Raw genomic sequence first — 67,189 nt, 5'->3', positions numbered from 1 at the left:
TAAAGGAGGAACCTTTGTCATTTCCCTGAAATTGGGGTAACAGGACAAAATCATCTTCTAATTGGTCTCTCCACCTTGACAGGGGCTAATGACTTCCATCTGCAAGGGGAAAATGAAGTCCTGTTCTGGGTGGCTTGCATTACAGAGCTGCTCCAGGCAAAGAGAGGCTAATTTTCTGTATGAAGCAAATAGGATTGGCATCTTCTTTTTTCTGCAATCCCCAATGCTACAGCTGCATTACAGACAGAAACACAAGAAGGCATTCCTTTCTCCTGGAAAAGCTGAATTGTTTGAATGTCTGTGTATCATGCAGCTAATAAAAAGGAGTAGGTAGGAATGAAAATCTAGAATTATTCATGGGAAAGGCATACACTGAGTTTTCTAATGTCTGCACATTATTCCTGAATTGTTCTTTCATATTCTCCTTTTTTTTCCAAATAGAAACTTAGCCATGTGGACTTAAAGCATCAATGCTGGGAAGTGTATTATTAATCATTAATTAATCATTAATCATCTCATCACACTCAGTACCTCATCATAACAAAGTAAAAACAGAATTTTAGAATGTCTGTACATTATTAAAAAGAAAAAAAACCTGAAATATTACATTGGCGTAAGTATCCAGAACCTTTGCAACAATCTGTGAAATTTAGCTCTGGTGGCTCCTATTTCGCGTGATGATCGCTGACATTTCTACACCTTTATTGGAATCTACCTATGGAAAATTAAATTGATTGGACATGATTTGGAAAGGCACACACTCTCTCTGTAGAAAGCCTCAAAGCTGACAATGCATATTGTAGCAGAGCAAAACCCGTGAGGTCAAAGAAATTACCTGCAGAGCTCAGAGATTTAATTATTGCGAGGCACAGATCTGGCGAGAACTACAATAAAATGTTTTGCTACACTGAAGGTTCCTAAGAGCACAGTGGCCTCCACAATGCCCAAATTGAAAAGGTTTGATATGACCAGGACTCTTCCAAGAGCTGGTCGCCCGGTCAAACTGAGCAATTGGGGGAGAAGGGCCTTAGTAAGAGAGGTGACCAAGAACCCAATGGTCACTCTGAACCTCAGAGATCCTATGTGGAGATGGGACAGAGTTTCAGAATGACAACCATCATTGCAGTCCTCCACTGCACTGGGCTTTATGGCAGAGTGACTAGATGGAAGCCTCTCTTCAGTGCAAAACACACGAAAGCCTACTTGAAGTTTGCAAAAAGCAACTAAAAGGCTATGAGGAACAAGGTTTTCTGGTCTGATGAAACCAAGATTGAACTGTTTGATCTCAATTCTAAACATTATGTCTGGAGAAAACCAAGCACCGCTCATCACCTGCCCAAAATGAGGTTGCTACCATTTAAATTCTTCCCTTCACATACAGATTTTAAAAACTCCTGTGACTTTTTTTTCATATTATCTAAGATACAAATGGCTGCTATTTCAGGTTCACAGGCTTGATTACATGTAGTTCATTAACTACTAACATCTGTACCTATTTTCTGTGCCAGCTAGTTATAATAAGGTGCTGCATTTGACTATGTAGGTTTTCCCTCCTTTCAAATGGGCACAAGCATTTTGATGTGAATGCTTGGATGGAAATACCAAAATGTTGAATTTGCATTTTAGATGTAATTAGGACAAAAGAAGTACACAAAAATGCTCTTGTCCATTATACTCTTAAGCCACAAAAAGGCTACCAGGCAAACATAGATACAGTAGGTATAAACAAGTTCTCCCGTTGGTGTCCTTGTGGTTAGAAAGCCCTGTGAAGCTCAGGGAAAGTGTTTCAATACCATTTACCATGGCCGATTAAGCACATATGTTCAGAGGTGGTTTGTACATACTTGTTTTGTACATTGCTCAACCAGTTAGACCAGACGTGGCATCTTAGAAATGTTCATCAGCGTCTACTGCTGGCATACCAAGGTTAAACTGGGTGGAGAGAATCTCCAAAGAAAGAGTAGGTTTCCCAGCAAATTGAATCTAGTCATACTGTCTCCAGAAAATGTGGCCAACAATTTTTCCCCAATTGGAAAATATGAGTGCATTAACAATCTTACAAAAAGTCTGAAGACTGGGGGTTTCATAATATGAGAAAGTGAATAAAGTAACAAGCACATGTAAGCTGCAGACATAAAAAAGCACTGGGATAAGGACACTTAGGTTGCTATTGTTCCATCCTTTAAAAATCCTTTAAAAATTAATGTATGAGTTTTATTAGCCCTTTGAAAGTAGCACACTATCTTGTAAAAACAGGGAAGTACAACTGATATTTTACTTCTGAAGAGTTAGGATGTGCCCATAAATTAGAGCCTCCCTCGGAGCTGGTTTAAATTACAAAAATCCTATATATGTTCGGCATAGGAAAGAATCCTAAATTGACAGAGTTTGTTGTGTCAATGGTCCTAAACATGGCACATACAATGTTGGCTCATGAATGATATGGTCTACATTAGTGTTTCTCCAACATTCAGATGTCTGGACTTTTGGCAATAGCCTGTAGGTATTTGATCTGGACTGAGACACTTCTAGCACATATGACTGTAAGAGCAGTGAGGTGGGGCACTATTTGACTTTTTTTTTAAGTACAGAGAAATATTGATATCTCAGTAAAAAAATGTGTAGTTTAAATTGTCAGCTGGGTTTTGAACTGACAATTTTATAGCAGTTATAGTAGCAATAGTTCTAAAAAGTGTTACTGACTATAGTATCAGTTGAACTAGCATTTCTGCTTCTATAAAGCAGCAATGAACTACTGGAATTCACTTGTTTTAAACAGAAATATGCTACCTGAAATGGATAGGAGCCTTCAAGGAAACATAACATAGAGAAGCGTGTTTTGGAATGAAGCAGAAAAATGCATCCTGAGATCAGTTTGAAAGGGTGAGTGGGTGGGTGTTTAAATGGGACTTCTTCCACCTTTCAAAAACAGTTGCCTAACATATTCTGGTAACAAAGCAATGGGGAATTAATATAAACCCTAAGTAAATTCTTATCATCAGCTAGCTAGTGCTGGCTGGTTGCTAACCTAAACTCTGATTAAAATTGTGTAAAAAAATAGGAAAAAACATTTCTGTATTTTAAAACTGAAATAGCTTAAGGTAACTGCCCCAGAGATGGACTGGGGATGAGACAAAAGCAACACCTTGGTGACATTATATAAAACAATAGTAGTTGTACTGGAGAATGTTTCTCCTGTAGTAAGAGGAAGGTGACCCCTTAATATGTAAAAAGGGTCTCTGACTGTGTGGAAAAATGCTTTCTGACCCACGAGCAAATTTGCTGAAATGTTTCTCTTGTGATCCTGTAGTCCATTTGCAGTACAAAGATATTTTCAATTATCCTACAGGTTAGGACAGTATTAGAATATATGAAAAGAAATCAGGGCAAACTTATACCAACTTTGTCTGTCTCATCTAAGGTTTTGTGGGATGGGTGGGAAAATATTCTTTTTGCCCCGAGTTGCATTTATTCATGGTAATTAGCTGGGAGTTGTGTGCTTCTGTTAGATAGGGCTGCCTCTTTCCACTCCCTACTTAGTAGGCTGTCAGGGGAAAGTCAATTATATTTTCCAGAGATCTGAACTGATGGCTTGGAGAGGATTTTGAAAATTTGGCTAAGAGCCACAAGTAGCCCAAGGATTGTAGCTTTTGCCTGATGTAAAGCCATATAGACATCCCTCAGTTTGCGACATGCATAATGTATGAGTTTTATTAGACCTTTGAAAGTAGCACACTATCTTGTAAGAACAGAGAAGTACAACTGATATTTTACTTCTGAAGAGTTAGGATGTGCCCATAAATTAGAGCCTCCCTCGGAGCTGGTTTAAATTACAAAAATCCTATATAGGTTTGGCATAGGAAAGAATCCTAAATTGGCAAAGTTTGTTGTGTCAATGGTCCTAAACATGGCACATACATATAATGTTGGCTCATGCATGGTATGGTCTACATTAGTGTTTCTCCAACATTAAGATGTGTGGACTTCATCAAAGTTCTGGAAATTGAAATCCATACAATTTAAAGTTGCCATGTTGGAGAAACACGGGTCTTACATATTTTATACAGGAACTTGTGTAGGAACTTTGCTATGTAATGGCAGCCCAAAAAGCAGGATAATTAAAGTAACCACTCATGAATATAGCAGAGGAGAGAGGGGGAGAGAGAGAAAGAGAGAGGGAGGGAGGGAGGGAGGGAGGGAGGGAGGGAGAGAGAGAGAGGCTTTTGGATTTTCCCCATTTCCCTCAAAACTGAGAAGGTGGTGGGAAAGAAAAACTGAGGGAGTTGACTCAGAACTGCTCAACTCTTTTTTTTTTTTTTTGGCCTTTTCAAAATTCTGGGAAGAGGAAAAAATAGCCACAGTTATTCCAAGCATGTCAGGATAATAACAGGCTGTTTACTGTTTATATGCAAGGAATGTAAGGCAGGCTATCCAGTGCGGACAAGAGGGAGGGGAAATTTGGCAGGCTTTTTCAGACATTCAAGACCTTCTGCTTATTCAAGCAAAAGGAGAGGCCTGTATCCTGGCTTTGTTCTCCTTCAAACACATATAAAGCATCACATATTTTCAGTGTAGGTCACTTACACCTTCATTCTGATTCAGCCCATAAGACTGAAAGGACATGATGACAAGTTGGGCAAGTATTGTTAAACTCTAGAAGAACGAAGCCCTAGTATGAGCTCATTATGACAGCCACTGGTTTGGGGATTTGTCTTGCCTAAATCATCATTGACCTGGTGGCCTCTTTCACCTCATTCCTACCTTGGTTCAGATGCCGTTTCTCCTTTACAATCTCCTGATGAGACATCAGGATACCATACCCAGATGTTATAGGAATCATTTGTCTTACATTTGCACATATTTCAAATTTTAAAAAGAGCAATGTCTAAGATGGTCAATTTATGAACATGAGAAAGGAATTGATATTGTTTCCAACAAATTTTTTGAATGCATTTTTAACTTCACCCTCCCTTACCTTTACTGTTAATGCTCTATTATGTTTTCCAGATATTTGGGGTTCCTGGTTGGGAACACAATTTGACTACATGTAGTCCTCAACCTATGACCACAATTGAGCCCAAAATTTATGTTGCTAAGTGAAACATTTGTTAAATGAGTTTTGCCCCATTTTACGACCTTTCTTGCCACAATCGTTAAGCGAGCCACTGCAGTTGTTAATTTAATAAGTTGTTAAGTGAATCTGGCTTCTCCATTGACCTTACTTATCAAAAAGTCACAAAAGGTGTCCACATGACCTTGGGATGCTGCAACGGTCATAAATATGAACCAGTTGCCAAGCATCTGAAGTTTGACTACAAGGATTCTGCAATGTTGTAAGTGTGAAAAATGATCATAAGTCCCTTTTTTCAACACCGTTGTAACTTTGAATGGTCACTAAATGAATTGTGTTAAGTTGAGGGCTACCTGTATTTAAGAATCATACAAAATGCATGCGCACCCACTGCCTGCGACACTCCAGCTGTTTGTCGGAGTGTCACACAGGTGCCGTACGCAGCATGCGCGTGCACAGATGGCCCGTTTCCTTCAAATACAGGTAAGGAACGAGGGCGGGCGGGCCCTTCAAAGCACCCTTCCGGTACGGTGGCTGCTGCTTCCGGCAGGCACCAGTACGTGCGTACCGGGGCGTACCACCTGCTACCCACCACTGATACAAAACCAATATGGTAGCAACATTGTAGCGGTATTTGTATCTCTTTATCACCATTTCATGACAGACTGGTGTTTTGCAACCCAGATCTTATTCTCTTACTATGCAAACTCGGCCACTGGTTTATAGCTTAATTATTATATAAACTTAAGCAATTGTGGTTAATTCAAAGGACTATGGTTGAAGAAGTTATGCTTAGCCCAATATGTAAACATAATCGTAGCTTTTTTAGCATACCTTGTTAAATCACCTACAGCTTAGCTTAATGTGTCAATTTGCCTTAAAAATTGGTGTTTTTCTTTTCAAGAGAAATGATTCAAAATCTGGATATGTGAGGATTGTATTTCCCATTTCATAAGAACTGCGTCTTTAAATCAAAATAATGATAGGATGCCTTAGAATATTTTGGGTGTCTCCCAACAGTAAAAATATGATTTATACTTGTAAAATTTTTATGGTATGAGAACGTAGAGAACTAGCATAAATATTTATATTCTTTTGGATTTAGTTTATCATGTTCTAAGGATTGAATGGAATTCGATTTCTGAGAAGTCAAAAATATCATAGCCGGCCAGAACGCTTAATATTGATTACCACTCTGTATTAGAATATAAACAGAAGTCAGCTTTCCTTTACCCGGATCTCTCTAAAATTCCAACATTAGTTAGGGAAGAGCCTGTGAAGAACAGTCATGAGAACAGACAGACCAGTTAACTGGCAAGGACAAGATACCTGTCCATTTTATGTAGTAACATCAGCTTGATTCGCAGCTGAATCTTAATTCAGCAATGATGACAAGATATAGTTCTTGCTATTCTCAAGGGGCAGCTGGTTAACTGTGGGAAGTGATGCACAGCAGATCATGGAGCATAGCTGTCTGCGCCTGCAGTGCCTTACCCACCAATGAGGCTCAATGAGCAACATCAGGCAGGCAGAGAAAATCATTTTTTTCCTGCCCTCCTTTGCGTGACTGAGCTGTCAAATCAAAGTTTTTACTGTTATTGTTGGAATACTTCATGATTGTACCATGGATGCTGGATGCTTTCTATGACATTTGAAGTCAGAATTAACACAGAAGTTGAAAGAACTGGGTTTTTGCATTTCACAAATAGCTAACCAAAGAATAGCGAAAAACACATGTCAGTATTCTTATGAGAAACTTGTGCAAAAGGGGGGGGGAGAAGAGGAAAACATCAAGAGAGGAAATAATTCCCCACCCCTGCAAATGTAGCTTTTCCATTAGCCCACGCTCTCTGATGTATAGAGAAATTTAATGAGTTGTTATGCAAGCCTTTTCTGCATTCTGTTCATACAGCTGTCTCTCCATTCTTTGGGAGTTCAAATAATCAATCTGTATAACAGGCTGAACATTCCAAAGCTTATATAAGAGATAATGAAAGCAACAAGACTCTTGTTCCAACAGGGATTTGAAGGTCATTACATTTCTGCTTCTGCTTTACCTGCCAGCCCTCTCTTTTGCAGCAGTGAAAACAGAATCAGAGAACTGAAAGGGACACAAAGCAATTGGCAAGCATAGTCACCTCAAATTCTGAGAATTATGGTTTCCACTAGTGAGTTTTCACAGAAGTTGGAAGCAATGACAAATGATTTCAGAAAAAATTCTGTAGCTTAGAAACTATTATAGGTGTATCCTTCTTTGTAACACCAACATATTAAGATTACATGACTGTTCATGTCTATTGAATTGTAAATATTACTGATAACCTGAGCTGAGAGCTAGGTTATAATATAATGAATCCTAGATTTCATCAGAACCTACAACATAAACTGTAATAAGAGTAGTTTATAATCATATTTTGCATCTGATCTGCTCATTTAAACTTCAGCCCTATGTGCTGGTTAACTCTCTCTTCCTGCCTTTCTTTGAACAGAAAAAGAAAAGGCTGAAGTAGCCATAAAATGGAACGTTCTAGTTACAGTACAATACAATACAATACAATAGTAGAATTGGAAGGGACCTGGGAGGTCTTTTAGTCCAACCCTTCTGCCTAGGCAGGAAACCCTATGCCATTTCAGACAAATGGCTATCCAACATCTTAAAGACTTCAGTGTTGGGGCATTTACAACTTCTGGAGGCAAGCTGTTCCACTGATTAATTGTTCTAACTGTCAGGAAATTTCTCCTCAGTTCTAAGTTGCTTCTCTCCTTGATTAGTTTCCACCCATTGCTTCTTGTTCCGCCCTCAGGTTCTTTGGAGAATAGTTTGACTCCCTCTTCTTTGTGGCAACCTCTGAGATATTGGAACACTGCTATCATGTCTCCCCTAGTCCTCCCTTTCATTAAACTAGACATACCCAGTTCCTGAAACCGTTCTTCATATGTTTTAGTCTCCAGTTCCCTAACTATCTTTGCTGCTCTTCTCTGCACTCTTTCTAGAGTCTCCACATCTTTTCTACATCGTGGCGACCAAAACTGAATGCATACCAAGGCATTATAAAGTGGTATTAACACTTCACGTGATCTTGATTCTATCCATCTGTTTATGCAGCCTAGAACTATGTTGGCTTTTTTGGCAGCTGCTGCATACTGCTGGCTCATATTTAAATGGTTGTCTAATAGGACACCAAGATCCCTCTCCCGTTACTACTATTGAGAAAGGTACCACTTCTTGCCTAAATGTAAAACCTTACTTTTAGTTGTTCTGTTACTTCCATCTCTACTGTCAGTATACAAAAAAACTGTAACCTTCATATACGTGTGTATGGACACATACAGGTACACAAACTGCTGACCAAATTCTGGCTGGCAGATACTTGCCATGTGATATGGTACTCTCTGGATGGTTTATTCATAAATAGTATCTCAGATGACTTAGTATGTCATGTGAATATGCTAAGATGAATTACAGAGTGAACATGTATAGAATGGCACTTTGCATGAGGTTGCTTTGTAGATTTTCAACATCCTCAACCAAAATCTTCAACTAGAGTTTTCTATTTTGAAAACTTTGTGGACATTCTGCCACCATACTTCTAGGTATAAATGTACATTTAAAGTTAGATCTTCGATTCTTTCAATTGTAATATTTTGTCCTTTGATATAGAATTTATGTACTCTGTCTGTTATACTCCTGGAAATTCTTCTTGTTATGTAGTAGTTACAAAGTACATTGTGAGAAGACTGTAGTGTCTGTAGCAGTGAAATTCACATTTGCTGAGAAATGAATGATTCTTCCTTTTCAGAGTTGACTGATTAGCGAAAGAGAGGGATAATGCCTCTACATCATCTAAATCTACAATATTTTATATTTTATATATTATTTATATAAGTAATGATTCTCCTCTTATAAAATTAAGTGGTTGTTCTTTACAGCTTCATTATTTAGCATTGCAGCTGCACTCTACCCTATGCTATTCCATTTGATTTAGAGCTGTTAGTTGGGGCCTCAGTTATGCAAAGAATTCAGTCAATCAATTAAGCTTTGGGGCTTAATGAGTTCACACAAATGGCCAAATTAATCTATTCAAACCAAGTGTTTTCCAGAAGTATTGAATTAGCACATCTGCCATTCCCAACCAGCATAGCAGAGCTGGAAAAGAATTTATTTTGGAATCAATCAGATGACACCATGAGAGGATTCCAGTAGGAACACAGTTACATTAACCCATGAAAGAAAAATGCTTCTCCAAAGACATTTTTCTTTGGGAAAAATACTAACTGCTCTCTGGTTCTAGAGAACTGATGTCCAAAAAAGGGGGAAGGGATTTGTAGATGTGTCTTTTGTCTCTTTGACAGCAGGAAACTTTGTGAATCAACTTGTTTTTAATCATATGCTAGACTGGTTCAATAAATCCAAATTTAACTCTGGCCTAGACTGAAGGAAGCACTGCAGACTTATTTTTGCTTACGGAAAAATGGAGCAGTGAAAGATGAAAAAGATAATCGTTCATGTCTACCACGGGGAACACGGCAAAAAAGTGATTCCTAAAAAGCAAGTTAGTTCATGTGAGATTGCACCAAGTGCAATTTTATTTTGTATGAGTCAGAAGCATATACATAGATCAGTGGTGGGTTGCCAATTTTTTTTACTATCAGTTTGGGCGCGCTCCCATGTGTGCGCAACACTTTTCCGCATGCGCAGAAGTATCTGGGTGGATGGGCAGAGCCTCTGGGTGGGTGGGCAGAGCCTCCCGCCACCACTACTACCGGTCCGCCCAATCCAGGCTAAACTGGGAGCAGCTCACCACTGACATAGATAGATTTATTCAAAAAGAGGGAGAAGTTTATATCTTTTTTTTTTTACAAAATTTCAGAGGCAAAGCAAAAATCAGTATAACAGACTACTAACTTAAGCACAAGGGAGAACAAAAATTTCTTACTAAAATCCTGAAAAAGCAGGATGGATTTTACTTTGTACAAAAAATACTATAATGAGAACTTTTTGTAATTTAATTGCTGCCTTCACTAACAGTTTTTTTCTTGCTAGTTTCCCCCACACTCAAATGGGTCTTAAAATTGCCAAATTCATGAAGATAAATTTTAGTCAAAAGCTATATACAGCCTTGTATTTTCACTATACTTGGGCTTACTAGTTTTAAAGTCTCTAATATGGAAAGGCTGTAACTGGTTATTGTGTGTATGTGTCTGATCCTGGCAAAGACTTCAAAAATCAGTTTAAAATGGACACACAGAGAGGGTAAAATGGTATATATTCAACACTAGAGAGTCTCAATACTTTTCATATGCCACAATAACAGAAGAAATTCCCGCAGATCAGGGGTAGGTTCCTACCGGTAGTGGTTTGGCAGCCTGGGTCACTGGAACTGGCAGAGGCCAAGGCCTGCCATGCCCCTGAACAGGTTCTCCGGGTGGAACCATTGGCACCACCATCTTGTTTTTCAGTTCTGCGCATGCGCAGAACAATTTTAATTGCACTGCACATGCACGCAGAGTGTGCATCAAGCGCGTGCGTGCACAGTGTGCACATGAACAAACCGGCAGTAGTGTCTGCCGGAACCCACCTCTCACTTCCCGAAAGCGACCTGTGTGACACAAAGACAATTTGAGTACAGGTAGATAACTTAGGGATGTGTCCCTCCCCCAGGCTTGCTTGGATTTTCTGCATGAAAAAATGCATTTTCTATCGGAATCATGTCAACTTCTAAAGCGTTGCCACTATGTGCTGTAGTGATGAAATGGTAAGGAATTTAAAACAAATAATGAGACTTATTTAAGTTAGTATCTGATCTTCCAAATTACTATTCTGTCAGCACCATTGACCTCATTTGTACAGCATGCCAAGCACAAAGCCATAAATCAGAAAAGGCCAACTTTTCAATGACCAAGAGTCATGCTTAATATGTTTGGAACAACTGAGGGTTTGTACACTTTCTTTATGGAGAGTATGAGGTGTTGTTTTTTTTTAAAGGACTTGGATTTGCTTATCAGTTAATTTCTATGAGACTCTCATCTCCAAATAGCAAATAATTCTGTGAGATTTTAGCAATCATGGTTAAAGTAGCTTCCAGGAAAACAGAGCATTGGGGCTCCATTGTCCATTTTTCTGCTATTAGTCATAGTTTACAAATGACAATAAATGGGCCATACAACATACTAAGCCAGAACTAAATCTAATTGTCTCTTAGAATAAGGCTAGCCACTATCTCTTAGGGATAACTTCAATTCCTTGTCCTTTTTGAGGTTGTGTAATCAAATTTCTGCAATGGGAGATTGTCTTCCATAGCTGATACATTTCTGACTGTCTGGGTCATTATTTTTAACATGGGTTTATGCAGACTCTTTTCAGAGTGTGTCCCTGGATCACAGGGCACATCTGCCTCATTCTTGGAAATTGGGGAGGGGAGATTTCTGAGCTTTCTGAAAGATGACAGCAGCATATAGTTTTAAATACATGTCTAGTTACTATAAGTGCATCCACAAGCATGTACACAGAGACTGCTTTCTATTTTTGCCCAAGATCTTTGACACTCCTTGACTCAAGAGCATATTTACAGCCACTCCTAGCAGGAACATGTCATTGCACATACCTTATTGATGGGGAACTGAAGGTCAGGGAGAAGAGGCATAGCTGGTTAGGCGGAAGATTTGTTTGCAGGGAAATTGACCCACTTTTATTTTTCTCCTGCGTATTCTCACAAAGAAGTGAATCATAAAGCTGGAAGAGACAAACACCTCCGTTATGCCAGCTCAGAGAATATGAATTGTGAACCAGCACATCCTCAGATCGAAACGCTGCTTGGATATCCATTTATCAAACAAACGTAGGCAAACCAATCAAATAAACAACCAATCTCAGCACTGATAAGAATGAGATAAAGAACAATCACCACAGTTATTTATATTCTGCCTTTTACCTAAGGTGATTTACAATCAACATCATTGATTAAAAACCAAGCAGAAAAAATGCTATTTTTTTATTAAAAAACAAAACAAAACCAAAACAGGGCAATTGACAATAAAGACATGGGAGGAAAGAGCCTGCTGGAACAGGCTTTTAGAATTGCTGACCTTAGACTTTTTCCTTTTCTTAGAGAGTTTTATATCATTAGGCAATTGTGAAAGTAACCAGAGAGTACAGAGTGGAGGATTTAGTCAAGCACACTTCTGAAGCAGTGTTCTTATCATTTTCCCTCACCTTCTATGGTTATTCCTTTGAGGCATTTGTTTTGGGAAAGGGATAAAAATCCAGTGGCAGCAAACTATTGTAATAATCTTTGAATTATAAACTGGAATCATGAGCTGAAGTAGACAATTTTGGTCAGCCAAGAGCTACCCATAACACTTCTGAGGGGAAGCTGACATCCCCAAAATGGTTGGAACCACTTCCTAATTATGTGCTGAGCTAAGAATTTAGAATGAATTAGCTTAATATGATACCTGGTTCAGGTCTTGCACTACAATTTCCATGTGTATTCCAAGTCGACATGAAAAGAATCCATAATTCTTTCTGTTTTAGCAATCATAGACAAAGAGTGACCTGGAGATGCCCTCCTTGTTAACTGGCAGGGATCCTAGAAAGCAATTGTTGAATAGGCAGAAATTCGATTGATGAAGCTATACTGTCATTCTATTATTGCCCTAGGCAGTAATTTATAGAATTCATCTAAACAGGAATTTATCCTCTGAATTTCTGAAAATGTGGCAGTGAAAATCACATTAGATGGAAAGCAGGAAATAACTCTGTGACCTGCCTTTTAGAGTTCTTGCACTAATCTGTGTAAAAAATTCAGAGAGAGAAACACGTTTTTTCTTCTACCTTCTTTTAAGTTATAATCATTCTTGATTGAATAAGATTTTTAAATTGTCTTACTAAACAAATGACTGATAACAAATACTCCTGCAAGTTGGACAAATATGTTGCATAACAAAGAATCATAACTACGCAACCAGTTATTATTTTATTTATTCACTCGTGTACAAGATGACAGGAATAAGAATAAACATGAATAAGAACACAGGAAATGGGTACAAATAAAGTTATATCTTCGTTGTTGTCCTCTTGATACTAGGCACTTGTTTTGGCAGTTTTATCTATAATCATCTTTTCCTTGTGAGTGAAAATTTCTTTTGGCATTGCCTCTAAAACAGTGTTTCTCAACCTTGACAACTTGAAGATGTCTGGACTTCAACTCCCAGAATTCCCCAGCCAGCATTCGCTGGCTGGGGAATTCTGGGACTTGAAGTCCAGACATCTTAAGTTGCCACGGTTGAGAAACACTGCTCTAAAGCTTTGTTGCACAGCAGCAATATTACCTACAGCTTGGAAACAGCTACTGCTGAGATGTTCCTAACAAAGACTGAATTGGGAACTGGAACTGGAACTGAGAAAGGCACAGATGTATATTTCACTGCACATCACTAGGAAAAACAACCATCCCTAACAACTGGTGAACCCTTTGCTCTATTTCTTCTCAAGCTCTGTGCTGCCAGTTAAGAGGGCAGAGGTAGATTTCATCATCACCAGTCGTAGTCTACTGAAGCATTCCTTGGTTATCAGCTCAAGACGTGAGGACAAAGATCAATAAAGGAAACATATGGGAGAACAGGAAATGTTAAAATTGTGAATATTGTGCATTAATCTTTCTATAGCTCTCTCTGTGTATAGAAATATACCATCATGTGACTCTGTCACACAAGTGAACAGAATTTAGAATCCAATTCAAGACATTATAAAACAAAACACACAGCAACAGATGAATACCTTGCATCCAAGGTCCATTTGACAATGTTTTGTTGAATAAGATGTAACTAGCTAGGTTTAATCCATATGTAATAGTTTATAAATGTTAATGCCTGGATTTATATATTGGAATTAGCTAAAACAAAAGCAGCCTTATTTATACCTGCTTGTATCCACACTGAGATGTGCATAGAACAGCTGAGTTATTTCCATGTAATCATATCTCGTAAGTGATACATTCTACATTCATACACATTTAGCTGTGTTGAAAAGAGAAAAAGATTCCTCAAAACACACTGCATCTTTACAAATTAAGTAAAACTAGTCTTATATGTTAATTATTTGTTAATTATACAAATATATACAAAATATTTATTTATTTTAAAAACTCTACCTTGGTTCTTCTTATTAGTATACTTTTAGTTACAAAAACTAAAGGTTACTTGCCTTGTCTTATCTTCAAAAGCTAAAGAGTACACTTTGATTTTTAGTTTGGTTTACTATATTAGTAGGAAAACCAAAATACAACTTTTAATATAAATAAATATTACCATAATTAGTATTTGAGAGGTGTGTGTGGAGTATAAGGCTACAGTATAATAGATAGGGAAATGGTAAATCACTTTGATACTGCCTACTACAGTAAAATAGGGACAGGGATTTGTGGAGACATTTTATTAAATATGCCACTCACTCAAATCTTAATTATTGTTGCCATCCTATAGGCGTATATCTGAAAGCATTCCATATTGAGTAAAGTGGCTGCATTTGCATGGTGTGCTTATTCATAGTTAATAATGGCTTATAGCTTTTACTGAGTTTTCAGGAATTGCATGGTCCACTGAACCAAAAATTTGCCATATAGTTTGTGTATCTATGGTTTGTAGTTCTGTGAGTCATGAATGCAAATTGAGCCAACAAGGTATATTTGAATCAATACACCTAGAACTGTACTGACTTGCATGAAAAACAGGGTATTTCAATTATTACAGTAACTGACTGCCAGATTTTTAACTGGCTTAGTCACAGGTGGAGTCATACTTCCATACATTGCCTGCAAATTTGCTTCCCAACTCCAATTAAGGTATTTGTGCTACTTTTAAAATGCAGATGATCCAATGTTTGCTTGTGGTTTTGCCCCAATACATTCTTTTGTTTGAAAGAGTTGGAGGAAATTATTTAAAAAGTGGCCATCAAATCTTCATTCCCTTTTATTGTCTCAACTGTTGTTTCCAAGCTGAGAAAATTAAGTATTTCATTCCCAAAACAACTTTAGCTTCTGGCTATTGACCTATTTTTTGTATGGGCCAAAAAGTGCTTCAGATACAGATTTATTATCTATTTCTATGTGGATTGGGCAGCTGAGACTCACTCAGTAGCATTGTTTAGACTATGAATGAATGCTAGTGAAAAACTCCTAACCTCTCACATTTATTAATAGCAGCCATTTCAAGGATTTAAGCTTTGCATAAAATTGCAGTAAGAAACAAATACTTTCAACAAGAGGATGTGCTCTTCCCCATATAATGTTATTGTTATTTATTTTATTGTTTTATTCCTCTGCTATTGTTTTTTTCTTTACGTATTTATCATCCCCCCCTCCCCGTTTTATTGTTGTAAACCATCCAGAATAGCCTTACAATGAGACAGGTGGCAAATAAATTTAAACAAACAAATAACAAAATAACTTTTTACACCTTTGTCTTGGCCCAATCGTGGTTCCTTTGTCCTGGGAGATTTGTAACTTTTTCAGAAATACAATCATGTTTTCTTTATTGTTGTACTTTTATATTGGAGAAATTCTGTGCCCATTGCATATCTGTAGCAACAGTCAACATACGGGTTTACTAGTTTCATATAAGAAAGGGGTATGGCTCAAAGATATTCATAATTCACTCTTGATCAATCAGATTAATCTTATTTATTGAGAAGAAGAAACCCATCTTGATGTTGTGGTTAAAGTATGAGGCTAGAAACAAGGAGATTGTGAGTCTAGTCCCTCCTGGGGCATAAAGCTAATGGGGTGACATTGGGCCAATTGGTTACTGTCAGCCCTAGGAAGCAAGCAGCGGCAAACTATTTCTGAAAGTTTGCCAAGAAAACTTCAGGGACTAATCCAGGCAGTCACCAGGAGTCAACATTGACTCAAAGCAACCACCAAATTTCAGATGGGGATTGGAGAATAGAGGAAGATACAATTGACTTATTCATATTGTAAGTTTCTATCATGTAAACTTTCCTGAAAGCAGTATTCTGCATATGCTCAAAATTAATCTTTTCCCTTGGAAATAAGTTCCCACTAGGTTCCATATGTATAGCCTTGGTGCTAATGAGTTAGCTTCCAAGGTACTTTCTTCTGGTGGACTTAAAGCTATCATTTCATTTTTCTTCCTGTGTTTGAAATAGGTATTTAACCCATAGCTTTCTCTGCAATAAAGCTCACAGTGGGCATGATTTGCTAGTTGAGGAAGGATACAGAAATATCGTCATGGAATATCTATTACAGTTGAGGTCCACACATCTTAAAACTGCTGAGATTGAGAAACGCTGATCTAGCAACCTTGAATGATTTCAAATATGCAGGTCCAGGAATTTGCTCAGGTCTGGCTCAGCCTTTATATCCTTCAGAACAGCTGAACTGAAGGAAGTGAAATTCACATAAAAAAAGAGAATTCAGAAATTATAGATAAGCCAGTTGGACATTGGCACTTAGAAAGATTCTAAAGAAGATTATAAAGTGATAAACTATTGATCACTTTGAAAATTAATACAAGTCAGCCATAGGTTTGTTGAGAATAATTCCTCTAAGATTGATTTTATTTCATTTTTGAATGGACAATTTATGCAAGAGAGTATGGGACTACTGAAGCATAATATATGCCATCTTCATGAAATGGAGGAACAGGTACTAGAAAACATTGTTTTACCAGCATGATTCCTCTAGTCTGGAACAGCATCCTTTCAGTAGCTAAGGTGTCCTGCTTGGCGGTAGCCTTCCAGAAGGTAGTAAAAACTGTAGTCTTTAGGAAGATCTTTGAGGATTTAATTTGTTAATTACTTTGACATTTTTAATATACAGTACTTTATTTTTATTTGCTGGTGTGTTTTATTATATTGTAAGCTTCTATCATGTAAGCTTCTATGACAAAACAACAATGCCATGGTAGCATGCAAGCCTAAAAATCTTGACTTCAACAAAATATGGCATTCTGATTAGCAAACTATAAACTTATGGGCTGGGTGGCATATTTCTCAGAGTTATACTTTGGATTTAAAGTGAAGAAACTATTGCAAAGTGCCTACAGTTATGTGTGTAACATCAGTCGGCAACTTCTTCCACTAAATGCACCTGGGTTATGTTGGATATTTACCTGAAAATGATACACCTGCTTTAATAGGTGTACTGCCAACAAGTGTTACATAAAGACTCCCATGAGTTCCAGAGGACTTTTCATATGTCCAACTCAATGGAATGTTTGAAGTAAATTCTCTAACGGGGTTGGGACTTAGGTTGCCTGCAAACAGGATAGCTCAATAAACAGAACAGAGCAAGACCAAATTTGATAGGAGGAGGAGAAGCTAACAAAGAAGATCAGGTATAAAGGGCAGTATCCTGGCATGTGATTGTAGCGGGAAAAAATCCTAAATGTTTTGGGCAGGGGAAGGAGCTTGGGCTGCTGCTGAATGTTTCATTCATAAGTTTGTCTCTTTTCTACTCTCATGTCCCAGAATGGAACTGCTGTTAAGAGGTTGGAAGGATTTCAGAAATGAGGTCGGTGTGCTTTCTCTATCTTATTTGCTTTCACATCTGCTGCAGATTCCTAATGTTCATTAAATGGATGCATAGCTGACTTGAACATCAATTCAAAGAGTCCTTATCAACAATCTTTATCAAGCAGGAATAAGGCATTTGCTGTGGTGCTGCTGCAACAGTTGGGAAATGGTCTTCACTAATATTTTCAATTAATGTTTTAGTCATATTTGGAGAAAATAAACGTGATAGCCAATATTCCAGAAGCAAAATTCAAAATGATATTGATAGGATAAGTAGGCCTAACTAATCAAAATTTAACAGAGAATATATTCTTTTTACTTCACAATTTTTGAAAAATCTGGCTTGATAATATTGCTTGAAAAAGAGGTTGGAATGCTAGTCAGTCACAAATTGAATATTTGTCAGCCATGTAATGTGACTGCTAAAATACTGCCATACTGCTATCTATACCAACAGAAGTATTGTTTTCAATCATGGGGAAAGTTCTTCAATATTCTACAGATATCAAATCCCATTAACTGATAAATCTAGTTCTAGGAGTCCCAGATTCAAAGAAAGTAAGAAAGATTGAAAGAGAATAAAATAGGAACACAGAAAGATAGAAGAAGATAAAAACAGGGAAACTGAAACTAAGTCTTGGACAGAATTGGGCATATCTAACCTTGGTAAAAGATGACTGAAAGTCGAATATGATAATACTTTCTAAGTATTTAAAGGGGAGTTATACAAAAGGAAGTCAGGTGTCCTTAGCTACCATACAGTGGTGGGATTCAGCCAGTTCACACCACTTCAGAAGAACCAGTTGTTAACTTTCTGAGCAGTTTGGTGAACTTGTTGTTGGAAGAAATCATTAGAGCAGAGAACCGGTTGTTAAATTATTTGAATCCCACAACTGCTACCATACCACATGGGAAACGTAGAGAAGTCTTAGCTACAGATTCCAATTGAATGTTAGCAAAAACTTTCTAAATTTAGAAATGGCTCAACAGTAAAATGAGGCACCAAAGATGATGATGGCCTTCCTTTTGTTATATTATGTTGATATGTTCAAACAGAGCCTGGGCAACTATCTGCGATGGATACTTTAATTTGGATTCTTGCACTGAATAGGAATTGGATTAAATGTCCATTTCCAACTCCATAACTTTATTAATTATAACACAGTTCTTTAGATTTATATAATATCCCAGGCTATAAATTGTAAATTACAAACTGCAGTGGCAGGGATCAGACAAAATTTAATCAAAACAATTTATACTAGGACTGTTTGCAGAACATCGTAATTTTTAATTTATACTTTACAAATAGTGGCTAAACTAGGACCAAATCAAACCACTGCATTAAACCCTAATATGTTTGATATGGGCATTGATATAGTTTGGCAATGGTGGGATTCAAATAATTTAACAACCAGTTCTCTGCCCTAATGATTTCTTCCAACAATCAGTTCACCAAACTGCTCAGAAAGTTAGCAACCAGTTCTCTCAAGTTGGTGCAAACTGGCTGATTGCCACCACTGATTATAGGGACATATCCACTGTGCTTTATTAACCATGATCTTAATAGCTGTATGGGAAACTGCCATATGTGTACTTAAAGGAAAGGATGGGGCAGGGAAATATTGTTTTCTTTTCTGAATGGGTATAGTGTTAAGATACAATGGAAGAAATGCTGAAAAATTAGTCTGGGTCTTCTCTTTAGAGATGATGAAAGTGCGCTCTGCTTCTATTTAAGAACACTCAGTTCCCTAGAAATTTCCAAAGAAATAGCTTAGTTTATTTCCAGGAGAAAGGGAGGGTGGAAATTGTAGTTTGAAGCAATATGGGAGGCACAGTCCCTAGAGATCCTTGGGGACTGATTTGAAAGGGTCTTGTGGGAGTTGATATGAATGTTAATATTGAATCCATTTGTCAATTTAGAGTGAGTAAACAAAAATTCCATTAAAAAACCCCTCAGTTATGCACTTTATGCCTTGTGGCAATCAAATAAGTTGCTTCTCAGCCTGCTGAACTTCAGATCACATCTCACTGGAGTGTACAGACTGTGCATGGTGGTATTTATGATATGTGATCTACATACCTGGAATGGACCAGGTTAGAAAAGGCTAAATAATCTGACCTCCTCCATCAGTAAATGTTTTGCTTGTAATTATTTATGGTGCTCATTTGTTTGGAGGAAACTAATTACTCTTGGGATTTTGGGAGATCAACCTTTTCTTTGGGAAAAAGAAAAATATATCAACTCTACTTTGCTCATGTCTTAAAATAGTTTATCCACTATTTTTATTACTACAAATAAGGCTATGGTTCAGATCTCTGTTTATGTCAGAGGAGAAAAGCACAGAAGAGTTATTTAAGCATTGCTTTCCTCTCTGTAATAACCTTGTTGTGTTGGCTTCTTACTCAAATTCTTCAGGTTAATCACATACTGGGGCAAAACACGTTGTTAATAGTTACAGATTAACCACCAAGGTCAGTGGCTACAGGAAACAAGCTGCTGTGGCAAAGCAGAAAATGTTAATGGACCTTGACAGGACATTTTGGAAGCATACCCTTCCCAGCAATGGAATGTGACTGTGAAGTATGTATGCTTTGCTCAGGGCACCAGTGATTCCCATCTCTGCCAGCTTGGTGGAATCTGCCTCACCCTCCTTTAGAGTTGCCATGTGCACACAAATCCTTCCCTTGTTAGATTCACTATATTTGCTCTGAAGCACCCAGGTAGAATGTAGGCCTTCTGGACACAACTCAAAAAAGCAACCTGCGCTCTGATTGGCCAAAGTTGATGTAGCAATCAGACAACGGGCAATCAAAGCCTGGCAGAATTCAGACAGTGGTTCCTATGTGCATGTTGCCACACATCTCTTATCAGGACTGTCTTAGTATTTGTGATAGCTCCTGCTATGTTAGCATACATATACAATTTTTTAAACATTTCTCTTTACATTATATTTTCCCTAATTATATTTTAGGAGGTATATAGAGAGTAACCAGCATGGCATGATTGTTTACACCAGAATTAAAGGCAGCCTCCTGGATGTGTATTTTATTGTATTTCTTGCTAGGCTTGTTGTTCTAAAGCACAGAAATCTAAGTAAATCTTGCTTTGATCTGTTTTATTTAGAATTATAGGACATTGTTTTGACAAAAAAAAAGCCTACCTCACAAATAGAATGCTTTGAAAGCAACAGTTAAAAATAGCTGTATTGTCAGCTAGTCATTAATTCTTAGTTAACTAAGGCAGTAGTCTCCAACCTTTGCTGGCTGAGGAACTCTGGGAGTTGAAGTCCACAAGTCTTAAAGTTGCCAAGGTTGGAGACCACTGAACTAAGGTAACAAGTTATATTAACTTCAGTTATATTATTTTTCCCAATAGACCTTTTTAAAATTGTAAACTTTATTTAAAAGAATACTGAATATGGATGTTTTAAATAGTTGTACATTTCTGCCAGATCACATCTTTACCCTAGATACATGTTCCTGTGAATATGAATATAAACATATATATGGATACATCAATGTATATTCTTAAAGCAGACGCTAGTCAGAGCATTAAAAAACTCAAAGAAATAATGCACGCTCGTAAGATGTGGAGAGACCCGGCCCATAGTATCACCAAGAGTCAGACATGTCTGAATGATCATCTTTTTTTTTCTTCTTCTTCTTCTTCTTCTTCTTCTTCTTCTTCTTCTTCTTCTTCTTCTTCATCTTCATCTTCATCTTCATCATCATCATCATTATCATCATCATCATCATCATCATCTATTGTCTTAAGTTTCTCAATTTTCTTTTTCCCATTCTGTGTTTTTAATTTTTGATTTATAGGTTTGTTTATTTATTAAAATGATTAATGATTATTAATGATTAAGTATGAATCAGAACAGAAAAGAAAATAGAATGCAAAGCATATAAAATATAAATGTATATGAAATTATATTTTCCAACATTGGTTGCTCTTCTGGTTGACTCATATATTGTGCTCAGTTACAATCTGAACTGTGTCTTTTTGTGGACTAATTGTGATATAGTCAATCAACCATGGTTATGCATACTATGGAGAAGTGCAAAATAAAAAAAATCAATTTTCCTGTTCAGTATTTCATGTTTCAAAGCAATATGGCATAATAAAAGAAGATAATGAAATCATATTTCAGCAAATGTGGCATTAATGGTTTTCTAAGCTACTATTTAGATACGCTGATTGCTTCAAAGGTTTACTTCGTCCTCAGCAGCTTTTGGGGTTTTTTTTTTAAGAACAAACGTTTAGCATTGCAGCTGTTATTAACAATGAATACATTATTGTGTAAAACTACAAGTTAGAACCTATGACAAGACTGACAAAATAGGATTAGGTGATATGATATCAAAATAATGACTAGTTGAATATGAGGCGAAGTCCAACAGATATGGAAAGGAAAGTAATTCTCCTTTATTACATGTAAAGTCTATCTTCTTAATTTAGTATCCTCCAATCGTGTTAGGCTAGCTGCATTCAAAAAAATCCTATTTGGCTGAGTGATATCTGGAGAGCTGGAAATTGGGAAAATAGCCTTGTGTTGAAGAAAAATGAAAAAGACACAGCAGAACCAATACAACAATAAGACCAATGTTCTTAGCACACTTGTTAACTCTCAGAAATCTTGAAGCTGGTTAATTCTACATCATATAAGACAGTTCATAAAAGCTTGCAGTGAGTTAGTACATTGCTGGCATAATCCAAGGACTCAGTACTTAGAAAATGCATAGATAAGCTGCTGGGAAAAGTCCAGTGGTATGATGGAATTGTCCTACAGTCATTAAGACTCTTGCCTAATGAGATGATTAGGAGATGGGAGGAATATTCTTTCCAGTAGTGTAACTATAATCTGTCTGTTTAATGGTTTGCTGCTCAAATTGATGTTACGTAACTCTTACCAGCCACATAGATTTTTCCTAATGGCTATCTAATTTATTCCATCTTTTTTCCTAGCACAATCACGGAAATTTTCCATACATCTTACAACGTTCCAACCTTGTACACCTTTTGTTCTTTTTATGACAGTGCCATATTTGGTTTTCCCAGTACACACTAGACTACTTTATATTTAATCCTTAAACAGCAGGGCAAAGGATCAATCCATACAGGGAACAAGAGAAACAATCTGATGCTTCCCAGAGTCAGGTAAGGGAATGGATACAGAGAAATAAAAATAAAATGTTTATGTGAAACATGAAGTCTCCAGTTGCATGTAACATTTAAAAAAAAGCCCCAAGGAAGCAAAATCCCAAAGCAACACACAGGTCTGAGCAAGCACAACAGCTATAGGAATTGACTTGAAAAATAATACTGGGAAAGTAGAATTTGGTTTAAGGGAGAGGCAGGCTGTGTTACCATTTGAACATCTAACATTTTCCCCCAACCTGAAGCTGTCCAGATGCTCTTGCATGATCCTAAATTTGTAGACTTAATGGAAGTGCACTGAGCACTTGTGAACATCATTAGATTGTGAATTTCTCTCTCTTATTAGAGTCTCTGCAGGGAAACAGGATGCATTCACTGGCTGGCTCATTGCTCTAAAAACATTCAGGCAAAGATTACTCTAGCTAGGAAATACTAATGCCTTTCAACATTTTCTTGACTATTTCAACTTAAATGATACATTAAATGCCCTCTAATCAGAAGCATATTGTTATTTATTTTTCTTTTCTATTTTTAAAAATTTGACGTGTGTGTGCGCGCGTGACTTTGAGTACTTATTGACTCCTGGAGACTACTATTGGCAGCTTCCTAGAGCCAAGAGAAAGTGATTGGCCCTGAGGTGAAACTAGAACTGGCAGTATCCCAGTTTCCAGCCTAGTGCCTTAATCATTACATCAAACTAATGTAAAAAAATGAACTGTTTCATCTTAATAATTTGTTTAGTTTTGGCAGAGTACTAAATCAGAAGCTCTGTTTCATTACATCTCTGAAATATAGTTCTATATACCCCCAACAGTTGTTACTGAATTGTAACATAATGGAAAGAAGGGTAAATTGATAAAATAAAGAATTAGAGGATAATAATATGATGATGTATATTGATTATTTTAATTCTGTTCCAATGTAAATGAGTTTGTATCTATATTTGTCTGGTCTCTACTCGTTATTTCTGGTGCAACCCCATTCTGCCATCAAAGATCAGGTGTCAGCTTTGAAAAAGTTGTTATCCCTGATAACTAAAGCCATAGTTCCAATCACAAATCTGCTGTCCCTTTCTTTCCTCCTCTGTTATAATAGAAAGGAAAGTGAAGCAATAGTTTATGATGACATCTGAAATAAAAAAGTGGTTAATTCAGCTATAGTTTTCTCCCAAGTTTGACATCCTTTATATCTCGGATTATAAATCTTCTAAGCAGCAGCAGAGGGGGTCTAGCTCAAGGTTTTTAAATACTAAAACGTAATTTGTTTGGTTCCAGATTAAAACCAAATGATGCAATTGTCTCAGAACAGAGGTCGGCAACCTTAAACACTCAAAGAGCCATTTGGACCCATTTCCCACAGAAAAGAAAACACGGGGAGCCACAAAACCCTTCCCGTGCCTGACTATTTCCTGAGTGCCCCCCAAATCAGCATATGTATTGGAATTAAAGGTTCTGAAACTTTTCTTTTCTTGGATTTATCCATGGTTGGCCTACTGGGGGTCAAAAATAAATTAATAAATTGTGTGCTGACAGGTGTCACACATTGGCGGTTGTGACACATATTTTTAGTGACAGGGAGCTGCAGCACAGGGATGAAAGAGCCACATATGGCTCCAGAGCCGCAGATTGCTGACCCCTGTCTTAGAAGAATGGAAGAGTGGCTTGTGTGACAATAACCGACAGGTTAGTGTTATGTATTCTTTTTTCTCTCAATAATTTATTCTTTATTCTTCAGACTAATACTCATAAATACAATTTCCAGAGGCTGTCAAGGTGTGAAAGCCTTAATCATACTTTGAAATATAAATGAGAATAAACGTTTTAAAAGTTTTCACATGTGATTCCACAAGGCATATTTGAGCCTAATAGGTTCTTTAAGTGATCTATGTATGTTTCTGTTGTGTAAATAAATCAGATAGCTTTTACATTTCTATCAGTGATGAACTCAGGGAATGTCAGAGACAGTACATGAAAAGATGGATTTTTAAAGGAGTGGCTTCGTTTAACAGGGACTTTAATATTTTTTAACCCAAATGATTGGAAGTACTATTTCATCAGCCTTCCTCCTGGTATCTATGTATAACCAACATACTTCTTTTCTTCAAATATCTTCCCACCCCTCCTCATTCCCGAAACATGCACAGACATAATCTAACATTGTGAATGTTTAAAAAGGAAGTCATGTAAAAGCATATTACGGAAAGGTATCACTCATACAGTATGTAAACTCTCATGCTGACTAATACCATATAGTATGTTAACAAGTCTTTCTTTCCTCCCAAGATTTTTCGGAATTTGGAGTGCGTGGAGGAACTACAATATTTTTTTTTCCTGCCAGAAATTTGAAATCATAGCTTAAAATAATTTTAATCTTATTAATTGTATTATAATCATAAACAACTGTTACACCATCTTCATCCAATTTTCAAATACTAATACTAACATATAATATCCCGCTTTGGGACATGATTACATTATTTTACATATTTTATGTATAAATGAATAAAAGTGAAATGATTAAAAGTATTTAAAAGGTTGTATGTTTCCTACATATACCATTCAAGGGCAGAATCCTTTTATTTATTCAGACTTCTTTTTTTACCATGAGTCCCAAATCAAATCTGCATTTTCTGGCAATAGAAATCCCTTATTCTTTTAACACAATTTTCATTGCTTTAATAAAAGTTGTGATAGCTCCAGAGTAATACTTACTCTGGAAGGGGAGTATTTAATAACTAATGCTATCCTTATTTTCTCATTTGGACATAAAAAGAAAAAGCAAGAGGAAGAGAAGAGTCATCCTGTTGGATCAGATGAAAAACATTTTCAAGCCCAGGTTCCAATTACCATTAAATATCTCAAGACAATCCAAGTAGCTCACCCTTTTGCTTAATTTTGATTCCAGAACCCATTTTGTTGCTGGATATGATCCCCTGCAGTATTTCATCCATTATAGCTGGGTTTTTTTGTTTTTGTTTTTGTTTTGCAACCAACACATTTTTATGGTTTAACATTTTTATTGAGTTATAAAATATTATAACATACAAAATACAAAAGTAATTAGGAAAACAGTGGGGAAGAAGAGGGGGAAGAGAAGTGAGGCAGGATAAGAAAAAAAAAAGAAGCAGCATTGACTACCGAGACTCTGTTGCAGTAAAATAAGGCATTAACATCAGAAAAAAAATTGTATGCACAAAAATGGAAGGACACTTCAATTCCTACTATGGATGAATGGTTGCAGAAGTTGATGGAGTTGGCTGAAATGGCAAAATTGACTACTTTGATTAAAGAAAACAATATAAATGCTTTTTCCACATGGAGACTGCTTCTGAAAGTGAAGTGGAAAAGAATGAAACTTTGATTTTGGGTTTTAGATTGATAGATCTTTATAGAAATGGCTTGTTCATATTATTATGAAAAAGCAAAAAGTTGCGATTTGATGTCATCCATTATAGCTGTTAATAAAGCTGTCATCAGTGAGATTTTCTATACTTTCTCCAAACTACTGTGGCCTTTATCGCAAGATACTATAGCAAATTAATCATTTCATTAATTAACTATATAAAGAAGTTCTATTGTTTTTTCACTCTGCTGGAGAGAATTAAAACTGCATTTTGTTTTGTTTGCAGTAATCCATTAATGTGCATGCCTTTATAATTTACCTTTTCTTTTTAACCTAAAAAAATGAATGGGTGTTGTTCCAAACACACATTCTTTGAGATGCCCTATTAAAAGCCTATCCTGGAACAAATAAAGGCTATATACATCATCACACATCAAATGGCACACAGGATGATGGCAGCATAAGTAAGGGTTATGAAGGAAATGCACATTTTGGATATCAATCTGTTCCCAGTGTAATAATAATGACAAGTGAAGTTCAACACATCTGGAAGCCAATGAATTTGGGGTGCTGCATCCCCAATATTCTCTACCACCACCCTACCCTTTTAATTTTTTCTGTCACCCAATTAAAACTTGTACTATATTGGTTATCTTGTCTAGCTGCTTATTTACAGTGGTTCTTAAAGGTTTGTGAACCAATTTGAATTTTCAATCTTTCTCTATAAACATGATCTAAAACACGATCCAACAAAGTCTGAAACCATATAATAGAATCTTAAATCAGTAAAAAACATACTTGTTCACTTATTGAGGAAAATTATATTAAATTTGTATCACATGTCAAGTCATATTTAGGCAGAATATTAGACATTCAAAAGGGTGCACAAAACACCACTGCAGTTTTAGGGAGGAGAATCTATGGACAGGCTAATGAATGACAGGTATTTTTCTACTGCTGTTTTGAAAACTTCCACTAAATTAATTTTTTTATAACTGATATGATCGTAGTGTTTCACTGATCTTTAAAATGAAACGGTGATTTTTCTGTCTTAAGATGTATTTTGTATTTCTGTTTTGTTAATTGTTCTTATTTACATTTCCTAAAATGAACTCAAGATTACTCAGGATTCATAATTACATTAAGTAAAGGAACCTTTGTCAAAATGTACTGCATGTTTGGCTCACATCCCTACTATGACAAGATATAAGCTATGTAGGCAGTAGCAACAAGAATAATCCAGAATTATAGATTTTAGATCTCTGAGATGGTATTAGTGACATTGGGCTGACTGAAGTTCTAGTGTCAAATAGTTATGCCGAGTCTGCATAAGGCCACCCAGAATTCCAGCTAATGCCACCACTACGATTCTCTCTAGTATTCTGGTTTGTTTTCCAATGATGCAGTAGGAATTATAAATATAAAAGGGTGCAGATGTACAACTTGCATTGTCTGTTAATACCACGGATTAGATGTACAGAATACTAAACCTCTAACTCCTGGAGGTTGCATAAAATCACCCATCTTCATTTTTAAAGGTTTGCCAATGTGCTGGAAAAAACAGTTTCATATTTTAAGCTCATTTAACTAAGATTTACTCAGGAAGCTGTTCTTACTTCCTCTACATAAGGTGGGTATAAATGTACTGGAACATAGTTACAGGTAATCCTCAACTTAAAAAAGTTCTGAGCCCAGAACTTTGTTTGTAAGTTATTGAGGTCACTAAATTGGCCACATGTGACATCATCTGATTTTATGACTGTTTTTACAAAGATAGCTGGGCTATCATGGTGGTTAAGCAAACCATGTCGTCAAATCCAGGATATCCAATGGGAGGTTTCTGCTGGAAACAATAAAGCCTAAAAGTTGCAAATTGTGGTGATGTGACCAGGGACACCGCAATCAGTGAGCCATTGTGAGGAGCCTGAAATGAAATCATTTTGACCAAGGATGCAGTTTGTATGCAGCAGCTGTAACTTACTTGTACTACTTATGAGGATGTATCATATACTTTCAGTAAACTGCAACTTTGAATGGTAGTTATGTGACCGATGGTTAAGTGAGGAAAGGGTTGCACTTTGGAGGCAATAATCACGACGATTTATTAAATCTGTATGTACAAGTCAGTGGTGGGATTCAAAATTTTACTAGCGGTTCTGTGTTTGTGGCATGGTAGGCATAGCTTGGTAGGTGTGGCAGGAGAAGGATCCTGTAAAATCTCCATTTCCATCCCACTCCAGAAGAAGGTTACTGCAAAATCCCCATTTCCTTCTGATCAGCTGGGACTCGGGAGGCCAGAGAATAGATGGGGCGGGGCCAGTCAGAGGTGGTATTTACCAGTTCTCCACACTACTCATAATTTCTGCTAACAGTTCTCCAGAACTGGTCAGAACCCACTGAATTCCACCTCTGGTACAAATGTCTTAGCATGGATAGTTTCAAGATAGACCCACCCCAATTGCTTTTGGATGCTTTAGCATCCTTACATTCTTCATTTACAAACATGCATCACATAGTAAAAAAACATAACTTCAGTTTTATTAAACAATATTTTTATTAAAATATTGTTATACCAAGTGGAATGCTACAGCAATCTCGGTATAGGGCGGCATAAGAAACAGTCAGGTTTACATTTAAATATTTAAGATAACTTAAAATGCACCAAAAACACAACAAAAAACCCCTCACTGTCTGGCAGAAAAAAAAATGTTCACAGCACAAAAATATTTTAAAAGGAATACCAAATATCAATATGAAATATATTAAGCTGTGCTTCTCTCATATAACTTTTTGTTTGCTGTTTTTCACTTTGTAAACAACACACAATAGCCACACACCGATTTTTTTTACACATTTATGGAGGGATTTTTTTTTTATTTTTTTCAATGCAGTTGTCCAGCAAATGCATATGTTTAACTAGGAAGCAGAGGTGGGGATGAAAGTGTGTGATGGTGAAATCAAACAAAAGATTTGGAGTAATCAATGCACTCATCTCAGAGTTGGCTACTGTCAGAAGCCAGCTGTCAGTAGGCAGGAGAGAGAGCAAAGAAAGCTGAAAGCAGATTCTGGAGTGGTTCCAAAGAAAAGAAAAGGATGTGCCTTTAACAGATATTTTCTCCAGATTCTTTTGAAAAACACAAATTTGGGACCCAATGTTGTTGTAGACCCCTATGTTCAAACACACATCATTCCCACGAATGCCCTTTAACGATTATAAAATTACCACTGTCAGCCACTTCAAAACACCAGCTTAACCCAAACTTCTGCACTCATACTTTGGCTCTTCTCTCAATGCAGTTTTCATTCACTTTTCCATTTTTTACAAATAGAATAACATCCATTCTTATTAATGAAGAGATTCGGCTGTAATCTTGCTTTAGACCCGGATGGAATTCTCCATCAAAGCCCTTCATCCCCCATACAGCTGTGCTGATCTACACCATACCGGGATGTATCCAGCTTAGATGAGGATAATTTGGCCATGGCAAGATAGAAACAGAAACAACTGGTTCCTGGCTGCTGCTCAAACAAAGAGTAGGGAAATTCCAGTCTAAAGCATCATGGGAAATAGCTTCAAAGGAAAGGGAATCTGAAGGACTGCAAAGGCGGATATTTAACTCTCGACAAACAGGATATCAAATGGAAGGGGAAAAAGGGGGGGGGGAGCAAACATTGAAGAAATCTGACAACAAAAGAAATAGTTCTGTGATATGAAGCAGATCCACTGCAAATATTAGAACAGAACAGAAAGAGCCCCCCAAAAGGGACTGTGGCTTATAGAAGATATTTACAAAATAGCGGCATCATCACCCTTCACCTTAAGATCTATGATAGGTCATGTGCTATTTTCCAGGTGATCACTTGGACTTCCCAATATTTGCAGCAGTTCCTCTAATTATGAACTGAACAGTGGACATAGTTGGGGGAGGGGGAACAGTATGAAAAATTGATTGTAGCCACACCAGCACCAGACACTTTTGCTTATGATAGTTTATGCTTCAGGTCCGGGCATCTGCCCGAAGTCCTGCGTATTACGTATATCACTTCTTCCAGTGCCAAACTTCAACATGCCACCACCTCTAGGACCTTACCCAGGCAGCATAAAAGTCCCACTTGACTTCCCAGTTTGTATTCCCATCTCTTGGGAAAAACCAGCAGCAGAGGAAAAAGTGGAACAGCTGCCTTGAAGTAAGCATTAACCTCAACTCTTAGTTGTTCAGCGTACTGCAGAACAATTTTCGTGGGATGCACTATCCAAATTCGGGAATCTCCCACAGTTGGAGATATTCATCCTCAAATCAACTATCTGGTTGCTGATCTCTTCCAGATCTTCTTGCAAAGTCTTTAGTGCTGCTTTCCACAGAGCATCCTAACTGGTGAAGGGCTCCTCAGGCTTTGTGCGCTTGGTCCGCTACTGTCTCCCGAGAAGGCAGAAATCCACTAAGGCAGAAAAGAGCACCTAGGTCTGGTCCATAGAAGAGCTCCTGCTCCTCAGATGAGAATCTCCACCATGTCTGACAGGTCAAGAATTTTAGCAGCTGGCAACATCCCTGCAAAGAAAAACAGGCTACATTACTACAGATGCTTGGAGGAAATACAAAACTGCAAGCTACATTTGGCTTAGATGCCAGACAAACAACTTGTAACCCTTGTGCTTGTTGTAGCAGAACTTTTCAAGGTGATGCCACAAGCCAAACTTATATTAGTCTTACAGACAAGATATGAAAAGTAGACTTTGTAGCCGCAACAATCCCAATGGCTGAAGTTACAAACTGCATGAAACTACGGTGCTTAACCATGAATATCAGATTCCTGTGTCCTAGGCCACAATTCATGACCTGCAAAATCAATATTGGGAGTTCAGACATTACACTAATAAAAACCTGAATTGGTTGAAAAATGGACGGCTAGATAAATGTTTCCAAAAAAATGTTAAGCATTTTGCCTAACATAATGTATAATGCAGACATATGTGAGAGACATCAAAACCTGATTAAAAGCTCCTGTAGCCCTTGATCACTGATAAAATATGCAGAACATTAACCGTTTCCAAGACTATGTTATTTATTAGGGGCATAGATTGGAGAGGGCTGATCAAATCTAGTTCCTGGTATAAATTCTGAACATAACTCTATGCCTATAAGAAAATCCTCTTAGGGCCAAGGCTTTGGTTTAAGCTAAGTTTCAGGGTAATCCCTATTGCTTTGATTGTTACCACTTGCCTTGAGCCAACCTGGAGTGCTCTCATTTTGTCTCTCTGCTCCATTTTGAAATTAACCACACTAATGAAATAAGGTGACAAATTTGTGAATTCAGGGCAATGTTACTTGATTGATTGATTGATTTTAACAAAAATAAGTTTCCAAATGAGTGTTTAAAACCTGCAAAAAGCTCAATATACTTTTTTTGCACCATAGTTCTTATTCTCCTAATAAACCCAAAACTATTGAAGATTTTCAGCCTCTTTCCTAGATGCCTCCACATTTTGCAGGCCATGGAGGCTACTACACTGGGTTTCAGAAAAGAAAAAGGCAGATCTACCTGAATTGTATTATTTCCTACCTGTTTTAAACAGTCGGTAAATAGAGACTATTGAAATTTACTGTTGAAGAAAATATAACAGGGAACACACAGAATTTAAACATCCACACAAATTATTAATGTCTGTCTCTTGTTCTTCCTGCATCCACCCCACCTCCTCCTCCAGGATAAGCCTATACTGCATTGCATGAAACTCATGATTAGTCACTATGGGAAGAATCCTAGTCCTGGTATTTGGCCTGCTGCAGCAGCACTGTGTTCACCTCTTAGTTATGCGAACCCTGACAGGCATCTCTGGCAGAGAAGGCAGGTCACTGGGTATCCTATGAATATAGCTACTAGGAAGTCTAAAAGAGAAGGTCAGGCTCTGTGGGTTCACTCATCAACTGGTCCTTACCTAGGGAACTTGCTGCACCACTGTTTTTTTCAACATGCAACTTGAGCTCATCACATGGAGTGTTTGTGAGAAGACCTTCAGTCTGTGTACTTCCATCTTTGCTGCCATGTTTGGTGTGGAAGGGGATACAACTTGATGGAGCAGTTACTTCTGCTTCAGCCTTGAGTGCTGAAGAACCAAAAAAATAATAATTTAGATCAGTATAATCAAATTAATATTGCTAATTATGATTTGCCTTTTTTCTGAACAGAATAACTGATAATCTTGTCATAAACCATGCAAGCCACATCCATACAAACCATTTAAGGTTACATATAATGTATGAACCCAGCCATCAAGTAATCAGTAATATTTGCGTATAGCCGTTAATTACCAAAAGGAAAATTGCATTATTTTATATTTTCTACTATTTATTCCTAACATGAACATCTACAAGGAAATAATTAAAAAAATGCCGTGCTAATATTATACATATTTATTCAGCCTGTCACTGTAAGCTACATGGATGGAAATTCCACAGTAGGGCTTCTTAATGACCAAGAGAAGGCAAAGACTTGCAGATAACTAATTCATGCTTCTAATTAGTGGCCAGTAGTTTCAGAGAATTAACTTGCATTCCTGATCTTCCGCACCACAATCTGGAAGGCTAGGAATGTGACATTTGCAAGGAATCTTTTGTCTTCACTATACTGTTTTACACTGGATCTGAAAATCATAGTTTGCACTAACTCTGTTGGTCTGACAGCATGTTACATTTTTGTTATCTCACACAGCTTCATTTCCCTGATCTTGTCAAACACAGATTTGGAAAATCTGAAGTGAGCCAAAATCACTTGGTAAAAGCATAAGGCTATGGGAATGGGGGAAAATACAAATACTGTAAATATAAAACCACCACATTGCCTAAAAGGCCTAAATGGAACCAAAGGACAAGAAGCATTGAATGTACAATATAAGTACATGTAACTATAAAATCCTACCCTTGTTATCTGGATTGCTGTGGTAATCACTTTCACTGACAGAGTTTCCTGGCCAACATTGTATGGCAGAAGCTGCAAACACCGATGGAACTGATTTTGCAGGTCGTAGGGAGCCTTGATGAGCCTTGTTGGGGTCCTTCCGAGAGCGCTGTTGCAGGACCTTGATGACAGCATCCTTTTCAAGGATTTGGGCATGAAGTTCTTTTAACCTGGGAAAGAAAATGAACAATAAGGAAGGAAACCACCAGCACACATTACAATTCACAGGAAGCCTTCACAGAATGTTAAGGTCTAGCAATTGAACAAAGCCTTCCTTCTAAGCATCCCATAATATGTACCCTCTTGTTACATTTTGCAGAAAAGAAGCTGTTGTTAATCTGTTCTCTTTGGCATGCTATGAATGTCTGGTAAGGAAGCCATTTAAAAAAAAACAGTGCAGGGTTAAAAAGGATAATAGTCTTTCATGTTGCTGGGGCTAAGCCAATACAGAAGTAACCCTATCAGAATTTCCTCTAACAAGACAAACCTGTTTTCCATCTCCTGATGTTTGTGGTTTGCCAGCAAAAGGTCTTCGTCAAAGCTGCTGTTGGGAGAATGGCGTGGGGAGTGGTTGATAATGGTGGTGTCCCGCTGTGCAGCAGCTGTGGCAGCAGCATCCATAGCAAACTGTCGCATGGTACACTCCTCCAGGTACTTTTGCTCCCATTTGGTCATATCAGCCTCCAGGGCCAGGATTTTCTCTTCCCTTTCTCTCAGCTGTTCAGACAGTATGTGGGCATTCAACTCAGGGGATCCTCCACCTGGGGCTCCCATCTGCCTCTAGAGTAGCAAAGCAAAAGAAAGACTCGTTTAATATTGTCCATTCCAGCATTTAACATAATAGGCCCAATGCAAGATGAGGCTCATGTTTCTGGCATCTCCCTTGTACTCCAGTATAGCCTACCAGTAAAAACCGAGCTTAAAGAATTTGGAAGTCTGGATTCCTGTATTTATTTGGCCTACAAGAATCTAATGGTGTTTCTACACAGCAAATTACTTCTGCCTAATTCAAAGCTTTTCTTTACAGGAGTAAAATTGACTAGAATCAACCACAAATATGCTAGATAGCTTTATGTTCCAGGGATATAAAGTTAGAATGGAAGTAATTTGGGAATTCCAGATGAAAAGAAATATGCAAGAATTAAGCATATTCTTTGCCTCAGGGAGTTTTCCTCCAGGAGATTCAACATATACCCTAAATTTCCCATCATTTTGGATCATCTGAATCTGGTAAAAAGTTGCATATCTGAAAGATGTCTTAATTTTTTTTTAAAAAAATGCAGATTTGATTTTTGCACCCAGTCACTGTTTTCCTTTAATTTCCTGCTCAAATAGGACTTAATCTTTATAGTGTGCCTGACTTCCTTTTCTAAAAGGGTAACATTTTATGATTAACACAATCTCAATAAATGCTAATGAAAAAAGATCAACTGATAAACAGATTGCTAACCATTGCCAAACGAATTATTCAACTTCCAGTTGTAGAGTGCTGCAATAGCCCTGGTATATACTTGCATCCACAAATTCTTAGTCATTGCATTAATTGATTAGTTGTGTAAAAAGACAGAAGAGGAAGTACAGCTTCCATAATGTTGTTTAGATTTGTTGCACAAACATTCTTCTATTATTGGGCTTGAGGTAACACTAAATGGAGCATTCTAGAGATACATTCTTCCTATGTTAATGGAAAGTAAAACTGTTGAGTCTTTTAGTAAGGGGATAAAAATAAGACAAAAATCCATCAATATGTGGGTAATCCAAACTTTCAAAATTGCTTTCAAACTTAGTAAGGAGAATATTCTTCATACTTTTTTGCCATTATTTCTTGGTCCTTCTCTTACCTGCTGAGCCCGCAGAATCTTCAGTTCTTGCTCTAAGCGGGTCCGGAGCCGCAGTTCTAATTGCTCACGCTTTTCACATGCAGCCTGGAGCTGGCCCAGGGCCTGTTGCAATCGTTCTACTTTCTCCACATATGCTCGCTTCTTCTGCAACTCATCTTCCATTTTAGCAGTGCGGGCCTGAGCACTGCTCAGAGCCTGCTCCAACAGTTCAGCCCGCCGACGTTGGTCTTCATTAGTGCCATGTAGACGTGCAATTTCCCGCTGTAACTTTTCCCTTTCTTGCTGATATTCATAGTCTGAAGATAAAACAAAGAGGAGGTTTGGCATAAGCCACAGCTATGTACTCCACATTTCTGACAGTGTAACGTTAAAGATAATTTTAACTGTAATACACTAAGCCCAAATCATAATTTTTTAGAAGAGAAATGGTTATTGTCTTCATTTCCAATAATCTGTTGACTACTGAAATAATTCCGCGAAAGGGTTATGCCAGGAGACTGCCAGACTCAAGAGGAAAAAAACAGACATAGTTGTGACATAGTACTTTGATCTTACACAACGTTCCTATTACTTCTTCGCTCATGCTTCCATGCCACGGTTTTCCATGATGTGATCATGGCTGGGGCCTAACAAGGTAAGATGAAGAATTTATGGGACGTTGTAAACCATGCTGCTGTAGAAGAGGTACAAAAAATCTGTACCATTCCAGATGATATTGGATTACGATTTGCATCATCCTAAATCATTAGTCATGCTGGCTAACCATAATAGGTATCAGAATATGGCAATATATGAAAGCCACAGATTCCCTGCTATTATTGAGAGACTCAATTTATGCCCTACTTATCTAGTAAACTATGTCATTTCCTTCCTCTTACCCTACTCTACCCTACACCAAAGGTTAGAGAAACATGACTATCTCTAGCAGTTTCATTCATGACTCTGCAGAGGGCACCACACTGCTTTCCCCCATTCGCAAAAAGACTCTGGCGTTATTTGTAAGTTTTCTTATCTTCCAAGAGACCAAAATGTGGTGGCCATAATTGTATGTGGGAGCTAAAACGATAAGGACACGATCCATACTCTACCACTCTTTCATGATTTGCTGAAACTTGATTAAGAGGTAGAACCATTCTAATGAAGCAGACAGAAGAGTCATATAACCCAGTGGTCCCCAACCTTTTTATCGCCGCGGACCAGTCAGCCTTTGATAATTTTACCGTGGCCCGCTGAGCGCGCGCAGGGGTGGGGGGGCGTTGTTCCCTCTCTTCCCTGGAGCCTTTGCGCACGGCCCAGGAGCTTTTGCGCTGCAGCGAACATCAGAAGCCCAAAGCAGCATATATAAGTCTAATAAATAAATATTGTGCCATTTTTTCCTGCAACAACAGTGAGATTGGTTCATCTGAGAGCAAATGACCAAAATTACCCAGTGGACTTTTAGGTAAGGGACACCATTGACGGGGGGGGGGGGGGGTTTGTTTGATTTTAAAAAATTGTTTCACTTAACAAATGTGGCAAGAAAAATTGTAAAATGGGGCAAAACTCAATCAATTTCTCACTTAACAACATACATTTTGGGCTCAATTGTGGTCGTGCATTGAGGACTACCTGCACTTACCTTCAGTGTTACTTCATTCTACTGTAGCATTAAATTTCATATAGAACAAGCTTGTTCTTTCAGAATTGTGGAATTGTTATATAACTGTCTACCTTTAGAAAAGTTTCTCTTGAGTTAAACTCAGCTCCTATAATTTTATTGATGTGTCGTAATTTTCTTAGCAGTAGTATGAAAATTGTCATTGTTGCTTTTGGACAATTTTTAATATTTTACTATTAAATATACAGTACTGAGATTCCCAGGTGGGTTCCCCTCCAATTATTAGCCAGGTTCAACTCTGCTCATCTTTTTGAGAGCAGGCAAAAACAGCCAGGTTACATCCCTACAAATTGAAAGCTCTCTCTCTCTCTCTCCCCTCCCTTCCTGTCTCTCTGTCACTCTGTGTGTATGTGTGTGTGTGTGTCTATCTCTCACTCACTCACTTAATCACACACTCTGTGTGTGTTTGTCTCTCCCTCCCTCTCTATCACACTATCCCTCTCCCCTCCCTTCCTCTCTCTGTCACTCTGTGTGTATATGTATGTGTGTGTGTCTATCTGTTTCTCACTCACTCACTCACTCACTCACTCTGTGTGTGCATCTCTCTCTGTGTCTCTGTCTGTCTGTTTTTCTGTCTGTCTCTCCCTCCTTCCCAACCTGCAGATGGGCTCCGGACCAGTGGAGCCTCTTCCTTCTTTTTAACCAGGTGATCTTTATTAAGGCATAAAAATGAACCTTAATTAGAGGCTTAACAAAAGAAGCTGGAAAGAGATAATGAGATAATGGAGCCAAGAAGCTGAAACCTGGAACTGGAGAAAAACCTTTTCTATCCCCTTACCAGCCCATTCGGGAAGACGATCCCTCCCCCCGTGGATCGGTTCTAGACCAGCGGAGCCTCCCTGGACATCACAGCAGCAGCAGCCCCAAGTGTGCCGATCTCGGCGTTTTTCACATCGGGGCGTGCTGCAAGAGGGAGTGAGTGAAGACCGGGGATTCAGTAGAAAGGAAAGCAACTTCAGAGCTACGGCTGGCGTTGTGCCGGCAAAGGCTTCCCACTGACCTCCCCCCCCCACTCCGAGTTCCTGACAGATCGAATTATTTCAGCAACAGCTTCCCCCACCATGGCGCCCAGCCTCCCCCTCGTACGTCACCTCCGCTCCGTTCTCCAGCAAGCCTCATGGGGTTTTTTGCCTTTAGGAATAAGAATGTTTAAAAGGCTTTTTTTTTAAATTTGAAAAAAAGATGATGCAGGTTCTGAAAGAGTGAATCTCCGTCGCACTGCTATGCTTTTTCTTCCTCCAAATAATGGTCACTGCTTATTGTAGCGAGTCAGCCTCCTAACTTCAGTCCAGGCTCTGCAACTACCTTCTCTCCCCACCCCCCCAAACCCACAGAAACAGGAGGGAATCGGTCATTATCATTAGCACTCCCTCCCACGCCTGGCCTCCCCTTCGGAGGTAAGGGGCGGGGAAGAGCAGATCTCCCGGGGACACAAATATTCCCCAAGTGCCACCACCCGCTTCGCGTAGCTCCCCCCACAAAAAACAGGAGAGGAGTGAAATAATGCTACGCTTTGGAAATGTGGATCTCCAATGCCAGGGCCATGCCAGGAGCTTCGGGGGTTCCCTCCAGGCTACCTGCACAGCCAGCAGCCGCATCCACAGGCTCCGTGGAGAAAGGCAGGCCATGGGAAAGGGGAGCAAGTGCGCTCCCTGGCTCCCCGCTCCAATCTCGCCCGCCCAGTTCCCAGACCCTTTCTTTGGAAAGAGTTCTCCAGCAGCCTCTGGCGAGGTGTTTTCCCCGCCCCACTCGGGCGCAAAGCAAATAAAGCAAATAAAATATAAAATGCTGGTTTACCTTTCTCTGCTGCTTCTCTCCCTGGCTGGAGCCAAGAGGAGATCCCTGTCCTAGTCTTCCTGCTGCCCTCGTGGCATGGGCAAAACGGACGGTACTTTGTCCCTTGTCTCCCCGTTGCTCAGAAAAGCAACTCCGGGAAGGTCCTTTGGTGGCAGCCCCCGGCCGCTGCAGCGATCATGGCCCCCGGCCGCTGCGCGGCCCGGTGCCAGGTACTCCACGGCCCGGCACCGGTCCGCGGACCGGGGGTTGGGGACCACTGATATAACCCTTTAAATAATACAGCGGAGATTCTAATTCTCACCAACAGGGGATGGCTATCTAAGTGAAAAACAGGGTTTTTCAGAGCAATTATTCAAAGGATTATTGTTTCCCACTGCTGTGTTTACAAAGCCAGGAGAAGTACTTTCTGCAAGGATGCAGGACCTCTCATTCCTGGAAAGAGAGAAGTAGTTTCCTGAACTGGAGAGGCAAACATTGAGTGCAGGAACATTCCCTGCCAACCTCCACCCCCATTACCAGGCCAATTCTCATCCTTTGACAACAATCCCTCTTTTCAAAAATCCAGAACAGCAGCAAGAAACATCTTGGACCTAGGACTTTAAGGAGAGGGAGTATAGCTTGTGTGCTGGAACAGCCAGAACAGCCATTGGAATTCAAAGAATCCAGGTCACACTGATGGTTGCTGTGATTAATGGCTCTAGTTTAAGTGCCAAGAATAACTTAGCCTCCTCAGGGGAATGGCAAAAGGCTTCCAAAGGAGGATCCGCCTCCTCTTCAATCTTAAAGGGACCACAGACTTATCTTCTTTCCAGCTTGTTTGAGGCAAAGGCACAAGGAATAAGACACTGGTCCTGTTGAATATTGGTTTGCAAGTGAAAAACCAGAGATATGCAGTGGGATACTATCAGAAGGGCTTATGGGAAGTAGAAATACAGTGGAACTATCAAAAGCTTTTGAAGAGGCTTACTTTGAGCAACAAGTTTTGCCATAGTCCCTTGGTTTCCTTCTTGATTTTCCTGTGCTCGGTTAGCCAATTGTTTGTTTGCTGACTCTAATCGCTCTATAACAAATTGAAAGGAAAAGAAAATCAAGATTAGAACATATTTCAATGTTCAAATATTCATGGATTTCTGGAAAGGCACAGACAGTTATTTGTTACTTGCCAAAGGTGCTATTGTGTTTAACATTGTCAGAGGACATAGCTGCTAATAATGGCACAATTATCCTTTGCATAATTGCATTATTTTCACAAATAATGCTTTATTTCTTAGAACTTTAAATAAGAACAATATTTCTCTGGATTCCAAGCCTTATTAGATGTTTGGGATCCAGAGATTCCAAGATTCTGCCATTTTGTTATTATTATTTTTTATTCTAATAATAAGAATTACAGTCTAGAAAATAACTAAATAACTTTTTGGAACCTTCTAAGTTAAATGATTCAGTTTATAAGTGATTTTGAAAAACTGCCAACAAGCCATGAAGGTGCATAGTTCCCCTCACCTCTTGGTCACAACCTGCCTTTTTATTCTAATTACCATTAACCGTTGTGCCAGTGGGCAGTGATGGTCAACTCTTTGTCTCCAATGCATAATCAAAATCTTATCACTAAAGAGGAAAAGAAGGCACCTGCTACAGCAGATGCCCAAATCTGAGTCTCATTGGCTACTGAGTCAATGGCTGTAGCAGTATGAATCCGAATACATCCTAGGGCAGCTTGCGTTAAATGGTATAGAGTGGTGGTAAAGAATAGGAAATTTCAAACATAACAGACCATTTTCTGACTCATAATATCACCCAAATTTAGAATTTGACCTTTCCAAATTGCCTTACCTTTGAGATCCCGATTGAAGTCTTGCAACCTCCTCATTTCCCCATCCTTTTTGTTTCTCATGGTCTTCTCCAAAGCTTCTCGCTTTAATGATGCTTTCATTAGATTTTCATAATCTTCTGAAATTTGTTGAATTTCGCTTTCCAACTAAGTATCATAAACCAGAACATTTAGGTTAAAACATATCTGCATAATAAAATCCATAAATTACAGGGAGTCCTTGATTTACAACAGTTAATTTAGTGAACGTTCAAAGTTACAATGGCACTGGAAAAAAGTGACTTATAACCATTTCTCATACTTTATCACCACTGCAGCATCCCCAAGAGCACGTGATCAAAATTCAGATGCTTGGCATCTGATTCGTATTTATGATGGGTGAGTATCCTGGGGTCATGGGATCCCCTTTTGTGACCTTCTGACAAGCAAAGTCAACGGGGAAGCCAGGTTCACTTAACAATCGGGTTACTAACTTAACAAGTGCAATGATTCACTTAACAACGGTGACAAGAAAGGTCGTAAAATGGGGCAAAATTCAGTTAACAAATGTTACACTCAACAATGGAAATTTTGGGGTCAATTGTCGTTGTAAGTCGAGGACTACCTGTACAGTAATGAACATTTGCTCAACAACAGAACTTCAAATTTGCATTGGAATACAAATTAACAAACATTTCTTAATATTCAAAAGTCACACTCTAAACATGAAATTGAATGCAGTGATCTTCATTTAGAGAACCAAAAGCACATGAGTTAGAAAAGTCAGTCTCTCACAAGACATAACTGAACTGGAAACTCTTAATATTTAGAAGCTTCTTGATGTTATCACTCTTTCAAGCCATTGTTTTCATATTTAAGGTCTAAAATTTATTTGGAGGTCAGTCATCATTTCCAACATTTTCTATTACTAGACCAAAACATAGGCGGAGTGCCAATGCTAAAATGTTACTATGATGTTTATTAAAAATAGTATTTGATGTTTGTAGTGTTTTTATTACATGAAGTGTGTATGTGTGTGTATGTATGTATGTGTGTATATATATATATATATAAATGCTTTACAATACACGTGTTTATGCGAAAATGTATAAAACTGTCACAAAAACCTTAGTGAGAAAACACATTAGAATTTAAAGCAATTTAAAAGTGTTAAGGCAGATTAAAACAATCATATAAAGGCGAAGTCAGCATCACTGCCATCTCCTTCAAGTTAATTTAAATAAAAGCCAATATGTTATTCTGGTTTCTCAAAGTCCAATGTATCATTGCTCTTTTTATTTTATTTTATATCATTTGCTAGCTATTCAATATATTCCTAAGCCTGTTTTGAGTTGGATTTGACCAGCTGTTTGATAACCAGCAACCACATTCATTACAAAAACTATACACTAGCAATGGTGATTGCATCTTTCCCCTTATACAAGGAAGTTGATAATAAGAATGGGGTCCAAATGATGATAAGGTTATGAATGCAGTAAACAGAATCGTTAAAATCACGACATTAGATGTTTACAATTTGTGACTTAAATCACTCTACACTGTTCCATTAGAATATTTTAGGACATACTGTGGTTTCCCCCTCACCCCTTCTTCTTTTCTTTCACACTTCTGCCCTATTCTTCTTTAGTGCCGACTGATATGCAGTTCCATGTTCCATTGTTAACGCTTTGCTTTGCAGGCCTGGCATATTCCCTCTGCAGCCCTGGCACGTGCCAGGCCATTCCCAAATAACTCAATGGCTTCAAGAAGAGTATTCTCGCCCTTGGCTGATGCTGGGCTGCCATAGCCTCTCCTTGTGTGTTTCTGCACAAAAGCTTCTGTGTCTTGCCTACCAAGAGAGCCCAGGAGGCAGGCCCATATAACAGGAGAGCACAACTGTTGGCAGAGAAGGTGAATAGATTCTTTTCTCTCTCTGTCCACTCAACAACTGCTTCAGCTTAAGATCAGCTGGGTCCTGTTAGCTTGTGCTCCACAGCTGTTTAAAGGGGAGGGAGAGTAATTGAAAAGTATTAAAGGATGAGATGGTTTTCAGGACAGCTGTTTATGGGAAACCAAAGGCCAAAAGGAGAGCATCTGGGGAAATGTTGCTGAAAGCAAAGCTTTATGAAGCACTCTGATGAGCCCTCTGCTCTTCCAGAAAACATCATGATTGCTCCAAACACAATAGCTGGATTCACAGGTAACTCCAAGCCCAAACCAATCACAGAGTAATAGTATAGGGGAGGCAGTTAGCAATATTTTCAGTTTCCCTAGGCCTTCCAAAGGGGTCTTACATGATAGTTGTATGCGAGAAAGTACAACAAAGAACAATTTCACAAGAGACTGCATGAAAATTTGAGGCAAGAATTTGGAAGATCTCAGCATATTATTTTAATTATAAAGAAACAGTGGTGCGGGGTGGTGGTGGTTAGTGGCTGTCTGGTTGATCCCCAATTTTGTACTGTCAATTCAGGATTATCTGAATTACCACGCTAGAACTTCGTTTTGCTTTGCTTAGCAGAATGAGTCACCTCAGTTATTGGGGTTTGTAAAACATGATTTATGGCTAAGTGTTACATGTGAACAAAGTTACAGTGGCTTCTTCAATAAACTAGGGAAACCGTAGCTTAGTGTAAACTTGTGAATTGCTACTTCAGAATAGGCTTCATGTGCATCTTTAAAAAACCAGGCAGATAATTATTAAAGTTATCATATTTGATGACTTGTCAGAAGCTGGGACAAGTAACAGGAGCTCACTCCGTTACAGCACTAGAGATTTGAACCACCAAACTGCTGATCTTTCTGATGGACAAGCTCAGCGTCTTAGCCACTGAGCCACGGCGTCCCCTTAAGGAGTAAGGTATCCTTCAAATAACTAGGTATCTTTCAAGTAGCAGAAAATGCTGCATTTTTTCTTTTTTGGCCCTCACTACTGCAATGGATAATTCTACCACTCATAACTGGGTACTTGTTTGGGACATATGAATCAACTTTCACCACTGATGTTGCAAGCCTTCATTGAAGTAAATGATATACTGGGGTTAGAAAGATCAAGTATTGGTCCTGATAAAATACTATTCTCTATATGCCATTTCTGGTTTCTAAACTCCAAAAGGCCTGCTTTCTGTACTTTTGTGCAACGTACAACAATTATAACTCTTGCATAATACAAACTTATAATGATCAATTCTATCTAAATGGTTTGGAAAAGTAACATCAATCAAAATTTAAAAATGGAAGCTGACACAATAAAAAGCAATGAATCATTTCCAGCATTTTCTTTATTTCCAAAGAGGCATTCTGCAACAAAGGCCTCGTATTCCTAGAATACAAAAATGGTGGATGACTATTTCCAAACCCAGTACTTTGTAATTATGCCAATCTACTCAGAATATAAAAATACAAAATTCAATAGTAATGGTAATGAACATGCTGCTGCATCACATAACAATTATTGTGAAATATTCTGCAATATGATCTCAAAATTCCAAGCATGCCTATTAACCTGAAAAGACCTGCTTTGGCTCATCCACCAAGTTTTCCTACAGTTGGATAACATAAAACCAGATTCTCCACTCTTGCTGCCAAGATAGACAAGAGATAGTCAACAAATATCCTTTTCTTACACTGAATAAGGATTTAAATTTTAGAAAGTTTAATTATGACTTCGTCCTTGATTGTAGTAGTTTCATGACAAAATGTGTATTAGTTGCATATATTTTGATTAGATAGCATGGCTAAAGTAGAGCTATGCTTGGTCTTTACCTTTTGAATCCGGTTGGCCTTTTCATTGTAACTCTCCAGTTCCCTCCTCAACAACTCATTTTCTCTTTGAAACGTCTCATTCTCTCTTAACAACTTCTTATTCTCCATCAACACAGCTTCTATTTGGGACAAGTGGTTACTAGTAGAAGCAGCCTGAGTTGCCATCAAAGCTGCCACCCCAGCTGATGTAAGTGATCCCAGATGGTTATGGCAGAGAGCAGCCTGTTGTGACATGAAAGCTTGGGACATCGGAGTTTGCATCATCCTAAAAAATTAAAAGATGAAGAAATTAATGTTAACTTTCTAGAAGAAAGGCCCAAGCCCTGTATGTAGCAAACCTCAAGTATCTGGGTCAGCCATATGAACAACTTAAATATCCTGGGCTTTAAAAATTCTACCCCTCTAATGTTTATTAGCTGAACACTGTTTCACTAACTAAGCTAGGAGAGTTTTAGAACATAGAAGATTTCCACATCTGCTGCAAAAGTCCAGACAACCACTAGATGGTAATTAAGGGATCTCTTTGCTATCCTCTGGTCTCATCCACATTCTTCCAGTTCAGATATGGCAGCCTACAGTGGGTAAACCATTCAAGACTGCTTTAAATTCCAGTTATCCACTAGTAAGATTTGCAGTTCAGCATTTTTCATTACTATTTGCACAAAGGCTCCTAATTTTGAGAAAAACACAAACCTGGTTTCATAAAGTATGGATTTCATAGTACAACTGATGCTATCCAGTTTATTATTTGCACTTTGATCTTTAATTCAGTGTTTGAGTTCAACACTGCTATGCCATGTTTTCATTTACTCCAATTTCTTTTAAAAGCCACCTCTGATTAGTCACAAATTATGCTAAACTATAAACCCACATTTACAAGCCACAATGAGGTTTTTACGTTGCACTAAACCAAAACCCATACCAAGCATATGTCTTGGTGTGTACTGTGAACCCTTTCCTCACTCAGTTTTCTATTAATTTCTACAACTCTAGAAACTGACTTTCATAAATATTTAATCAAAATTAATGGCTACCATGATCCCACCTGACTAACTCCAAGGTCCATTTAATTCTGGAATTTTAAAATGCCTAAACAAAAAGTTAGCTTTAGAGTTCTCTCTCCTCCTGCTCTTACGATTAGAAATTTGTAGATTTCAACATGGATGCCCTTCTTGTACACAAAGCAGAGTACTTTCTGAGAAGATCTGACTAAGGCTCCTTTGATGCAGAGTTATTCAGACATTCTTGCGAAGTGATCCTAGAGCAAACAAGAATATATATATACCTTCCTTTTAGCCCACAACTGCCCCCCACCTTCTTTTGTTCCCCAGGAAAGAGCCAATTTCCTGCCTCCAGCATTATCTCTTCCTGCCAGTATTCACTAGAGGTTGTCTCCAGCCAGAAACTACGGTTCAGTTCCCCCTTCATTCTTGGTAAGTCACAATGGTGGCAGGCAGTTGTGAAAGTACTTGTAAATGCCATTCAAAACCCGCTGTAAAACTATGATATTCTAAGCAAAAAGGAATGTTCCTTATGGGCCAAAAAGCAAGCCAGGTCCAAGATTGGCCCTCAGCTCATTGGTTGCTGGCACAACTCATAAAACTTAGGAAGATAGTTACATGCTAAAGAGATAGGATGTTCAGATAAGCTTGCATTCATAAATACAGAGTTACACAAGAGGTACAACTCTGATTCTTCCTCTACCATTTTTGTAAGAGTAACTGTATGATGAAACAGAATCTTGAACTCTCCCCTCCCAAAACAGAATCCAATGGCCTTTGCATTTCTTTACAAAGCTTGGAGGAATGCCTGCTATAACTCCTTTACTTTTTCCCATGCTATCTGAACTATTTGCTTCTTTATCCTTGGACAATAGTAAATGCCAATTCTTTCTCACATGGTTCATAGAAGTTGTGTGCCCAATCTGCCCTGAAATTAACAAAATCTCTTTACAAAGCCAAAAGAAACAAACACAAATCAAAGGCAAATCTTCTTCCACAAGAAAAGGTAAAGTTGGGGGGAGAGGAGGAGCTGAAAGTGAAACAGGATTTAAGAGTTTAACTCCATACATCCCCACTTAGAATAATAACCATCCACATCCAATTTATCTTCTAAGGGGGAAAAAAACAACAGAAGGTGCTTTCTGACAAGATGGAAAGGGCTAGATTTAAGAACTGGAAGAATTCAAATGAATGACTAACCAGAACACAATCCTTTGAAAGTATTCTGTGAAATTCCAACTTTCAACATAAGCAAAGTAATATAAAACCAACACAAACAGTTACCTGATTTCAGGATGTTGAAATCCTGGACCTTCTCTGTAGTGCTGCCTGGGGTCAGAAAAGTAACTTTCTGATGCCTCCTGTGAAGGGATTATATAAGGATATTCTGGAGGAGGACCACGGAGCTCATCTGATGCCTCAGAGGACTTTCCTCTAGAGAGACAGAGTTGGTGGTGCCTAGAAAGTTGAGGATAGCTGTAAGAGGAACTCATGTGGTTCTGTGCTTGAATGCCATTCCTCTCCAGGGACACCTGCAGGAGCTGCTCACTGAGTGACCGTATATGACCATGTTTCAGCTCTTTCAGTGACTCGTCCTGCGGTATGCTGTTAATGTCAGAAGCATAGGTCCTGCGCTGTCCACCTTCTATAGGTGCTCCAGACAAAGTGGCCCTAACATGTTGTCCTGGTTGTGTGGCATAATACTGAGACTGAGCTTTGGCCTCCTCATAGGTGGGAAGCTCTTCTCCTTTATGCTGAGGCTGGTAGAACCGGTACATGCTATTCTCCAGGTAGAAGTGGTCAGCATGGTGCTCCTGGCCCTGGGGTTCTTGTCGTGTTGATTGCTGAACCATTTGGCTCTCATCCTGTGTGAGACTCTCAAGGGAGGACTGGGGGCTCCCACTGCTTCCTCCTCCTCGCAAGGCCTGCTGCTGTATGGCTAGGAGTGTACGATTCTCAGTGAGATTACCATACCTCAGCTGCTCTTGGATCAGGCGGTGAAGGACAGTTCCAGAGGAATCCTCAGCTGTCCTCATTCTCAACTAACGGGTTCTTCCCTAGTGCTTTCTAAATGCACCAAAACAGCAAAATTTGTTTCTGGAATCTAATAGCTACTGTCCATCCAAATGACCCTGCAAAGAGAGAGAAAAAGGTCATGAGGTTGCACAACATAATAAACTCATTGAAAAAGACCACTACATTCCAATTCTGTATCTTTTTAAATAGTCTTTTGCAATGTGGTACCTTCCAGACATCCTTGACCATAATTTCCATCACTTCCAGCTGATATGGCCAACACTCTACATAACTGATTGGATTTATAGCCCAACAAATATGGAAGGGTCTGATTGTGAGAGACATTGCTTTAGAAATGGAGAGCAAATTTAGAAGTTTCCCAAAGGCTTTCTAGCTTATGGGCACAAGAATAAAATGAGAAAATGTATCTATTAACATGTCTTTATTTCTTAGGTTTTATTCAATTCATTCGTATAGATTTGCTATAAACCAGTCCAAAGGCTTAGATTGAAACTAAAGTGCACATTTAACTGGAGCCTACTTCCAGGGATTCTCATACATTTTCTACATAAGGACTGCTTCCTATGCTTTTGATTCAGAAGCAGATCTTTCTAATTTTGTGGACAGGTGAAGCAAAAAGTAATCAGATTTCACAGTGCATGTGAAAATGCTCTTTTAAAATGTTGTTTTTCCATGCAACATTTTTGCAACAATCATATGAAATAGGTTCTGAGTATTTAGGCCAATAAATACCATCAGGAACTGAAGCCCCACTTCCTCAACCTTCACCATATCCAATATTTTGCCCAATAAATCAGTTGCACTAAATTGGAAACAATGCTTAACTATAAAAAATGAAGCTTGCTGATACTCTCTGCAACTGTATTATGATGGCCTTACTTTAAGTACAAAGTATTGTCTCAGAGGGAATCTTGAAACAAGATACAACTCAAGTAAAAAAATTTTTGATGAGTGCTAGCCCACTGGTTAGCTTTGGAAAAACCTTCCTCAATTCACTAGGGCTACTTAATCTCATTCCAGCAAGGAGCTAATATCCTGTTCTTCCCATACGGTTTTATTCTAACCCAAGATGAACAGCAAAACAAAAACTGTGTATGATCTGATAAAATGTTTATTTACTTTAAATAAAAGATGTCAAAAATAAGACAATATTAATGTGGCACAGCAGCCAAAGTTGATTTCTACAAAAGATCCACAGCTGAAAATTAATCCTAATTTGTGAATTGGGAGTCCTGCCTTTGAGTGGAATTAGAGAAAAGGAACTCTGCATTTGCCCAAAGGCAGTCTTTAGCCAGATTTTATACTCTGCACTGCTTGTGCTAAACAATTAGGAACCATACAAAAGGCAAAATAGGTTACCATAACTAAACTATTTAGAAATAGTGTGTGATTCTGGGAAAACACATAGGAGTCAAAGAGTGAGGCTATGTGGAACTCTTCATCTTATAAAACTATCTATGATGCTACAGAACGACCATCTTATTTTTTATGCAGATGTATTAACCATTACTCTTCAGAAAAGAGATTCAATGTAGGAGTTCTGAAACAACAAAAAATGTTTCTGCAAAGCTTCCAGGAAAAAAAATATCTTGACACCAGTTCTCTTAAAGCTAGCTTACACGTTCCTGAAAAATGTTTGCAAGCAAGCCAGGGAGAAAAATTAAATGCTCGGCGAATCTTCATAAACTACGCACCAACAGCGCAAAGAAAGGAAAGTTCCGACCCATCCCGCAAGAATGATCCAAGGAACAGATGCGTTAACTTCGGTCTTGGGTTGCAATCCTAAGTATGCCTTCCTCAACACTTCGCGGCTCCCTCCTCAAAAACTTCGCATTCGCCCATAACTCTGCCAATTTCCCTACAAATGGCTAAAAGCAGAGACTGGAGGAAATGGCGAAGGTTTGGCTTTTACATCTCCTTCTCCCAGTCCAAACCCAAAGGAGAGAGAGAGAGAGGGAAGGAGAGAGAGAGCGCTCACTCGCAGCGTACTCAGCAGATTGCCATCTGCGCCGTCTTTCGAGTTTCCCTGCCCGCTCTTTGTTTTCCAAATAGTTCTGCGCTGACATCATAGGGGTTTGGATTGCAATTAACATTCCTGCTAAGTGAGAACTAGAAGCATCGGGCAGCGGCAGGCAAGACAAAGCCAAGGCTACCGCTCGCGGGGTAGAACTCTCCCAGTACCTGCATTGCTAGCAAACCGCTCCCCCCCCCACACTCCCCAGTCGCAAAGAACAGCACTTATATACACTGCTACACTCGCTCCCCCCCCCCAAAAAAACCCCAAATATTTCGAAACGTTTGCGGGCAAGTATTGTCATTTTGCAAGCCACCGGGACAGCTGAGCGCAGGGAACGGAGAGCCATTTAGTAAAAGAGTTGCAGGGAAAGCGAATGGGCAAAGGGGTGTGTGGGTGCGCTACACCGGTAAAGATGCCCACGGGAGTTTTTTCTAAGGGCGAAAGATAAAAAAAAGAAGGAAAAATAACCAATAAGCTTTGGGCTCGCAGTTTTGCTCCGGCCACCAATACCAGAAGGAGCAAAACGACGTAATTCCTAAAAGGGGTCTCCGATCTTGGAAGGGGCATCGCAGGGAAAAAGGGGTCCTTGCCCATAGCCGCTCTCCGTTCCGGCCGCCAGACATCTGTCGCGGCCGTCTCTTTTTTCCCCTCCCGACCGAACCTCCAGCGGCGTGAAACTTACCCAATCATAGCAGCCGGAGTGGCCCGGTGACTCTGCCGCACGGTTTGAGGGTTTCTTTTTCTGGCTGCGGAGCTTGAGCGCCGAAAAGGAAAAGGGGCGTTCGAGCCCGTCCAGCGCCTCCGCTCGTGCTGCTGTCCCGGGCAACTGAATGTAAGTTGTCTCTACGCGCGCGCGTGTGTGAGTGTGTGTACGTGCGTGCATGGAAGCCTAGCTTCCTTGCCCAGAAGAGCCTGCCTGTGTCCGCCCCTGCTGGAAGGAAGGCGACTGCGCGCAGCGCCTGCCTCCTCCAGCTGCAAGTCGAGCCGAGGAGAAAGGGGCTGGGCTGCGAAAGAGGCTGATGCTATGTCAGGAATGCGAGAGTTTTCAGGTTCCCCACTGGGATCAAAGTACGCAACTCGCTTTTAAAGAGCTTTGCCGTGGCGGCTCTGCAGCCAAAGGCCGGGAGAGGGCGTGCTCCAGCTTCTCCCCAACTGTCACAAAATAGTACTCGACCAGCGTAGACTAAATTCTGCAGCTCGATTTAAAGGCTGCCACGGTTTATATGGCTTCCAGTTGTAGAGACGCTTTGCTGGGCCGTAATCAGGGGTGAAATGCAGTAGGTTCTGATAGGGTCTGCAGAACCGGTAGCGGAAATTTTGAGTAGTTTGGAGAACCGACAAGTACCACCTCTGGCTGGCCCCACTAGTGGGGAGGGGATTTTGCAGTATCCTTCCCCTGCTAGGCCTACAGAACTGGTAGTAAAAAAAATGAATTTCACCACTGGCTGCAATGGCTTCGCAGTGGAGAGCTGCTGCTTTGAAGGGCACAGAAAGACTTTGGCTAAAATGGAAAAAAAAAGAGAAGCATGAATGGACCCTGTGGATTTAAGGAAGGTTGCGTATCATTAGCTTTCCCATAAATAAGAGCTGCTGTATGAGGTTATATAAAAGAAGGGCTTAGCTATTTTCCTTCCTACCTGCAATGAGATGCTGTCTGGAATTTATACTTAATCTTTCTGCAAAAGATCAGGTCAGAATTGGACTCCAGGCAAGTGCTTCCCGAATCTCAGCCACCCTTTTCTGAATATAATCTATGGCTGCAGGGACTTTCCAGGAAAAGGCCAAGACTCATTCAACAGAATGACCAGGAAAATTCTCCAGTAGAACAAAGGTGATTTCCTAGAAATTAACATAAGAGAAATAATACACAATCCTTTCCTCCACCCAAAGGCTACTGAAGCCATGATGGCAGTTCAGGAATCAATTGGGCATAGCTTGACTATTCGGGACCTTCTGACTGTGAAGACATGCAAAATATTTGGCAACTTCACTGACATGCAGCACAGACATGTGATGCCATTATTAAAATGATTTTTGTATAGTTAAAAGAGAATTCAGGACATGGAAAAAGAAAATATACAGTAAATGTTTCCAATCATACAAATTTTGCATTGTTAAGTATAAGTTACTGGTTTGCTAGATATAGTCTAGTTAACAAGATGCCTCCTTTCCACATATAATAATTTTATTTTAAAAAACCTATTTTCAGTTACAGGTTAAAACTGGGAGGTCATGTACTCTGAACTCAAATTCCCAATCATGACTCTTCTTTTAACATTTTTCATATCTACCATAGCTTCTTCTAACATTTTCATGTCTCATTTGCAACAGAGGTAGACAGAAAATATTCTGGGATCACTAATAAAGCTTCAGGTGATTTGAAATAATCCCCAATGCCCAATTGATTAAGAAGAGCTAGATTGAATATTCTTTTGATGGAACTTTGTAACTGCAAGTGGCATCTCACTTTTCTCAGTCATTAAGGGGCTCTGATTCACCTTTTGTGTTTGAGTCCAACTAATGGGCTGTAAGGTTCTAAGAAAAAATACATAGCCCATTACAATAACAATAATATATTGTTGTGGTGATGATTTTCCACTCAAACACTGCATCCCTCCCTCTTTCGAGAAAATCACTTTCTCTCCCCGCCCCTCTCCAGTGCTTTTTCTGTTTCTTGCCAATTCAGTGAAGCCCAGTTACTCCTGGACCAAGAAAAAACCTGGACCAAGAAAAAACAGTACATGTCAATAGTACTCATTCTTTGGGATAATGTAACAGGTGCTGAACGTCTTGGATCCTGGCATGGAACAGTCTGATCCAATTGCTTTTATGCCAGTGAGACCTGCAAATGCTTCCTACTGCAATCATAACTTTGGGAGTGCATCAGGGCTTCTCAAACTAGGGGCCATGAGCAATCCTGTATTAGCTATTGAACAAAATAAGTAGGAGTTTTGGGCGCCAAGGGAAGGAGACACCACAAAGTTTTTTCCCTGGTTCTTGTGTTATTAACCACCACAATATACTTTAGTGGATTTTTTCCCCGTAATTGTCCTTTTCTGCTGTGTTTGATCTACATTGTTAAAAATGTTTGCTTTGGCAGATTCAATGACTAAAATTTAAAAGTTTAATAATCAGACGTCACATTTATTTTACTTCTATCAAGGGGTGCCACTGTTATGTTGTGATTAGTGCATCAGCTGGCCTTTATACAGCCCGGGCCATGACCTGTAGTGAGGTCATATGCATTTTAGAAGAGATGTCAAAATCTTCAGGCTTGGTGAGGCCTGTTTCAACATGGGAGCTTGGGCAGAATTCACTTCAGACTTCTTCTGGGGCTTCCATTTGTAACAGAAAGACAGTCAAAACTCACATGGTGCTTCACCTCCATCAATTTGTCACTGTTGAGTTTGAGAACTGCTGGGGTTCTCAACTGCTACAGATTAAATATTTTTTGGTTTATTTAGTTATTCAAGATAAAACATAACAGAGTAAACAGAAATAAAATATTCTTAATAATCTCCCATCGTAGCCAGCAACAAATAAAAATTCAGAGAGTAACTATTCACTGCTTTCACATTTTTTTTGCAAATGTTCCATTGACAGCATCTTCTGAATGATTAAAAGCACAAGATTTCTTTTTGTCCAATGAAATAATTGGTTTTATTCATGGGAGACAAATTCACACAAATTCATTTTAGGAGACAGGTACTCCATTAGTTTGAGGACACCTGTTTTGCACTAGGGATGCATCTGATGAGAGGCGCCAATAGAAGGAGGCAGTTACCAACTTGCTTTCTTAAATTTGTCTGCACATCAGTATTTTGCCTTTGGCTTTAGTTCCAAACACAGAAGGCTGACAGTTGCATTTAAGTGGAAGTTAACATGAGTGAATACTAATTCCTTCATGCCCCTCCCCAATCCTCCAGAAAGAAAGCCAGCAGCTCTTAAGATTTCTCTGTGTCATGGTACCTGCTACACGACGACAAAAAGATTTTCTGGATTCAAATAATATATTATGCCAGAAATTAAACATATCACACTATAATGTAGTGACTGGTTCCATAATATTGGAGCTGGTTTATCAGAAGGACCATCTCTCCCTGATTATATCTGCCTGTTCTGTCAGGAGTGGCAGAGATGGCCTGCTGAAGGTTCCATCTGATGGGAAATTACCTATGGCAGCTCCCAGGAGAGGGCCTTGTTTGCCATGTCACACTCTCCTTGTGTAAGGTGACCAGACGTCCCGCTTTTGGCGGGACAGTCCCGCTTTTAAAAATTTGTCCCGCGTCCCGTGGCATGTTTAAAAAGTCCCAATTTTTCGGTCGGCTGCGCACATAGCAAGAAAACACCATGCAGCAGTTTGCAACTGCTGCGCAGTGATTTCTACTGTCACAGGCTCCGGAAGCTGGGGAGGTCCTTTGCAGGTGGCTAGAACTGGCTGCCCACAAAGGATCTTCCTGGACTTATTTTGATGAGTGCGGGGCGACTGACAGTAGTTTGTGCCGGCCATGCCCGCCCGTGGCAGTGGCGCCTCCCCATCCGGTCGGAGCACCTGAGCTGGGCACCTTGTTACCCCTGCCGCCGCCTCCTCCTCTGCCGTGCTTTTGAGAAGCCATGGCGCCTTTTTTTTCCTGATCCCGCCCTCTCCACCGCCTTCCTACTGGCTCCCGCAGCCTCATGGCTCCTCAAAAGCACGGCGGAGGAGGAGGTGGCAGTGGCGGGGTAACGTGGTGCCCAGCTCAGGTGCGCCGACGAGGGGGAGGCGGCACCACCGCTGCCATGGGCGGGGGCGCCAGCGGGAGCTTTGGTGGCTTCACCTCAGCCACAGTGCTGGGCGGCAAATATGGTTCTGTTGGAGGTGGAGGCAGCAGGGGTAACGCGGTGCCCAGCTCAGGTGCTCCGAGCGGAAGGGGAGGTGGTGCCGCCGCTGCCACGGGCGGGGCACCAGCAGGAGCTTTGGCGGCTTCACCTCAGCCGCAGCGCCAGGTGGCAAATGTGGTGGTTCTGTTGGAGGCGGAGGCGGCATATAGACTAAATTTTTAATCAAGAGCCCCCCCCCTCGGTCAATGGTGTCCCGCTTTACCAATGTTAAAATTTGGTCACCTTAGCCTTGTGGAATCTTCTCCCTCTTCATTTAGCTCCGTCCCGTTCAATATTCTACAAGTCTCCCAACACCTGATTATGTCGTCAGGCCTGGACAATCCAGGAAATGAATATTTTGTGATAGCTTTGTTTCTGCAATTAATATCATTGTCTCTTGCTTTGAGTGCCTTTTTTAAGGTTAGTTTTTAATTGTGATTTCATGTATTTATTTTTTTAATTAAGTGCTATATGCTGCCCAGAGTCTCTTTCATGTGAGATGGACAACTATAAAATGTTTATTACCCAAGGATGTTTCTAGGTCCTTCATATTTACTTATTAAATTTATTCGTTGCCCATCTCACTTTCCTGCAAGTCTAGGAAACTTATAATGACAATATTATAAAAAATTAGAACAGTAAGAAAAGATCTGTCTATAATTCATTGTGACAACCTATCCAGTTATGGCTTATTTAATAAACTATAATAAAGTAATCCATAGTTTAGCCTGATGTGTGAACCCAGTAAGTCCCCAGAATTCTGTTTCTTCCTTCCTTCAACTTAGGTAGTTTCTATCAAGCATATCTTGTTTTATGAATTATAATTTGTAAAATATTTTTACTCTCCTGTTCTGTTACATATCATGCTGCTCAAAATAATTGACAATCACCTTGCAAAATTGAAAAGATGGATTCCCAAAACAACACACCGAACAATACTACAAACATTAATGCTGAGCAAAGGATTACTCTTACCTGAAAAAGAATTGCACTGAGAATTTTTCCCCCCCGAAACAAGGCCTGAGTTTTTCAAGTGACGGAGATCAAATGAAGGGGAGAGGGAATGCCTGTTAAGTTCTTATTTGGGGGGTGGGGACTGAGAATACCTTTTTGGAAGTTGTGGTTGGTTATGTGGCTTTAGGGACAGAAAGAAGCATTGTTGCAAATTGTGCTCATGGATTTGTGTGAGGATGCCTGAAGCAAGTGTTAGCAGCTTGTGGCTAAGAGGGGGCAGTTATTGGCAGAGGATCAGCCTGCTGCCTGCCAGCTGCCTATGGAAATAAATCTCCTTTAATCAAAGCTGGGAGAGGATCTGTTGTCTTCAATGCCAAACAAGCCTGATTAAAAAAGAAAGAGCCCGCCTTTGCCATCTGCTCTTCTCACCGCATGCCTCACAATGTGGCGTCTCTCCCCCCTCCTCCTCCTGTCGCCCCCAATTGACAGGTGACACTTGTTTGAAACTCACAAAGAAAGCATCATATCCTTTGACTTGCAGGTACATTCCAAAGGGAAGGCTGGGAATTCCTTCTATCTTTCCAGGGCCTTTGGATGACGTCTCCAAATTATTTCCTGCTGCACCCAAAGGATGTATAATGAACTGGTGACTGAGGATTTGGCTGAAGACATAGTTTTCTAAGGATATAAGCGCTGAGGCTTTATTTGAGGATAATTGTATTAATTAACCTTTAAATTTAGTAGCAGGAAGTACCTGAGGCAGTTTTTCCCAACCTGGTAACTTCCAGAATATCCCAGACATATTAGGAATGTCACTTCTAGTATTCCCAGCGCTGGGGTATTAAATAAATCCTACAAAACCACACCATAAAAGTCATAATATGTCCCAGTTCAGTGTTTTCCATCCTACACAACTTCAGCTAGCTGAAGAATTTTAGAAGTTGAAGTCCACATATCTTACATTTCCTGAAGTTGAAAAACATTGCTATAGGCAGGCAAAGGCAGTATATGCCGCTCCTCATTAACTGCTTCGTAAGTAGATTCAGAAATTCTCACAATATTGAAGGAACTATATTCCAATCAGCAAAGAAGAAATGAATGGATATTTATAAAAATATTGTTTTTATCATAGCTTCATTGTTGCATAAAAGGAAAGCCCTGTACTTTTGCAAATAGAAAATATGGTAGTTTGAATAGTTGGGTGCAATGAAGTAAAACAGTCACAAATATAAGAAAAATCAGGATAACTAGGTGCAACAACTGAAAATGAAAGTATATTTATGGCATAGAAAGATGACCATGCAAATGAATCCATATGCTTATTCAAGGCTGGGGATGTTAAAAAACAGGACTAATTAACATAGATATACAAAGAATAAACAATGGGTTGGATTAGTTGGGCTGGGGAGACAAAATTTATACCCCTCAGACAGGGTCCGCAACTTGGGAGTCCTCCTGGACCCACAGCTGAGTTTTGACCATCATTTGTCAGCTGTGACCAGGGGGGCATTTGCTCAGGTTCGCCTGATGCGCCAGTTGCGGCCCTACCTGAACCGGGAGGCCCTCACAACAGTCACTCGAGCCCTTGTGATCTCTAGGCTGGAATACTGCAATGTGCTCTACATGGGGCTGCCCTTGAAGAGCATCCGGCGACTTCAGCTAGTCCAGAATGCGGCCGCGCGAGTGATCGTGGGCGCACCACGGTTCGCCCACATAACACCGATCCTCCGTGAGCTGCGCTGGCTACCTGTTGATCTCCGGGTGCACTTCAAGGTCCTACTTACCACTCACAAAGCGCTCCATGGTAGTGGATCTGGCTATTTGAGAGACCGCCTTCTGCCAATTACCTCCCTGCGTCCCATCAGATCGCACAGGGTAGGCCTCCTCCGAATTCCATCCGCCAGTCAGTGCCGACTGGCGACTACGCGGAGGAGAGCCTTCTCAGTCGCAGCTCCGACGCTATGGAACAATCTCCCCGTGGAGATCCGCACCCTCACCACCGCCCAGGCCTTCCGCACGGCCCTTAAGATCTGGCTATCCCGTCAGGCCTGGGGATAAAAATCTTAGTTCGTCCCCTCCCGAATGATGAATGAATGTTGTGCTTTATTTTTAATATTATGTATTGTCTTATGTCTTTTGTCTTTGTACCCCCCTCCCCGTGTTTTGTAAGCCGCCCTGAGTCCCCTCAGGGAAAAGGGCGGCCTATAAATTATAATAAACACTCTAAACACTCTAGTTGTACTTAATGTGGATTCATTCATTTTCATAGCCTGTCCTAAGCATGAAAAAGTCTGGATCCAACTCCAAAAGTATATCCCCAACCTAATCCTAATTATTGAAAAATTGCATGTTTTTAATTTTGCATAACATCTGGAAAATGCCTAAGCATAATATTTGGCAGATTTAAATAGGGATAGAAGTGAACAACAACAAAACATGTCTTTCATTCTTCTAATCTGATATATGGAGGGATGTTTAGAGATCCTAAGCATATTTATATAACTGTTTTTTTTTAAATTTTTAAATGATTAGACTCTAAACAAATTCTTCGCGTACAATATAAAATGATTCAAGTGATATAAATACAATACAATGGAAATCAAGTATCGTGATGGCATAAAAGAGAAGTACAGGAACTGGCATAATGATAACTGTTAAGGCAACACAAATAACTCAAGATAAAATCAAACTTCAGAGATTAATTTTTTTTAGATATTTTCAAGGTCACACTCCAAATGCAGGACAATATTTATGCATTCAATAGTGTGATTGAAAGACACTAAAAATCATTACCTGTAACCATAATATAAAAGAATTGTATAAAAAAGCTTTAGCTTATAAAGCAGGGGTGGGTTCCTGCCAGGTCTAACCTCTTCTATAGAAGAGATTCCACAAATCTACAGTGCCGTTTAGAACCGGTACCAGCTCCCTCCCCCCGCCCGTCCGGACATCATCAAGATGAAGAACGAGAGAGGGAATTCTGGAAGTTGAAGCCCACAAGTCTTAAAGTTGTCAAGTTTGAACACACCTGGTTTTTTTTTCTGAAGGGGTGCAAGGGTCTTGTAACTTGACAGCTTTAAGACTTGCGTGCTTCAAATGCCAGAGTTTCTGAGCCAACATTTTGGTTGCTAAGCAAGAGTGTTGTTAAGTGAGTTTCACCACAAGTTGGCCACTCCCACCCAGTCACATGGCCGGCAAGCCACCTCACAAAGCAAGCCACACCTACAGAAGAGGTTCTAAAATTTTTTGAAACCCACCACTGTTGTAAAGTATCATATGAGTCTGTCTAGGAAGGGAATTCTAAAGAAGATGGGTTACAACCATAGCAACTTTAAGATGTGTGAACTTCAATTCCCAGAATTCTCCAGGCAGCCTTGGGAAAAAAGAACAATATAAGCAATGGCTATAAAAGTCACACAGGTAACAAGAAGGAGGGAGGGAAGGAGGAGAGGATGAATTTTGGGCAACATTAACTGTATATGTACCAGCTGGTTATCTGATACTTTTGTAAAGGCTGACAAGAGGTCAAGTAGTAAAATATGAAAAATGGAAACACAAGTGTGTAATTGGATTAGACTCTGAATCCATTGAAAAGAAACCCAGTTTTGAAAGTATTAACTCTATTGTACGTTTTAAAAGTAGAATTACTACTTGCCTTTCAGTCCCTAGAAGTTAATGTTTCCAAGTCTTAGAAAAATATAAACATGTGAAGAATGTTATGACACCAGTAGCTTTGGATTTCATGTAACCTGAACATATGTAATCAGTTAATGATTTGATTTTTTTATTGCATAGTACTGTGGCAAGGAACTATAATGTTTATGGGGATTTGTGTGTGTGCGCGCACGCACGCACGCATGAGAGAAAGAGGCAAGAAAGAGGTATGAGAGATAATGTAAAAGGGAAAGAAATGAGAAAGATTCTTCTGTATTTCCATAGAACAAGGGCACTGTTTAAATTTCATTTATCAATAGGTTAGTATTTAGAATTTTCTCAATGCACCATTGTCTGCTTTTACTGCTGTTTTGAAACAGACAAACTGAAGTCCCTTGGAAGTAAATTCCTGTGATTTGTGCTCAAGATAAATCAAATATGTCTGTTAAGGTTCAGTTTATATCCATTCATTATACTATGAGACCTATTGTATGGTCTATGTGAAAACTTTGATGCCTCACCAGAAATCATAAGGCAGTTTGTTGTTGTTTTTGCTGGGTCGCTAAGTTGTGTCTGCTTCTTTGCACCCCATTGAATATAGTGTGACTGACCCCTGTTTTTCACCGTCTCTTGGAGTTTGCCCAAATTCCTGCTTATTGCATCAATGTCACTGGTTAACCATCTCATCTTCTGCTACCCCTTTCTCTTTTTTTCCCCTTTCAGTCTTTCCCATCATCAGGGTCTTTCCCAATGAGTCCTCTCTTCTCATTAAGTGGCCAAAGTATTTGAGCTTCAGCTTCAGTATCTGTCTCAAAGGTGCTTTTACGAAAGACAACTAGACTCTTTTTTTCCCCTGAGGAAGAAGAAGTAATTTCGTTTTTCATGCAAGAAGCTTCATCATTCTCCAGCCAACATACTATTGTACATGCTATGCAGGAGGAAATGGAAAAAAGAAGTATACTCACTGAGCACAGAATATTGACCAATTGAAGAATCAAAGACAAAAATTGGAAAAGACATAATGGAATGGTGGATTCTGTAAAAAGGAATCTGCAAAGGTGTTATTGGAAGTGCTGAAAACAATGCTCACAAGTGACATCAAGAATAATAATTCTGTATCTTGCCATCACTTGTTAATCTCCCTCAGGTAATACCTGCATGTTGTTCTGTAGGACTAAGTCTGCATCATTCAGAACTCTGGGAGGCATCCTTGTATCACTTTGCCAAAATTCTTAATTGAGTGCTGTATCTTAATTGTCTTACTTTTTTCAAGCAGTTATATCTCACAGTTAAGGTCTTATTTCATGGACCATCTAAAGCAGTGGTCTCTAACCTTGGCAACTTTAAGACCTGTGGACTTCAACTTCCAGAGTTCCTCAGCCAGCTTTGGCTGAGGAACTCTGGGAGTTGAAGTCCACAAGTCTTAAAGTTGCCAAGGTTGGAGACCACTGATCTAAAGCATATGAAATGCTATGCACTTTCTGAGGAAACTACAATTAGTTGACAATCTGCCAGGCTTTCCTTGGCTGACAAACCAAAATTTCAAGAACACAAATGCTCTTTTAAGTAGGTTTTATTATAGGAAAGCTTTGAAGCCATTATGAAAGAATTCCAGTGACTGCCATATGTTAAATGCAAGCCCTGTTTCTAGTGAAATCAATGTTCAGATTATTGTACCTCTTGTTCTCACCAGTGCAATGCAAAAGATAAGGAATTACTCTCTTCTGGGTGAGATACACAGGTTCCATCTTTTTTAAAAAATTTGCTAATGAAATTATCTGCCTTAGTCTGTTTGTTTCCTTTACATTTCAGGTTACATTATTCTATTCATTATAAGTTTCTTTAATATTCCTTACAAAGGTATCACTACAAGGACCATCACTACTCATTGTGTGATGACCTAGCTTCAAATTCACAATTGGTCAACTTTGATGAGAACATCCATCTTTATATTAAGGGCACTACCATGGCTCGCTTTATGGCTACAGTATACCAACATGATTTCTTAACACATTATTTTCTCAGCTGTTGTCAAATATTGATTTCATTCAAACATAGGAGTATCTTTTCTCACAATCTTACTTCAAGTATCTAATGAAGAGAAATTTAGTTTATGAAACTTTATGCCTAACAGATTCTTTAAAGAGTTTTTGCCTGCTACTGAGTTTTAGTGCCATCCATCCATCCACCAATCTATCTTGGAATGAAATCAGCTATCTTCCACTTACAATTACTATATATGTCATCTCTATGGCAGTCACTGGTATAATTTTTAAGGCACCAGGCTAGAAATCAGGAGACTGTGAGTTGTAGATCTGGCTTAGGCATGAAAGCCTAAGGGTGACTTTAGGCCAGTCACTTTCTCTCAGCCCAATTCACCTCAGAGAAATATTTCAGGGAAAACAGGAGGAGGGAAGAGTAGTAGATATGTTCACCACCTAGAGTTATTTATAAAAAATAATAAATAAATAAATAAATAAACATACATAAATAAATAGAAATAGACATCCCTCCAAAGTAATGAATAACCAAATCTAACAGATGTTAGATTCTTTGCCTTGAATTGTTGAAATAAAGGAGCGTTGAAATAAAGGAGAAAGAATTACTTAAACTCATATACAGCAAATTATTGCCTAGCCTTGTTTCGTTTATATATGCTGGGCCACAAAGAAGGAAATGACATGAGGACATAGCAAGGAGACGGGGAGAGAGAGAAGGTGCGGGTGGGGATAGATTTTGCTGGAACATATTTATGATGTGGTTAAGTAGAAGGGGAGTCAGCAGGATGGCTCAGCAGTTAAAGATGCTGAGCTGACAGCGTGGATTCGAGACCCAAGTGCGACCCAGTGGGGTGAGCTTCCGTTCCCATCCCAGCTCCTGCCCACCTAGCAGTTCAAAAGCATGCAAATGTGAGCAGATTAATAAGTACCACTTCGGTAGGAAGGTAACAGCCTTTTATGTGCCTTTAGCATATAGCTATACTGGTCACATGACCGTGGAAAGTATCTTTGGTTAACGCTGGCTTCCTCTGCGATGAGTACCCTTACCTTTTAAGTAGAAGGAGGACATATTCTCAGTTTAAATCCCCCTGAGTTTCAATAAGTTTGAGCCACTACTACTTTGAGCCTAAAAAATTCCACGTTGCTATGCTCTCTAATAAATGAGATACAGATTTGTACCATAGCAGATCTCCTGGCTTCGGAAAGATCCACCAGACACTGTGCTGCTTTTGCTGTTAAAAATATGATGGATTTCTTTTAGAAAGTATAATTTAAATTCATTGTAATTTTACATTAATGCAAAATCTGGTTCTATGTATATGCAGCTTAATTTTGTAGCTTCATTAAGAAATCCCTTTTTAATGTTGGAGGTGGGATTCTTGGACAGGGAGACAAGGATTCCTTTGTATAAAGTCACACATGCCCCATCCCCCTCCTCTCTCCTTTCCCTCCTCTGTTTACATTGACATGGTAATGTCTGGAATGCAGCTATTTCCTCTTCTGTTCCCAATACAATGTAAAGGGACAAAAGCCAGCAATTTGCTCACCTCGGGTCAAAGACTAGCTCCTTTGCCTTTCCTTGAACACCAGGATTCCCTGCTGTATATTCCTTCTCACTAACCCATTATCTCAGCAGGGGTTAGAGAACGCCATGCCTTCCAGTCAGGAGGCCTGCTCCTACATCAGTGCCACTGGAAATGAAAAATCTTACCACACAGACCCACGTATCTTCCCGTCTTCTGTGTCTTGTCTTTCGATAGAGTAAAACTGGTATGATGACCATTACTGATGGACAACACTTGGAGCCTTGAAAAACCGATTTTTGATTTTCTGACATATAGCTGGTGAAATAGCCTCAGAACTTTTTATAATTAAATTTGATTGCGTGAGAGAAAAAATGAGAAGGAACCCTACATTCTACATCTGTTTCACTGGTGAAAAATGATCTTCAAAGCTTTAATTTTAATTGGCTCCTACGTTAGAATTGTCTTTATTATATAAAAGCATATTTGCAAATGAATGTCTAGTTCACCTGCAGATACATCTTATATGTATCTGCTGCTTCCATACTTTTATATTTCCATGAATAGATTATCAGTTAATACACTGCACTGGGTTATGAATTAATGGTGTGTGCAGTGGGTCATGATAATATGCAAACAGGGACTTGTTTATCATTATATCATCATGCAAATTCCACAATGTTTGTACTTGTAACAGATATTTGGATGCAAATAAGTAAGGGCAGGGTTGGTTTGATGATGTCACTGCATGTGTGTCATACATTCCACATTCTCATGTTTTGCTATAAATTCCAATGATTCACATTAATCAGATAAAGCATTTTATTGGATTTATTGACCTAGTCATATCAATAAAATGGGAGCAGTAGATTCATATAAGGCTATCTGGCCTGTTGTTTTGATTAGTGTAATTAAAGATACAGGCTTAAAATAATAGCCAGCATGGAGATTGTTTTTTGTTCCTTTCAATTGAGTGAAAAAAGGAAATTTAATTTAGTCCAATCCACATTCAATAAACCAAGTCTTGATTGCACTCTTCATAGGGACTCTGATGAGATTGAATCCTCAGTATATCCCTTAATGTATTTTCCGAAGAAAAATGTAATGGAATGTACAGTATTGGAATTAATAAAGGTAAAGGTTCCCCTCGCACATATGTGCTAGTCATTCCTGACTCTAGGGGGGAGTGCTCATTTCTGCTTCAAAGACAAAGAGCCAGCGCTGTCCGAAGACATCTCCGTGGTCATGTGGCCGGCATGACTAAATGTCAAAGGTGCATAGAACACTGTTACATTGCTACCAAAGGTGGATCCTATTTTTCTACTTACACTTTTACGTGCTTTCGAACTGATAGGTTGGCAGAAGCTGGGACAAGTAACGGGAGCTCACACTATTTTACGTGGCACTAGGGATTCAAATCACTGAACTGCTGGCCTTTCTGATCGACAAGCTCAGCGTCTTAGCCACTGTGTCCCTTATTGGAATTAAAACTATAGTCCAAATATAAACAAAGGAAAATACCTTATTTATTATATTTTTGGTTGAAGACTATTGTTTAAAACCAATAAAACATTAGTTGGCGTAAAAACCCAAACAATTTCAATCTTGCTTGCTTCCATAACAATGTGAAAATCAGTCTTTTAATTCTGTAAAGTTGCTTCCTTGTTTTTGAAGCAAGGGGATTGGCAAAGTGGCCCAGGACTAACAAAAGCTCCTGTATGTTGTGAATAGTTATCACCTAACAATAGCAGCCAAGAAACAGCTCAGATTACTTCTCAGGACATTAAAAGCCCCTGGGCACAGCAGAGAAGAATGTGGCTGGCAGTCAACCTTCCTGCTGTTTTCAAGGACACTGACAGCAAAAGCCGAAAGAAGCCCCTTCTTGTATTCTAACTCTTCTCCCAGAGACACATGTATCCATAGAGCCCCTCTCCCAGATGCAGAGCTGCTGCTGTCTGCATGGCTTTGAGACAGCAGATGGCCAGAAGGATGACCATGTGTGGCAGTGGAAGAGAGAGACAGGGCAGGTGCAGACAAAATTGCTAATTAGGCATGGAACATTAAACATGCGTTTTATAAAGCTGGTATTCAGTACCTTTAAAAAAAATAGAGCAAACACCCGCAGCAATCTTGGGATTTTCTGGCAGCTCCACAATAAACCAAATTCTCCTGAAAAGACTAAAGGATCCCCAAGCAAAGGGCAGAAACATTTGTTTGGGTGGCGGGGGGGGGGAGGGTTGCGGGAGGGGGAGAAGCAATGAGAAGTTTTATCATCGACAAACCAGCCTGATTTCTTTTCTTTTTGAAGTATATAAAAAAAGTTTTTTCAGCAGGAAAGTAATCAGGAGGAAAATCTCTTTCCCAGTTATTTGTTGGGCTCTTGTTGTATATTTTATTAATAGCTGAGGGAAAGCCAAAATAGTCTCCTTAATAATACACACAATGATTAGGTTTGAGTATTTGAAGAGAAAGTGTCCAGAATATCACTCCATTCTTGTAACGATTCTGTGTATGACAAATCATTTATGGCCAGTAGGGCTCAGTTTCCAGATGTTGTAGGTGAGACACTTCCAATTCCAGACCTTAGAAAGCCAGATGATCACTGGATGGGAGCAAGGGGTTATGACAGTGTTTCTCAACCTTGTCAACTTGAAGATGTCTGGACTTCAACTCCCAGAATTCCCCAGCCAGCGAATGCATTTACAATTCTATATACAATTCTATAACTAAAAATTATGCAATTTTATGCATAACTCTATACAAAAACATAGTCATATTTATATAACTAACATTTTGTGATATAAAAGTCTTCCTACACAAAATGAATTTGACATATATTTTGCAATAAGCAAAATTTACTAGATTAAACAAATAACATACTATATAACAAAAGGTGAAAAAAGGAAAACAATCAAACAAAGGAAGAAGGCCAGCCAATAGGAGATAACCAGAAGCAAAAATTCAGAAGATATTTTGCAGTACTGGAACTGGGAAAGAGCTTTTAGGCCCTTGCCCAAGAAATAAGCTCCAAGCTTTCAAGAGATTTAAAAAAGATCCTGGGGAACAGGAAATTGGATGAGGCATCTATGAAGAGCAGAGAGGATGCAGCTGCATCTGTATATAAAAAAAGAGTTCTGATGGTCAATGTCCCTTATGATGCACCAAAACAAAAGTATGCTGACTTGGCTTGTGAAGTGTGCTGATTATCTAGAAGAAGGATATTTCAAAACAAGTTCCAAAACTGCAGAAAAAAACAATGGCTGCCAACCTGCCTTGGATTGAGGACCTGTATACTACATGAATCAAAAAGATCTCTACAAAAAAATCTACAGACCCCTCACATCCTGGACATACATTGTTTCAACTTCTACCTTCAAAATGAGCTGTGATGGCAAACCTATGGCACATGTGACACAGGTGGCACGCAGAGCCATTTGTTAGGGCATGTGAGGCATTGCCCTGTCAGCTCCAGCATGCATGTGCACACTGGCAAGCTGACTTTGGCCTTTATTTTGGCTGTTTTTCGCCCTCCCCGGGTCTTAGAAAGCCTCTGGAGCCTGGGGAGGGGGAAAAACTGGTCTATCGTGCATAAAAAGCGGGGGGGAGGGCCGTATGCATAGAATTATGAGTGTGGGCACACCCTTGCACGACCCCCCCCCTGCACTTCCCCCTTTTTTCTCACGCAATGGGAAAAAGATTTGCCATCACTGTTCTGGATCATTTCACACCAGAACAACTAGACACAAGGATAGTTTCCCCCCACATGCCATCACTCTGCTAAACAACTATTTCCCACAATACTGTTGAACTATTTGCTAAGACTGTATTGCTATTATTCTTCTAATCCTTCCTATTACTTATCTTCTCCCACTTATGACTATAACCTTGTTGCTTTTATCTTTATGATTATATTGTTTCATTTAGTTTCCTAGTATGATTTTGATTGCTTATGACTATCACTAAGTGTTGTATCTTATGATTCTTGATGAATGTATTTTGTATGTACACTAAAAGCTTATGCATTGAAGACAAATTCCTTGACACACTTGGCCAATAAAGAATTCTATCTATTTTATTTAAAATGTAGCAAGATTACAAATAATCCATGTTGGAATAAATATTTGGCAAAGAAACAAACACAATTTTTTTTAAAATATAATTTTTATTAAACATTATTACCTTTAAAAAACCAAAAGAAAAATACAACAACATAAGAAAGACAAATCATACATAACAATATAAAGTAAATATACAGCCTTTTGTATCGGCATTCATTAGTTATACTTTTTTTTTAAGCGTAAAACATACAGATACAAATACTGTTTTAAACATACAACCCCCCCCCCCCCCCCGCGGTGACAGTCATTCACAGCCCAACTTTTTCTTTCCTTCCTCATTGTTAGGTCTCTAAGCCACATCTTCTCATTGCAAAGTTCAGGGATCTATTACAATACCCATGTTAACTTTCCCCATTTTAAGTCCCTGCTGTTCTCCTTGTCGCCCACATATACCATAGGTTCCAGCTAAGATAATGTTCCGTTTCTCCTTTGTCCCTCAGCCAACCCGTCATTCTGTCCATTTCTGCACATTCATAGATCTTTTTAATTATAGCATCTTCTGACGGTATGGTAGTGGATTTCCAAAATTGTGCATAAGTTATTCTTGCGGCCACAATTACATGTAGGCTCAAATGCCATATTGAACTGCTTATGTTTTCTGGTTTAATGCTTAGTAGAAGGTTCTGAAACAAACACAATTGTTATCAACATGGATTGTGAAGTCCTGGAAATTTATGGAATGGGGTGGAGATATAACTAAAAGGAGATCAGATTGGATTGAGTAAGATAAAATGGGACAGAAAAAGAAAAGAATCTAGTTCCCTTCCTCCTAGACAAGGATTTTACAAGGATTTTTTAAAATGCAAAAGTCTTCATCTGCTTGTATGGTAGAATCCATGGAAGATGAAGGAAGGAACAAATCAGCAAAGTAGACATTACTTTAACAAGATTGTAGCTTCAGCTCTGATCACTAACATAGTCCAATAAATCTTGAGAGAAGATTCCTATCTTATTATAGTGAAACCTATAAATCAAGGGGTTTTTATTTTCCTGGTAATGGGTATGGATTGATGAAGAGGGAATCTTCAAAACCCCTTTTGGTTTTCAAGTGAAACCATTCTGGTATTCAGCACATTGAATAATCTGACGAAG

The 67,189-nt window shown here is 39.1% G+C and overlaps 1 protein-coding gene across 2 annotated transcripts; it reads right to left on the bottom strand.

The window, feature by feature from the left end:
- Positions 1 to 28,994: 28,994 nt before the first annotated feature.
- On the bottom strand, positions 28,995 to 49,948 carry AMOTL2 (angiomotin like 2). 2 transcript variants are annotated; one of them, XM_032225276.1, is made up of 10 exons: positions 49,671 to 49,948; positions 46,219 to 47,066; positions 43,934 to 44,198; positions 40,192 to 40,336; positions 39,326 to 39,418; positions 34,905 to 35,200; positions 33,551 to 33,843; positions 33,025 to 33,233; positions 32,045 to 32,212; positions 28,995 to 30,656 (listed from the first exon to the last, which is right to left on the bottom strand). In XM_032225276.1, exons 2-10 carry the CDS (start codon positions 46,968 to 46,970, stop codon positions 30,598 to 30,600), a joined length of 2,280 nt encoding a protein of 759 aa, XP_032081167.1. In that variant the 5' UTR covers positions 46,971 to 47,066; positions 49,671 to 49,948; the 3' UTR covers positions 28,995 to 30,597. The 2 variants fall into 2 exon arrangements, with proteins under 2 accessions (XP_032081167.1, XP_032081168.1); XM_032225277.1 differs by lacking the exon at positions 49,671 to 49,948 and adding an exon at positions 48,666 to 48,748.
- Between the last annotated feature and the right edge of the window lie 17,241 nt (positions 49,949 to 67,189).

This window comes from Thamnophis elegans, chromosome 10 (genome assembly GCF_009769535.1).
Source record: "Thamnophis elegans isolate rThaEle1 chromosome 10, rThaEle1.pri, whole genome shotgun sequence".
Lineage (NCBI taxonomy): Eukaryota > Metazoa > Chordata > Lepidosauria > Squamata > Colubridae > Thamnophis > Thamnophis elegans.
This window is presented reverse-complemented; position numbering and strand designations above follow the sequence as displayed.

Excerpts from the sequence above, each read along its gene's own strand:
- AMOTL2 (XM_032225276.1), bottom strand. The coding sequence starts at position 46,970 with ATGAGGACAGCTGAGGATTCCTCTGGAACTGTCCTTCACCGCCTGATC. Across the intron at positions 44,199-46,218 it reads TTTCAACATCCTGAAATCAG|GATGATGCAAACTCCGATGT; the intron begins GTAACTGTTTGT and ends TTAATTTTTTAG. Across the intron at positions 39,419-40,191 it reads CTTCAATCGGGATCTCAAAG|AGCGATTAGAGTCAGCAAAC; the intron begins GTAAGGCAATTT and ends AATTTGTTATAG.